The sequence below is a fragment of the Salvelinus alpinus genome, chromosome 25, assembly GCF_045679555.1.
Source record: "Salvelinus alpinus chromosome 25, SLU_Salpinus.1, whole genome shotgun sequence".
NCBI classification, from domain to species: Eukaryota; Metazoa; Chordata; class Actinopteri; order Salmoniformes; family Salmonidae; genus Salvelinus; species Salvelinus alpinus.
Window position 1 is genome coordinate 49,444,540 of NC_092110.1, and position 72,089 is coordinate 49,516,628.

Sequence of the window (72,089 nt, forward strand, 5' to 3'; positions counted from 1 at the left end):
GCATCTCCATTATGGAGACAAGGTATCTCCCACCCCACTACCTCTATCAGATTAGAGCCATAATGGAGACAAGGTATCTTCCACCCCACTACCACTATCAGATTAGAGCCATAATGGAGACAAGGTATCTTCCACCCCACTACCACTATCAGATTAGAGCCATAATGGAGACAAGGTATCTACCACCCCACTACCACTACCAGATTAGAGCCAAAACGGAGACTATACATCTACCACCCCACTTCCACTATCAGATTAGAGCCATAATGGAGACTAGATATCTACCACCCCACTACCTATATCAGATTAGAGCCATAAGGGCACTAGGCATCTACCACCCCACTACCACTATCAGATTAGAGCCATAAGGGCTCTAGGTATCTTCCACCCCACTACCACTATCAGATTAGAGCCAAAAGGGCACTAGGTATCTACCACCCCACTACCTCTATCAGATTAGAGCCATAAGGGAGACTAGTCATTTACCACCCCACTATCTCTATCAGATTAGAGACATAATTGAGACTAGGTATCTACCACCCAACTACCACTAACAGATTAGAGCCACAATGGAGACTAGGTATCTTCCACCCCACTACCACTATCAGATTAGAGCCATAATGGAGACAAGGTATCCATCACCCCACTACCACTATCAGATTAGAGCCATAATGGAGACAAGGTATCTACCACCCCACTACCACTATCAGATTAGAGCAATAAGGGCACTAGACATCTACCACCCCACTACCACTATCAGATTAGAGCCATAAGGGAGACTGGTCATTTACAACCCCACTACCTCTATCAGATTAGAGCCATAATGGAGACTAGGTATCTAAGAGCCCACTACCACTACCAGATTAGAGCCAAAAGGGCACTAGGTATCTACCACCCCACTACCACTATCAGATTAGAGCCATAAGGGCACTAGCCATCTACCACCCCACTACTACTACCAGATTAGAGCCATAAGGGAGACTAGGTATCTACCACCCCACTACCACTATCAGATTAGAGCCATAAGGGCACTAGGCATCTCCATTATGGAGACAAGGTATCTCCCACCCCACTACCTCTATCAGATTAGAGCCATAATGGAGACTAGGTATCTACCACCCCACTACCTCTATCAGATTAGAGCCATAATGGAGACAAGGTATCTTCCACCCTATTACCACTATCAGATTAGAGCCATAATGGAGACAAGGTATCTACCACCCCACTACCACTACCAGATTAGAGCCAAAACGGAGACTAGACATATACCACCCCAATACCACTATCAGATTAGAGCCATAAGGGAGACTAGGTATCTAACGGCCCACTACCACTACCAGATTAGAGCCATAAGGGCACTAGGTATCTACCACCCCACTACCACTATCAGATTAGAGCCATAAGGGCACTAGGCATCTACCACCCCACTACAACTATCAGATTAGAGCCATAATGGAAACTAGGTATCTCCCACCCCACTACCTCTATCAGATTAGAGCCATAAGGGCACTAGGCATCTCCATTATGGAGACAAGGTATCTCCCACCCCACTACCTCTATCAGATTAGAGCCATAATGGAGACTAGGTATCTACCACCCCACTACCACTATCAGATTAGAGCCATAATGGAGACAAGGTATCTTCCACCCCACTACCACTATCAGATTAGAGCCATAATGGAGACAAGGTATCTACCACCCCACTACCACTACCAGATTAGAGCCAAAACGGAGACTAGACATATACCACCCCACTACCACTATCAGATTAGAGCCATAAGGGAGACTAGGTATCTAACAGCCCACTACCACTACCAGATTAGAGCCATAAGGGCACTAGGTATCTACCACCCCACTACCACTATCAGATTAGAGCCATAAGGGCACTAGGCATCTACCACCCCACTACAACTATCAGATTAGAGCCATAATGGAAACTAGGTATCTCCCACCCCACTACCTCTATCAGATTAGAGCCATAATGGAGACTAGGTATCTACCACCCCACTACCTCTATCAGATTAGAGCCATAATGGAGACGAGGTATCTACCACCCCACTACCACTATCAGATTAGAGCCATATGGGCTCTAGGCATCTACCACCCCACTACCACTATCAGATTAGAGCCATAATGGAGACTAGGTATCTATCACCCCACTACCATTATCAGATTAGAACCATAAGGGCACAAGGCATCTACCACCCCACTACCACTATCAGATTAGAGCCATAATGGAGACTAGATATCTACCACCCCACTACCTATATCAGATTAGAGCCATAAGGGCACTAGGCATCTACCACCCCACTACCACTATCAGATTAGAGCCATAAGGGCTCTAGGTATCTTCCACCCCACTACCACTATCAGATTAGAGCCAAAAGGGCACTAGACATCTACCACCCCACTACCACTATCATATTAGAGCCATAAGGGAGACTAGTCATCTACCACCCCACTACCTCTATCAGATTAGAGCCATAATGGAGACTAGGTATCTAACAGCCCACTACCACTACCAGATTAGAGCCATAAGGGCACTAGCTATCTACCACCCCAGTACCACTATCAGATTAGAGCCATAAGGGCACTAGGCATCTACCACCCCACTACTACTACCAGATTAGAGCCATAAGGGAGACTAGGTATCTACCACCCCACTACCACTATCAGATTAGAGCCATAAGGGCACTAGGCATCTACCACCCCACTACAATTATCAGATTAGAGCCATAATGGAGACTAGGTATCTCCCACCCCACTACCTCTATCAGATTAGAGCCATAATGGAGACTAGGTATCTACCACCCCACTACCTCTATCAGATTAGAGCCATAATGGAGACTAGGTATCTACCACCCCACTACCACTATCAGATTAGAGCCATACGGGCTCTAGGCATCTACCACCCCACTACCACTATCAGATTAGAGCCATAATGGACACAAGGCATCTACCACCCCACTACCACTATGAGATTAGAGCCATAATGGAGACTAGACATCTACCACTATCAGATTAGAGCCATAAGGGCACTAGACTTCTTCCACCCCACTACTACTACCAGATTAGAGCCATAAGGGAGACTAGGTATCTCCCACCACACTACCACTATCAGATTAGAGCCATAATGGAGACTAGGTATCTACCACTCCACTACCTCTATCAGATTAGAGCCATAATGGAGACTAGGTATCTCCCAACCGACTACAACTATGAGATTAGAGCCATAATGGAGACTAGGTATCTACCACCCCACTACCAATATCAGATTAGAACCATAATGGAGACTAGGTATCTACCACCCCTCTACCTCTTTCAGATTAGAGCCATAATGGAGACTAGGTATCTACCACCCCACTACCGCTATCATATTAGAGCCATAATGGAGACTAGGTATCTACTACCACTATCAGATTAGAGCCATAATGGAGACTAGGTATCTACCACCCCACTTCCACTACCAGATTAGAGCAATAATGGAGACAAGATATCTACCACCCCACTACTACTACCAGATTAGAGCCATAAGGGAGACTAGATATCTACCACCCCACTTCCACTACCAGATTAGAGCAATAATGGAGACTAGATATCTACCACCCCACTACTACTATCAGATTAGAGCCACAAGGGAGACTAGACATCTACCACCCCACTTCCACTATCAGATTAGAGTCATAATGGAGACTAGATACCTACCACCCCACTACCTATATCAGATTAGAGCCATAAGGGCACTAGGCATCTACCACCCCACTACCACTATCAGATTAGAGCCATAAGGGCTCTAGGTATCTTCCACCCCACTACCACTATCAGATTAGAGCCAAAAGGGCACTAGGTATCTACCACCCCACTACCTCTATCAGATTACAGCCATAAGGGAGACTAGTCATTTACCACCCCACTATCTCTATCAGATTAGAGACATAATTGAGACTAGGTATCTACCACCCAACTACCACTACCAGATTAGAGCCACAATGGAGACTAGGTATCTTCCACCCCACTACCACTATCAGATTAGAGCCATAATGGAGACAAGGTATCTACCACCCCACTACCACTACCAGATTAGAGCCACAATGGAGACTAGGTATCTTCCACCCCACTACCACTATCAGATTAGAGCCATAATGGAGACAAGGTATCTACCACCCCACTACCACTCTCAGATTAGAGAAATAAGGGCACTAGACATCTACCACCCCACTACCACTATCAGATTAGAGCCATAAGGGAGACTGGTAATTTACAACCCCACTACCTCTATCAGATTAGAGCCATGATGGAGACTAGGTATCTAAGAGCCCACTACCACTAAAAGATTAGAGCCAAAAGGGCACTAGGTATCTACCACCCCACTACCACTATCAGATTAGAGCCATAAGGGCACTAGCCATCTACCACCCCACTACTACTACCAGATTAGAGCCATAAGGGAGACTAGGTATCTACCACCCCACTACCACTATCAGATTAGAGCCATAAGGGCACTAGGCATCTCCATTATGGAGACTAGGTATCTCCCACCCCACTACCTCTATCAGATTAGAGCCATAATGGAGACTAGGTATCTACCACCCCACTACCTCTATCAGATTACAGCCATAAGGGAGACTAGTCATTTACCACCCCACTATCTCTATCAGATTAGAGACATAATTGAGACTAGGTATCTACCACCCAACTACCACTACCAGATTAGAGCCACAATGGAGACTAGGTATCTTCCACCCCACTACCACTATCAGATTAGAGCCATAATGGAGACAAGGTATCTACCACCCCACTACCACTACCAGATTAGAGCCACAATGGAGACTAGGTATCTTCCACCCCACTACCACTATCAGATTAGAGCCATAATGGAGACAAGGTATCTACCACCCCACTACCACTCTCAGATTAGAGAAATAAGGGCACTAGACATCTACCACCCCACTACCACTATCAGATTAGAGCCATAAGGGAGAGTGGTAATTTACAACCCCACTACCTCTATCAGATTAGAGCCATGATGGAGACTAGGTATCTAAGAGCCCACTACCACTAAAAGATTAGAGCCAAAAGGGCACTAGGTATCTACCACCCCACTACCACTATCAGATTAGAGCCATAAGGGCACTAGCCATCTACCACCCCACTACTACTACCAGATTAGAGCCATAAGGGAGACTAGGTATCTACCACCCCACTACCACTATCAGATTAGAGCCATAAGGGCACTAGGCATCTCCATTATGGAGACTAGGTATCTCCCACCCCACTACCTCTATCAGATTAGAGCCATAATGGAGACTAGGTATCTACCACCCCACTACCTCTATCAGATTAGAGCCATAATGGAGACTAGGTATCTTCCACCCCACTACCACTATCAGATTAGAGCCATAATGGAGACAAGGTATCTACCACCCCACTACCACTACCAGATTAGAGCCAAAACTGAGACTAGACACATACCACCCCACTACCACTATTAGATTAGAGCCATAAGGGAGACTAGGTATCTACCACCCCACTACCACTATCAGATTAGAGCAATAAGGGCACTAGACATCTACCACCCCACTACCACTATCATATTAGAGCCATAAGGGAGACTAGTCATCTACCACCCCACTACCTCTATCAGATTAGAGCCATAATGGAGACTAGGTATCTAACAGCCCACTACCACTACCAGATTAGAGCCATAAGGGCACTAGCTATCTACCACCCCACTACCACTATCAGATTAGAGCCATAAGGGCACTGGGCATCTACCACCCCACTACCTCTATCAGATTAGAGCCATAAGGGAGACTAGTCATTTACCACCCCACTATCTCTATCAGATTAGAGACATAATTGAGACTAGGTATCTACCACCCAACTACCACTACCAGATTAGAGCCACAATGGAGACTAGTTATCTTCCACCCCACTACCACTATCAGATTAGAGCCATAATGGAGACAAGGTATCTACCACCCCACTACCACTACCAGATTAGAGCCACAATGGAGACTAGGTATCTTCCACCCCACTACCACTATATCAGACATCTACCACCCCACTACCACTATCAGAGTAGAGCCATAAGGGAGACTGGTAATTTACAACCCCACTACCTCTATCAGATTAGAGCCATAATGGAGACTAGGTATCTAAGAGCCCACTACCACTACCAGATTAGAGCCAAAAGGGCACTAGGTATCTACCACCCCACTACCACTATCAGATTAGAGCCATAAGGGCACTAGCCATCTACCACCCCACTACTACTACCAGATTAGAGCCATAAGGGAGACTAGGTATCTACCACCCCACTACCACTACCAGATTAGAGCCAAAACGGAGACTAGACATATACCACCCCACTACCACTATCAGATTAGAGCCATAAGGGAGACTAGGTATCTACCACCCCACTACCACTATCAGATTAGAGCAATAAGGGCACTAGACATCTACCACCCCACTACCACTATCATATTAGAGCCATAAGGGAGACTAGGTATCTACCACCCCACTACCACTATCAGATTAGAGCCATAATGGAGACTAGGTATCTAACAGCCCACTACCACTACCAGATTAGAGCCATAAGGGCACTAGCTATCTACCACCCCACTACCACTATCAGATTAGAGCCATAAGGGCACTAGGCATCTACCACCCCACTACAACTATCAGATTAGAGCCATAATGGAGACTAGGTATCTCCCACCCCACTACCTCTATCAGATTAGAGCCATAATGGAGACTAGGTATCTACCACCCCACTACCTCTATCAGATTAGAGCCATAATGGAGACTAGGTATCTACCACCCCACTACCACTATCAGATTAGAGCCATACAGGCTCTAGGCATCTACCACCCCACTACCACTATCAGATTAGAGCCATAATGGAGACTAGGTATCTATCACCCCACTACCATTATCAGATTAGAACCATAAGGACACAAGGTATCTACCACCCCACTACCACTACCAGATTAGAGCCAAAACCGAGACTAGACACATACCACCCCACTACCACTATTAGATTAGAGCCATAAGGGAGACTAGGTATCTACCACCCCACTACCACTATCAGATTAGAGCAATAAGGGCACTAGACATCTACCACCCCACTACCACTATCATATTAGAGCCATAAGGGAGACTAGTCATCTACCACCCCACTACCTCTATCAGATTAGAGCCATAATGGAGACTAGGTATCTAACAGCCCACTACCACTACCAGATTAGAGCCATAAGGGCACTAGCTATCTACCACCCCACTACCACTATCAGATTAGAGCCATAAGGGCACTGGGCATCTACCACCCCACTACCTCTATCAGATTAGAGCCATAAGGGAGACTAGTCATTTACCACCCCACTATCTCTATCAGATTAGAGACATAATTGAGACTAGGTATCTACCACCCAACTACCACTACCAGATTAGAGCCACAATGGAGACTAGGTATCTTCCACCCCACTACCACTATCAGATTAGAGCCATAATGGAGACAAGGTATCTACCACCCCACTACCACTACCAGATTAGAGCCACAATGGAGACTAGGTATCTTCCACCCCACCACCCCACTACCACTATCAGATTAGAGCCATAATGGAGACTAGGTATCTAAGAGCCCACTACCACTACCAGATTAGAGCCAAAAGGGCACTAGGTATCTACCACCCCACTACCACTATCAGATTAGAGCCATAAGGGCACTAGCCATCTACCACCCCACTACTACTACCAGATTAGAGCCATAAGGGAGACTAGGTATCTACCACCCCACTACCACATTAGAGCCAAAACGGAGACTAGACATATACCACCCCACTACCACTATCAGATTAGAGCCATAAGGGAGACTAGGTATCTACCACCCCACTACCACTATCAGATTAGAGCAATAAGGGCACTAGACATCTACCACCCCACTACCACTATCATATTAGAGCCATAAGGGAGATAAGTCATCTACCACCCCACTACCTCTATCAGATTAGAGCCATAATGGAGACTAGGTATCTAACAGCCCACTACCACTACCAGATTAGAGCCATAAGGGCACTAGCTATCTACCACCCCACTACCACTATCAGATTAGAGCCATAAGGGCACTAGGCATCTACCACCCCACTACAACTATCAGATTAGAGCCATAATGGAGACTAGGTATCTCCCACCCCACTACCTCTATCAGATTAGAGCCATAATGGAGACTAGGTATCTACCACCCCACTACCTCTATCAGATTAGAGCCATAATGGAGACTAGGTATCTACCACCCCACTACCACTATCAGATTAGAGCCATACAGGCTCTAGGCATCTACCACCCCACTACCACTATCAGATTAGAGCCATAATGGAGACTAGGTATCTATCACCCCACTACCATTATCAGATTAGAACCATAAGGGCACAAGGCATCTACCACCCCACTACCACTATCAGATTAGAGCCATAATGGAGACTAGACATCTACCACTATCAGATTAGAGCCATAAGGGCACTAGACTTCTTCCACCCCACTACTACTACCAGATTAGAGCCATAAGGGAGACTAGGTATCTCCCACCACACTACCACTATCAGATTAGAGCCATAATGGAGACTAGGTATCTCCCACCCGACTACAACTATGAGATTAGAGCCATAATGGAGACTAGGTATCTACCACCCCACTACCAATATCAGATTAGAACCATAATGGAGACTAGGTATCTACCACCCCTCTACCTCTATCAGATTAGAGCCATAATGGAGACTAGGTATCTACCACCCCACTACCACTATCAGATTAGAGCCATAAGGGCACTAGGCATCTACCACCCCACTACCACTATCCGATTAGAGCCATAAGGGCACTAGGCATCTACCACCCCACTACTACTACCAGATTAGAGCCATAAGGGAGACTAGGTATCTACCACCCACACTACCAATATCAGATTAGAGCCATAATGGAGACTAGACATCTACCACCCCACTACCACTATCAGATTAGAGCCATAAGGGAGACTAGGTATCTACCACCCCACTACCACTATCAGATTAGAGCCATAAGGGCACTAGACATCTACCACCCCACTACCACTATCGGATTAGAGCCATAAGGGAGACTAGTCATTTACCACCCCACTACCTCAATCAGATTAGAGCCATAATGGAGGCTAGGTATCTACCAGCCCACTACCACTACCAGATTAGAGACATAATGGAGACTAGGTATCTACCACCCCACTACCACTATCAGATTAGAGCCATAATGGTGACTAGGTATCTACCACCCCACTACCACTATCAGATTAGAGCCATAATGGAGACTAGGTATCTACCACCCCACTACCACTATCAGATTAGAGCCATAATGGAGACTAGGTATCTACCACCCCACTACCTCTATCAGATTAGAGCCATAATGGAGACTAGGTATCTACCACCCCACTACCACTATCAGATTAGAGCCACAAGGGAGACTAGACATTTACCACCCCACTACCACGATCAGATTAGAGCCATAATGGAGACTAGACATCTACCACCCCACTACCACTACCAGATTAGAGCCATAAGGGAGACTAGGTATCTACCACCCCACTACCACTATCAGATTAGAGAGCCATAATGGAGACTAGGTATCTACCACCCCACTACCACTATCAGATTAGAGCCTTAATGGAGACTAGGTATCTACCACCCCACTACCTCTATCAGATTAGAGCCATAATGGAGACTGGGTATCTACAACCCCACTACCACTATCAGATTAGAGCCATAATGGAGACTATGTATCTACCACCCCACTACCACTACCAGATTAGAGCCATAATGGAGACTAGGTATCTACCACCCCACTACCACTATCAGATTAGAGCCATAATGGAGACAAGGTATCTACCACCCCACCACCACTACCAGATTAGAGCCAAAACGGAGACTAGACATCTACCACCCCACTACCACTATCATATTAGAGCCATAAGGGAGACTAGGTATCTACCACCCCACTACCTCTATCAGATTAGAGCCATAAGGGCACTAAACATCTACCACCCCACTACCACTATCAGATTAGAGCAATAATGGAGGCTAGGTATCTACCAGCCCACTACCACTACCAGATTAGAGCCATAATGGAGACTAGACATCTACCACCCCACTACTACTACCAGATTAGAGCCATAAGGGAGACTAGGTATCTACCACCCCACTACCACTATCAGATTAGAGCCATAAGGGCACTAGGCATCTCCATTATGGAGACTAGGTATCTCCCACCCCACTACCTCTATCAGATTAAAGCCTTAATGGAGACTAGGTATCTACCACCCCACTACCTCTATCAGATTAGAGCCATAATGGAGACTGGGTATCTACAACCCCACTACCACTATCAGATTAGAGCCATAATGGAGACTATGTATCTACCACCCCACTACCACTACCAGATTAGAGCCATAATGGAGACTAGGTATCTACCACCCCACTACCACTATCAGATTAGAGCCATAATGGAGACAAGGTATCTACCACCCCACCACCACTACCAGATTAGAGCCAAAACGGAGACTAGACATCTACCACCCCACTACCTCAATCAGATTAGAGCAATAATGGAGGCTAGGTATCTACCAGCCCACTACCACTACCAGATTAGAGCCATAATGGAGACTAGACATCTACCACCCCACTACTACTACCAGATTAGAGCCATAAGGGAGACTAGGTATCTACCACCCCACTACCACTATCAGATTAGAGCCATAAGGGCACTAGGCATCTCCATTATGGAGACTAGGTATCTCCCACCCCACTACCTCTATCAGATTAGAGCCTTAATGGAGACTAGGTATCTACCACCCCACTACCTCTATCAGATTAGAGCCATAATGGAGACTGGGTATCTACCACCCCACTACCACTATCAGATTAGAGCCATAATGGAGACTATGTATCTACCACCCCACTACCACTACCAGATTAGAGCCATAATGGAGACTAGGTATCTACCACCCCACTACCACTATCAGATTAGAGCCATAATGGAGACAAGGTATCTACCACCCCACCACCACTACCAGATTAGAGCCAAAACGGAGACTAGACATCTACCACCCCACTACCACTATCATATTAGAGCCATAAGGGAGACTAGGTATCTACCACCCCACTACCTCTATCAGATTAGAGCCATAAGGGCACTAAACATCTACCACCCCACTACCACTATCAGATTAGAGCCATAAGGGAGACTAGTCATTTACCACCCCACTACCTCAATCAGATTAGAGCAATAATGGAGGCTAGGTATCTACCAGCCCACTACCACTACCAGATTAGAGCCATAATGGAGACTAGGTATCTACCACCCCACTACCACTATCAGATTAGAGCCATAATGGAGACTAGGTATCTACCACCCCACTACTTCTATCAGATTAGAGTCATAATGGAGACTAGGTATCTACCACCCCACTACCACTATCATATTAGAGCCATAAGGGCACTAGGCATCTACCACCCAACTACCACTATCAGATTAGAGCCATAAGGGCACTAGGCATCTACCACCCCACTACCACTATCAGATTAGAGCCATAATGGAGACTAGGTATCTCCCACCCCACTACCACTATCAGATTAGAGCCATAAGGGAGACTGGTAATTTACAACCCCACTACCTCTATCAAATTAGAGCCATAATGGAGACTAGGTATCTAAGAGCCCACTACCACTACCAGATTAGAGCCAAAAGGGCACTAGGTATCTACCACCCCACTACCACTATCAGATTAGAGCCATAAGGGCACTAGGCATCTACCACCCCACTACTACTCCCAGATTAGAGCCATAAAGGAGACTAGGTATCTAACACCCCACTACTACTATCAGATTATAGCCATAATGGAGAGTAGGTATCTACCACCCCACTACCTCTATCAGATTAGAGCCATAATGGAAACTAGGTATCTACCACCCCACTACCACTATCAGATTAGAGCCATACGGACTCAAGGCATCTACCACCCCACTACCACTATCAGATTAGAGCCATAATGGAGACAAGGTATCTACCACCCCACTACCACTACCAGATTAGATCCAAAACGGAGACTAGAATTATACCACCCCACTACCACTATCAGATTAGAGCCATAAGGGAGACTAGGTATCTACCACCCCACTACCACTATCAGATTAGAGCAATAAGGGCACTAGACATCTACCACCCCACTACCACTATCATATTAGAGCCATAAGGGAGACTAGTCATCTACCACCCCACTACCTCTATCAGATTAGAGCCATAATGGAGACTAGGTATCTACCACCCCACTACCAATATCAGATTAGAACCATAATGGAGACTAGGTATCTACCACCCCTCTACCTCTATCAGATTAGAGCCATAATGGAGACTAGGTATCTACCACCCCACTACCACTATCATATTAGAGCCATAAGGGCACTAGGCATCTACCACCCCACTACCACTATCCGATTAGAGCCATAAGGGCACTAGGCATCTACCACCCCACTACTACTACCAGATTAGAGCCATAAGGGAGACTAGGTATCTACCACCCACACTACCAATATCAGATTAGAGCCATAATGGAGACTAGACATCTACCACCCCACTACCACTATCAGATTAGAGCCATAAGGGAGACTAGGTATCTACCACCCCACTACCTCTATCAGATTAGAGCCATAAGGGCACTAGACATCTACCACCCCACTACCACTATCGGATTAGAGCCATAAGGGAGACTAGTCATTTACCACCCCACTACCTCAATCAGATTAGAGCCATAATGGAGGCTAGGTATCTACCAGCCCACTACCACTACCAGATTAGAGCCATAATGGAGACTAGGTATCTACCACCCCACTACCACTATCAGATTAGAGCCATAATGGAGAGTAGGTATCTACCACCCCACTACCACTATCAGATTAGAGCCATAATGGAGACTAGGTATCTACCACCCCACTACCACTATCAGATTAGAGCCATAATGGAGACTAGGTATCTACCACCCCACTACCACTATCAGATTAGAGCCATAATGGAGACTAGGTATCTACCACCCCACTACCACTATCAGATTAGAGCCACAAGGGAGACTAGACATTTACCACCCCACTTCCACGATCAGATTAGAGCCATAATGGAGACTAGACATCTACCACCCCACTACCACTATCAGATTAGAGCCATAATGGAGACTAGGTATCTACCACCCCACTACCACTATCAGATTAGAGCCATAAGGGCACTAGGCATCTCCATTATGGAGACTAGGTATCTCCCACCCCACTACCTCTATCAGATTAGAGCCTTAATGGAGACTAGGTATCTACCACCCCACTACCTCTATCAGATTAGAGCCATAATGGAGACTGGGTATCTACAACCCCACTACCACTATCAGATTAGAGCCATAATGGAGACTATGTATCTACCACCCCACTACCACTACCAGATTAGAGCCATAATGGAGACTAGGTATCTACCACCCCACTACCACTATCAGATTAGAGCCATAATGGAGACAAGGTATCTACCACCCCACCACCACTACCAGATTAGAGCCAAAACGGAGACTAGACATCTACCACCCCACTACCACTATCATATTAGAGCCATAAGGGAGACTAGGTATCTACCACCCCACTACCTCTATCAGATTAGAGCCATAAGGGCACTAAACATCTACCACCCCACTACCACTATCAGATTAGAGCCATAAGGGAGACTAGTCATTTACCACCCCACTACCTCAATCAGATTAGAGCAATAATGGAGGCTAGGTATCTACCAGCCCACTACCACTACCAGATTAGAGCCATAATGGAGACTAGGTATCTACCACCCCACTACCACTATCAGATTAGAGCCATAATGGAGACTAGGTATCTACCACCCCACTACTTCTATCAGATTAGAGTCATAATGGAGACTAGGTATCTACCACCCCACTACCACTATCATATTAGAGCCATAAGGGCACTAGGCATCTACCACCCAACTACCACTATCAGATTAGAGCCATAAGGGCACTAGGCATCTACCACCCCACTACCACTATCAGATTAGAGCCATAATGGAGACTAGGTATCTCCCACCCCACTACCACTATCAGATTAGAGCCATAAAGGAGACTGGTAATTTACAACCCCACTACCTCTATCAGATTAGAGCCATAATGGAGACTAGGTATCTAAGAGCCCACTACCACTACCAGATTAGAGCCAAAAGGGCACTAGGTATCTACCACCCCACTACCACTATCAGATTAGAGCCATAAGGGCACTAGGCATCTACCACCCCACTACTACTCCCAGATTAGAGCCATAAAGGAGACTAGGTATCTAACACCCCACTACTACTATCAGATTATAGCCATAATGGAGAGTAGGTATCTACCACCCCACTACCTCTATCAGATTAGAGCCATAATGGAAACTAGGTATCTACCACCCCACTACCACTATCAGATTAGAGACATACGGACTCTAGGCATCTACCACCCCACTACCACTATCAGATTAGAGCCATAATGGAGACAAGGTGTCTACCACCCCACTACCACTACCAGATTAGATCCAAAACGGAGACTAGAATTATACCACCCCACTACCACTATCAGATTAGAGCCATAAGGGAGACTAGGTATCTACCACCCCACTACCACTATCAGATTAGAGCAATAAGGGCACTAGACATCTACCACCCCACTACCACTATCATATTAGAGCCATAAGGGAGACTAGTCATCTACCACCCCACTACCTCTATCAGATTAGAGCCATAATGGAGACTAGGTATCTACCACCCCACTACCAATATCAGATTAGAACCATAATGGAGACTAGGTATCTACCACCCCTCTACCTCTATCAGATTAGAGCCATAATGGAGACTAGGTATCTACCACCCCACTACCGCTATCCTATTAGAGCCATAAGGGCACTAGGCATCTACCACCCCACTACCACTATCCGATTAGAGCCATAAGGGCACTAGGCATCTACCACCCCACTACTACTACCAGATTAGAGCCATAAGGGAGACTAGGTATCTACCACCCACACTACCAATATCAGATTAGAGCCATAATGGAGACTAGACATCTACCACCCCACTACCACTATCAGATTAGAGCCATAAGGGAGACTAGGTATCTACCACCCCACTACCTCTATCAGATTAGAGCCATAAGGGCACTAGACATCTACCACCCCACTACCACTATCGGATTAGAGCCATAAGGGAGACTAGTCATTTACCACCCCACTACCTCAATCAGATTAGAGCCATAATGGAGGCTAGGTATCTACCAGCCCACTACCACTACCAGATTAGAGCCATAATGGAGACTAGGTATCTACCACCCCACTACCACTATCAGATTAGAGCCATAATGGAGAGTAGGTATCTACCACCCCACTACCACTATCAGATTAGAGCCATAATGGAGACTAGGTATCTACCACCCCACTACCACTATCAGATTAGAGCCATAATGGAGAGTAGGTATCTACCACCCCACTACCACTATCAGATTAGAGCCATAATGGAGACTAGGTATCTACCACCCCACTACCACTATCAGATTAGAGCCATAATGGAGACTAGACATCTACCACCCCACTACTACTACCAGATTAGAGCCATAAGGGAGACTAGGTATCTACCACCCCACTACCACTATCAGATTAGAGCCATAAGGGCACTAGGCATCTCCATTATGGAGACTAGGTATCTCCCACCCCACTACCTCTATCAGATTAGAGCCTTAATGGAGACTAGGTATCTACCACCCCACTACCTCTATCAGATTAGAGCCATAATGGAGACTGGGTATCTACCACCCCACTACCACTATCAGATTAGAGCCATAATGGAGACTATGTATCTACCACCCCACTACCTCTATCAGATTAGAGCCATAATGGAGACTAGGTATCTACCACCCCACTACCACTATCAGATTAGAGCCATAATGGAGACAAGGTATCTACCACCCCACCACCACTACCAGATTAGAGCCAAAACGGAGACTAGACATCTACCACCCCACTACCACTATCATATTAGAGCCATAAGGGAGACTAGGTATCTACCACCCCACGACCTCTATCAGATTAGAGCCATAAGGGCACTAAACATCTACCACCCCACTACCACTATCAGATTAGAGCCATAAGGGAGACTAGTCATTTACCACCCCACTACCTCAATCAGATTAGAGCAATAATGGAGGCTAGGTATCTACCAGCCCACTACCACTACCAGATTAGAGCCATAATGGAGACTAGGTATCTACCACCCCACTACCACTATCAGATTAGAGCCATAATGGAGACTAGGTATCTACCACCCCACTACCTCTATCAGATTAGAGTCATAATGGAGACTAGGTATCTACCACCCCACTACCACTATCATATTAGAGCCATAAGGGCACTAGGCATCTACCACCCAACTACCACTATCAGATTAGAGCCATAAGGGCACTAGGCATCTACCACCCCACTACCACTATCAGATTAGAGCCATAATGGAGACTAGGTATCTCCCACCCCACTACCACTATCAGATTAGAGCCATAAGGGAGACTGGTAATTTACAACCCCACTACCTCTATCAGATTAGAGCCATAATGGAGACTAGGTATCTAAGAGCCCACTACCACTACCAGATTAGAGCCAAAAGGGCACTAGGTATCTACCACCCCACTACCACTATCAGATTAGAGCCATAAGGGCACTAGGCATCTACCACCCCACTACTACTCCCAGATTAGAGCCATAAAGGAGACTAGGTATCTAACACCCCACTACTACTATCAGATTATAGCCATAATGGAGAGTAGGTATCTACCACCCCACTACCTCTATCAGATTAGAGCCATAATGGAAACTAGGTATCTACCACCCCACTACCACTATCAGATTAGAGCCATACGGACTCTAGGCATCTACCACCCCACTACCACTATCAGATTAGAGCCATAATGGAGACAAGGTATCTACCACCCCACTACCACTACCAGATTAGAGCCAAAACGGAGACTAGACATATACCACCCCACTACCACTATCAGATTAGAGCCATAAGGGAGACTAGGTATCTACCACCCCACTACCACTATCAGATTAGAGCAATAAGGGCACTAGACATCTACCACCCCACTACCACTATCATATTAGAGCCATAAGGGAGACTAGTCATCTACCACCCCACTACCTCTATCAGATTAGAGCCATAATGGAGACTAGGTATCTAACAGCCCACTACCACTACCAGATTAGAGCCATAAGGGCACTAGCTATCTACCACCCCACTACCACTATCAGATTAGAGCCATAAGGGCACTAGGCATATACCACCCCACTACCTCTATCAGATTAGAGCCATAAGGGAGACTAGTCATTTACCACCCCACTATCTCTATCAGATTAGAGACATAATTGAGACTAGGTATCTACCACCCAACTACCACTACCAGATTAGAGCCACAATGGAGACTAGGTATCTTCCACCCCACTACCACTATCAGATTAGAGCCATAATGGAGACAAGGTATCCACCACCCCACTACCACTACCAGATTAGAGCCACAATGGAGACTAGGTATCTTCCACCCCACTACCACTATCAGATTAGAGCCATAATGGAGACAAGGTATCTACCACCCCACTACCACTAATCTACCACCCCACTACCACTATCAGATTAGAGCCATAATGGAGACTAGGTATCTAAGAGCCCACTACCACTACCAGATTAGAGCCAAAAGGGCACTAGGTATCTACCACCCCACTACCACTATCAGATTAGAGCCATAAGGGCACTAGCCATCTACCACCCCACTACTACTACCAGATTAGAGCCATAAGGGAGACTAGGTATCTACCACCCCACTACCACTATCAGATTAGAGCCATAAGGGCACTAGGCATCTCCATTATGGAGACTAGGTATCTCCCACCCCACTACCTCTATCAGATTAGAGCCATAATGGAGACTAGGTATCTAACACCCCACTACCACTATCAGATTAGAGCCATACGGGCTCTAGGCATCTACCACCCCACTACCACTATCAGATTAGAGCCATAATGGAGACTAGGTATCTATCACCCCACTACCATTATCAGATTAGAACCATAAGGACACAAGGCATCTACCACCCCACTACCACTATCAGATTAGAGCCATAATGGAGACTAGACATCTACCACTATCAGATTAGAGCCATAAAGGCACTAGACTTCTTCCACCCCACTACTACTACCAGATTAGAGCCATAAGGGAGACTAGGTATCTCCCACCACACTACCACTATCAGATTAGAGCCATAATGGAGACTAGGTATCTACCACTCCACTACCTCTATCAGATTAGAGCCATAATGGAGACTAGGTATCTCCCACCCGACTACAACTATGAGATTAGAGCCATAATGGAGACTAGGTATCTACCACCCCACTACCAATATCAGATTAGAACCATAATGGAGACTAGGTATCTACCACCCCTCTACCTCTATCAGATTAGAGCCATAATGGAGACTAGGTATCTACCACCCCACTACCGCTATCATATTAGAGCCATAAGGGCACTAGGCATCTACCACCCCACTACCACTATCCGATTAGAGCCATAAGGGCACTAGGCATCTACCACCCCACTACTACTACCAGATTAGAGCCATAAGGGAGACTAGGTATCTACCACCCACACTACCAATATCAGATTAGAGCCATAATGGAGACTAGACATCTACCACCCTACTACCACTATCAGATTAGAGCCAAAAGGGCACTAGGCATCTACCACCCCACTACCACTATCAGATTAGAGCCATAAGGGAGACTAGGTATCTACCACCCCACTACCACTATCAGATTAGAGCCATAAGGGAGACTAGTCATTTACCACCCCACTACCTCAATCAGATTAGAGCCATAATGGAGGCTAGGTATCTACCAGCCCACTACCACTACCAGATTAGAGCCATAATGGAGACTAGGTATCTACCACCCCACTACCACTATCAGATTAGAGCCATAATGGAGACTAGGTATCTACCAACCCACTACCTCTATCAGATTAGAGCCATAATGGAGACTAGGTATCTACCACCCCACTACCACTATCAGATTAGAGCCACAAGGGAGACTAGACATCTACCACCCCACTTCCACGATCAGATTAGAGCCATAATGGAGACTAGACATCTAACACCCCACTACCACTATCAGATTAGAGCCAAAAGGGCACTAGGCATCTACCACCCCACTACCACTATCAGATTAGAGCCATAATGGAGACTAGGTATCGACCACTACCTCTATCAGATTAGAGCCATAAGGGAGACTAGGTATCTACCACTCCACTACTACTACCAGATTAGAGCCAAAACGGAGACTAGGTATCTACCACCCCACTACCTCTATCAGATTAGAGCCATAAGGGCACTAGACATCTACCACCCCACTACCACTATCAGATTAGAGCCATAATGGAGGCTAGGTATCTACCAGCCCACTACCACTACCAGATTAGAGCCATAATGGAGACTAGGTATCTACCACCCCACTACCACTATCAGATTAGAGCCATAATGGAGACTAGATATCTACCACCCTACTACTACTATCAGATTAGAGCCACAAGGGAGACTAGACATCTACCACCCCACTTCCACTATCAGATTAGAGCCATAATGGAGACTAGATATCTACCACCCCACTACCTATATCAGATTAGAGCCATAAGGGCACTAGGCATCTACCACCCCACTACCACTATCAGATTAGAGCCATAAGGGCTCTAGGTATCTCCCACCCCACTACCACTATCAGATTAGAGCCATAAGGGCACTAGGTATCTACCACCCCACTACCACTATCAGATTAGAGCCATAAGGGAGACTAGACATCTACCACCCCACTATCTAGATTAGAGCCATAAAGGAGACTAGACATCTACCACCCCACTACCACTATCCGATTAGAGCCATAAGGGAGACTAGGAATCTACCACGCCACTACTACTATCAGATTAGAGCCATAAGGGAGACTAGGTATCTCCCACCACACTACCTCTATCAGATTAGAGCCATAAGGGAGACTAGGTATCTACCACCCAACTACCACTACCAGATTAGAGCCATAATGGAGACTAGGTATCTTCCACCCCACTACCACTACCAGATTAGAGCCACAATGGAGACTAGGTATCTACCACCCCACTACCACGATCAGATTAGAGCCATAATGGAGACTAGGTATCTACCACCCCACTACCACTATCAGATTAGAGCCATAAGGGCACTAGGCAGCTACCACCCCACTACCACTATCAGATTAGAGCCATAATGGAGACTAGGTATCTACCACCCCACTACCACTATCAGATTAGAGCCATAATGGAGACTAGGTATCTAACAGCCCACTACCACTACCAGATTAGAGCCAAAGGGCACTAGGTATCTACCACCCCACTACCACTATCAGATTAGAGCCATAAGGGCACTAGGCATCTACCACCCCACTACCACTATCAGATTAGAGCCATAAGGGAGACTAGGTATCGACCACTACCTCTATCAGATTAGAGCCATAATGGAGACTAGGTATCTACCACACCACTACCGCTATCAGATTAGAGCCATAAGGACACTAGGCATCTACCACCCCACTACCACTATCAGATTAGAGCCATAAGGGCACTAGGCATCTACCACCCCACTACTACTACCAGATTAGAGCCATAAGGGAGACTAGGTATCTACCACCCCACTACCACTATCAGATTAGAGCCATAAGGGCACTAGGCATCTACCACCCCACTACCACTATCAGATTAGAGCCATAATGGAGACTAGGTATCTCCCACCCGACTACAACTATGAGATTAGAGCCATAATGGAGACTAGGTATCTACCACCCCACTACCAATATCAGATTAGAACCATAATGGAGACTAGGTATCTACCACCCCTCTACCTCTATCAGATTAGAGCCATAATGGAGACTAGGTATCTACCACACCACTACCGCTATCATATTAGAGCCATAAGGACACTAGGCATCTACCACCCCACTACCACTATCAGATTAGAGCCATAAGGGCACTAGGCATCTACCACCCCACTACTACTATCAGATTAGAGCCATAAGGGAGACTAGGTATCTACCACCCAACTACCAATATCAGATTAGAGCCATAATGGAGACTAGACACCTACCACCCCACTACCACTATCAAATTAGAGCCATACGGGAGACTAGGTATCTACCACCCCATTACCTCTATCAGATTAGAGTCATAAGGGCACTAGACATCTACCACCCCACTACCACTATCAGATTGCAGCCATAAGGGAGACTAGTCATTTACCACCCCACTACCTCAATCAGATTAGAGCCATAATGGAGGCTAGGTATCTACCAGCCCACTACCACTACCAGATTAGAGCCAAAAGGGCACTAGGCATCTACCACCCCACTACCACTATCAGATTAGAGCCATAAGGGAGACTAGGTATCTACCACCCCACTACCACTATCAGATTAGATACATAAGGGAGACTAATCATTTACCACCCCACTACCTCTATCAGATTAGAGCCATAATGGAGACTAGGTATCTACCAGCCCACTACCACTACCAGATTAGAGCCATAATGGAGACTAGGTATCTACCACCCCACTACCACTATCAGATTAGAGCCATAATGGAGACTAGGTTTCTACCACCTCACTAACACTATCAGATTAGAGCCATAATGGAGACTAGGTATCTACCACACCACTACCGCTATCATATTAGAGCCATAAGGACACTAGGCATCTACCACCCCACTACCACTATCAGATTAGAGCCATAAGGGCACTAGGCATCTACCACCCCACTACTACTATCAGATTAGAGCCATAAGGGAGAGCTAGGTATCTACCACCCAACTACCAATATCAGATTAGAGCCATAATGGAGACTAGACATCTACCACCCCACTACCACTATCAAATTAGAGCCATACGGGAGACTAGGTATCTACCACCCCATTACCTCTATCAGATTAGAGTCATAAGGGCACTAGACATCTACCACCCCACTACCACTATCAGATTGCAGCCATAAGGGAGACTAGTCATTTACCACCCCACTACCTCAATCAGATTAGAGCCATAATGGAGACTAGACATCTACCACCCTACTACCACTATCAGATTAGAGCCAAAAGGGCACTAGGCATCTACCACCCCACTACCACTATCAGATTAGAGCCATAAGGGAGACTAGGTATCTACCACCCCACTACCACTATCAGACTAGATACATAAGGGCACTAGACATCTACCACCCCACTACCTCTATCAGATTAGAGCCATAATGGAGACTAGGTATCTACCAGCCCACTACCACTACCAGATTAGAGCCATAATGGAGACTAGGTATCTACCACCCCACTACCACTATCAGATTAGAGCCATAATGGAGACTAGGTTTCTACCACCTCACTAACACTATCAGATTAGAGCCATAATGGAGACTAGGTATCGACCACTACCTCTATCAGATTAGAGCCATAAGGGAGACTAGGTATCTACCACCCCACGACCACTATCAGATTAGAGCCATAAGGGCACTAGACATCTACCACCCCACTACTACTACCAGATTAGAGCCAAAACGGAAACTAGACATCTACCACCCCACTACTACTACCAGATTAGAGCCATAATGGAGACTAAATATCTACCACCCCACTACTACTATCAGATTAGAGCCACAAGGGAGACTAGACATCTACCACCCCACTTCCACTATCAGATTAGAGCCATAATGGAGACTAGGTATCTACCACCCCACTACCTCTATCAGATTAGAGCCATAAGGGCACAAGGCATCTCCCACCCCACCACCACTATCAGATTAGAGCCATAAGGGCACTAGGTATCTACCACCCCACTACCACTATCAGATTAGAGCCATAATGGAGACTAGGTATCTTCCACCCCACTACCTCTATCAGATTAGAGCCATAAGGGAGACTAGTAATTTACCACCCCACTACCTCTATCAGATTAGAGCCATAATGGAGACTAGGTATCTACCACCCCACTACCTCTATCAGATTAGAGCCATAATGGAGACTAGGTATCTACCACCCCACTACCTCTATCAGATTAGAGCCATAATGGAGATTTGGTATCTACCACCCCACTACCACTATCAGATTAGTGCCATAAGGGCACTAGGCATCTACCACCCCACTACTACTACCAGATTAGAGCCATAAGGGAGACTAGGTATCTACCACCCCACTACCACTATCAGATTAGAGCCATAATGGAGACTAGGTATCTACCAACCCACTACCTCTATCAGATTAGAGCCATAATGGAGACTAGGTATCTACCACCCCACTACCACTATCAGATTAGAGCCACAAGGGAGACTAGACATCTACCACCCCACTTCCACGATCAGATTAGAGCCATAATGGAGACTAGACATCTAACACCCCACTACCACTATCAGATTAGAGCCAAAAGGGCACTAGGCATCTACCACCCCACTACCACTATCAGATTAGAGCCATAATGGAGACTAGGTATCTGACCCCACTACCACTATCAGATTAGAGCCATAAGGGAGACTAGGTATCTACCACTCCACTACTACTACCAGATTAGAGCCAAAACGGAGACTAGGTATCTACCACCCCACTACCTCTATCAGATTAGAGCCATAAGGGCACTAGGCATCTACCACCCCACTACCACTATCAGATTAGAGCCATAATGGAGACTAGGTATCTACCAGCCCACTACCACTACCAGATTAGAGCCATAATGGAGACTAGGTATCTACCACCCCACTACCACTATCAGATTAGAGCCATAATGGAGACTAGGTATCTACCACCCCACTACCACTATCAGATTAGAGCCACAAAATAGACTAGACATCTACCACCCCACTTCCACTATCAGATTAGAGCCATAATGGAGACTAGACATCTACCACCCCACTACCTATATCAGATTAGAGCCATAAGGGCACTAGGCATCTACCACCCCACTACCACTATCAGATTAGAGCCATAAGGGCTCTAGGTATCTTCCACCCCACTACCACTATCAGATTAGAGCCAAAAGGGCACTAGGTATCTACCACCCCACTACCTCTATCAGATTAGAGCCATAAGGGAGACTAGTCATTTACCACCCCACTATCTCTATCAGATTAGAGCCAAAAGGGCACTAGGCATCTACCACCCCACTACCACTATCCGATTAGAGCCATAAGGGAGACTAGGAATCTACCACGCCACTACTACTATCAGATTAGAGCCATAAGGGAGACTAGGTATCTCCCACCACACTACCTCTATCAGATTAGAGCCATAAGGGAGACTAGGTATCTACCACCCAACTACCACTACCAGATTATAGCCACAATGGGGACTAGGTAACTTCCACCCCACTACCACTACCAGATTAGAGCCACAATGGAGACTAGGTATCTTCCACCCCACTACCACGATCAGATTAGAGCCATAATGGAGACTAGGCATCTACCACCCCACTACCACTATCAGATTAGAGCCATAAGGGCACTAGGCAGCTACCACCCCACTACCACTATCAGATTAGAGCCATAATGGAGACTAGGTATCTACCACCCCACTACCACTATCAGATTAGAGCCATAATGGAGACTAGGTATCTAACAGCCCACTACCACTACCAGATTAGAGCCAAAGGGCACTAGGTATCTACCACCCCACTACCACTATCAGATTAGAGCCATAAGGGCACTAGGCATCTACCACCCCACTACCACTATCAGATTAGAGCCATAAGGGAGACTAGGTATCGACCACTACCTCTATCAGATTAGAGCCATAATGGAGACTAGGTATCTACCACACCACTACCGCTATCATATTAGAGCCATAAGGACACTAGGCATCTACCACCCCACTACCACTATCAGATTATAGCCATAAGGGCACTAGGCATCTACCACCCCACTACTACTACCAGATTAGAGCCATAAGGGAGACTAGGTATCTACCACCCCACTACCACTATCAGATTAGAGCCATAAGGGCACTAGGCATCTACCACCCCACTACCACTATCAGATTAGAGCCATAATGGAGACTAGGTATCTCCCACCCGACTACAACTATGAGATTAGAGCCATAATGGAGACTAGGTATCTACCACCCCACTACCAATATCAGATTAGAACCATAATGGAGACTAGGTATCTACCACCCCTCTACCTCTATCAGATTAGAGCCATAATGGAGACTAGGTATCTACCACACCACTACCGCTATCATATTAGAGCCATAAGGACACTAGGCATCTACCACCCCACTACCACTATCAGATTAGAGCCATAAGGGCACTAGGCATCTACCACCCCACTACCACTATCAGATTAGAGCCATAAGGGAGACTAGACATCTACCACCCCACTACCACTATCAGATTAGAGCCATAATGGAGACTAGACACCTACCACCCCACTACCACTATCAGATTAGAGCCATACGGGAGACTAGGTATCTACCACCCCACTACCTCTATCAGATTAGAGTCATAAGGGCACTAGACATCTACCACCCCACTACCACTATCAGATTGCAGCCATAAGGGAGACTAGTCATTTACCACCCCACTACCTCAATCAGATTAGAGCCATAATGGAGGCTAGGTATCTACCAGCCCACTACCACTACCAGATTAGAGCCAAAAGGGCACTAGGCATCTACCACCCCACTACCACTATCAGATTAGAGCCATAAGGGAGACTAGGTATCTACCACCCCACTACCACTATCAGATTAGATACATAAGGGAGACTAATCATTTACCACCCCACTACCTCTATCAGATTAGAGCCATAATGGAGACTAGGTATCTACCAGCCCACTACCACTACCAGATTAGAGCCATAATGGAGACTAGGTATCTACCACCCCACTACCACTATCAGATTAGAGCCATAATGGAGACTAGGTTTCTACCACCTCACTAACACTATCAGATTAGAGCCATAATGGAGACTAGGTATCTACCACACCACTACCGCTATCATATTAGAGCCATAAGGACACTAGGCATCTACCACCCCACTACCACTATCAGATTAGAGCCATAAGGGCACTAGGCATCTACCACCCCACTACTACTATCAGATTAGAGCCATAAGGGAGACTAGGTATCTACCACCCAACTACCAATATCAGATTAGAGCCATAATGGAGACTAGACATCTACCACCCCACTACCACTATCAAATTAGAGCCATACGGGAGACTAGGTATCTACCACCCCATTACCTCTATCAGATTAGAGTCATAAGGGCACTAGACATCTACCACCCCACTACCACTATCAGATTGCAGCCATAAGGGAGACTAGTCATTTACCACCCCACTACCTCAATCAGATTAGAGCCATAATGGAGACTAGACATCTACCACCCTACTACCACTATCAGATTAGAGCCAAAAGGGCACTAGGCATCTACCACCCCACTACCACTATCAGATTAGAGCCATAAGGGAGACTAGGTATCTACCACCCCACTACCACTATCAGGTTAGATACATAAGGGAGACTAATCATTTACCACCCCACTACCTCTATCAGATTAGAGCCATAATGGAGACTAGGTATCTACCAGCCCACTACCACTACCAGATTAGAGCCATAATGGAGACTAGGTATCTACCACCCCACTACCACTATCAGATTAGAGCCATAATGGAGACTAGGTTTCTACCACCTCACTAACACTATCAGATTAGAGCCATAATGGAGACTAGGTATCGACCACTACCTCTATCAGATTAGAGCCATAAGGGAGACTAGGTATCTACCACCCCACGACCACTATCAGATTAGAGCCATAAGGGCACTAGACATCTACCACCCCACTACTACTACCAGATTAGAGCCAAAACGGAAACTAGACATCTACCACCCCACTACTACTACCAGATTAGAGCCATAATGGAGACTAAATATCTACCACCCCACTACTACTATCAGATTAGAGCCACAAGGGAGACTAGACATCTACCACCCCACTTCCACTATCAGATTAGAGCCATTATGGAGACTAGGTATCTCCCACCACACTACCTCTATCAGATTAGAGCCATAAGGGCACAAGGCATCTCCCACCCCACCACCACTATCAGATTAGAGCCATAAGGGCTCTAGGCATCTACCACCCCACTACCACTATCAGATTAGAGCAATAATGGAGACTAGGTATCTACCACCCCACTACCTCTATCAGATTAGAGCCATAAGGGAGACTAGTAATTTACCACCCCACTACCTCTATCAGATTAGAGCCATAATTGAGACTAGGTATCTACCACCCCACTACCTCTATCAGATTAGAGCCATAATGGAGACTAGGTATCTACCACCCCACTACCTCTATCAGATTAGAGCCATAATGGAGATTTGGTATCTACCACCCCACTACCACTATCAGATTAGTGCCATAAGGGCACTAGGCATCTACCACCCCACTACTACTACCAGATTAGAGCCATAAGGGAGACTAGGTATCTACCACCCCACTACCACTATCAGATTAGAGCCATAAGGGCACTAGGCATCTACCACCCCACTACCACTATCAGATTAGAGCCATAAGGGAGACTAGGTATCTACCACCCCACTACCTATATCAGATTAGAGCCATAAGGGCACTAGACATCTACCACCCCACTACCACTATCAGATTAGAGCCATAATGGAGGCTAGGTATCTACCAGCCCACTACCTCAATCAGATTAGAGCCATAATGGAGGCTAGGTATCTACCAGCCCACTACCACTATCAGATTAGAGCCATAATGGAGATTAGGTATCTACCACCCCACTACCTCTATCAGATTAGAGCCATAATGGAGACTAGACATCTACCACCCTACTACCACTATCAGATTAGAGCCAAAAGGGCACTAGGCATCTACCACCCCACTACCACTATCAGATTAGAGCCATAAGGGAGACTAGGTATCTACCACCCCACTACTACTACCAGATTAGAGCCAAAACGGAGACTAGACATCTACCACCCCACTTCCACTACCAGATTAGAGCCATAATGGAGACTAGACATCTACCACCCCACTTCCACTATCAGATTAGAGCCATTTTGGAGACTAGGTATCTCCCACCACACTACCTCTATCAGATTAGAGCCATAAGGGCACTAGGCATCTACCACCCCACCACCACTATCAGATTAGAGCCATAAGGGCTCTAGGTATCTCCCACCCCACTACAACTATGAGATTAGAGCCATACGGGCACTAGGCATCTACCACCCCACTACCACTATCAGATTAGAGCAATAATGGAGACTAGTTATCTACCACCCCACTACCTCTATCAGATTAGAGCCATAAGGGAGACTAGTCATTTACCACCCCACTACCTCTATCAGATTAGAGCCATAATGGAGACTAGGTATCTACCACCCCACTACCTCTATCAGATTAGAGCTATAATGGAGACTAGGTATCTACCACCCCACTACCTCTATCAGATTAGAGCCATAATGGAGCCTAGGTATCTACCACCCCACTACTACTACCAGATTAGAGCCAAAACGGAGACTAGACATCTACCACCCCACTTCCACTACCAGATTAGAGCCATAATGGAGACTAGACATCTACCACCCCACTTCCACTATCAGATTAGAGCCATTTTGGAGACTAGGTATCTCCCACCACACTACCTCTATCAGATTAGAGCCATAAGGGCACTAGGCATCTACCACCCCACCACCACTATCAGATTAGAGCCATAAGGGCTCTAGGTATCTCCCACCTCACTACAACTATGAGATTAGAGCCATACGGGCACTAGGCATCTACCACCCCACTACCACTATCAGATTAGAGCAATAATGGAGACTAGGTATCTACCACCCCACTACCTCTATCAGATTAGAGCCATAATGGAGACTAGGTATCTACCACCCCACTACCTCTATCAGATTAGAGCCATAATGGAGCCTAGGTATCTACCACCCCACTACTACTACCAGATTAGAGCCAAAACGGAGACTAGACATCTACCACCCCACTTCCACTACCAGATTAGAGCCATAATGGAGACTAGACATCTACCACCCCACTTCCACTATCAGATTAGAGCCATAATGGAGACTAGACATCTACCACCCCACTTCCACGATCAGATTAGAGCCATAATGGAGACTAGACATCTACCACCCTACTACCACTATCAGATTAGAGCCAAAAGGGCACTAGGCATCTACCACCCCACTACAACTATCAGATTAGAGCCATAAGGGAGACTAGGTATCTACCACCCCACTACCACTATCAGATTAGATACATAAGGGCACTAGGTATCTACCACCCCACTACCACTATCAGATTAGAGCCATAAGGGAGACTAGTCATTTACCACTCCACTACCTCTATCAGATTAGAGCCATAATGGAGACTAGGTATCTACCAGCTCACTACCACTACCAGATTAGTTCCATAATGGAGATTAGGTATCTACCACCCCACTTCCACTATCAGATTAGAGCCATTTTGGAGACTAGGTATCTCCCACCACACTACCTCTATCAGATTAGAGCCATAAGGGCACTAGGCATCTACCACCCCACCACCACTATCAGATTAGAGCCATAAGGGCTCTAGGTATCTCCCACCCCACCACCACTATCAGATTAGAGCCATAAGGGCTCTAGGTATCTCCCACCCCACTACAACTATGAGATTAGAGCCATACGGGCACTAGGCATCTACCACCCCACTACCACTATCAGATTAGAGCAATAATGGAGACTAGGTATCTACCACCCCACTACCTCTATCAGATTAGAGCCATAAGGGAGACTAGTCATTTACCACCCCACTACCTCTATCAGATTAGAGCCATAATGGAGACTAGGTATCTACCACCCCACTACCTCTATCAGATTAGAGCCATAATGGAGACTAGGTATCTACCACCCCACTACCTCTATCAGATTAGAGCCATAATGGAGCCTAGGTATCTACCACCCCACTACTACTACCAGATTAGAGCCAAAACGGAGACTAGACATCTACCACCCCACTTCCACTACCAGATTAGAGCCATAATGGAGACTAGACATCTACCACCCCACTTCCACTATCAGATTAGAGCCATAATGGAGACTAGACATCTACCACCCCACTTCCACGATCAGATTAGAGCCATAATGGAGACTAGACATCTACCACCCTACTACCACTATCAGATTAGAGCCAAAAGGGCACTAGGCATCTACCACCCCACTACAACTATCAGATTAGAGCCATAAGGGAGACTAGGTATCTACCACCCCACTACCACTATCAGATTAGATACATAAGGGCACTAGGTATCTACCACCCCACTACCACTATCAGATTAGAGCCATAAGGGAGACTAGTCATTTACCACCCCACTACCTCTATCAGATTAGAGCCATAATGGAGACTAGGTATCTACCAGCTCACTACCACTACCAGATTAGTTCCATAATGGAGATTAGGTATCTACCACCCCTCTTCCACTATCAGATTAGAGCCATTTTGGAGACTAGGTATCTCCCACCACACTACCTCTATCAGATTAGAGCCATAAGGGCACTAGGCATCTACCACCCCACCACCACTATCAGATTAGAGCCATAAGGGCACTAGGCATCTCCCACCCCACTACAACTATGAGATTAGAGCCATACGGGCACTAGGCATCTACCACCCCACTACCTCTATCAGATTAGAGCCATAATGGAGACTAGGTATCTACCACCCCACTACCACTATCAGATTAGAGCCATAATGGAGACTAGGTATCTACCACCCCACTACCTCTATCAGATTAGAGCCATAATGGAGCCTAGGTATCTACCACCCCACTACCACTATCATAATAGAGCCATAAGGGCACTAGGCATCTACCACACAACTACCACTATCAGATTAGAGCCATAAGGGCACTAGGCATCTACCACCCCACTACTACTATCAGATTAGAGCCATAAGGGAGACGAGGTATCTACCACCCCACTACCACTATCAGGTTAGAGCCATAAGGGCACTAGGCATCTACCACCCCACTACCACTATCAGATTAGAGCCATAAGGGAGACTAGGTATCTACCACCCCACTACCTCTATCAGATTAGAGCCATAAGGGCACTAGACATCTACCACCCCACTACCACTATCAGATTAGAGCCATAATGGAGGCTAGGTATCTACCACCCCACTACCACTATCAGATTAGAGCCATAATGGAGACTAGGTATCTACCACCCCACTACCTCTATCAGATTAGAGCCATAATGGAGACTTGGTATCTACCACCCCACTACCACTATCATATTAGAGCCATAAGGGCACTAGGCATCTACCACACCACTACCACTATCAGATTAGTGCCATAAGGGCACTAGGCATCTACCACCCCACTACTACTACCAGATTAGAGCCATAAGGGAGACTAGATATCTACCACCCCACTACCACTATCAGATTAGAGCCATAAGGGCACTAGACATCTACCACCCCACTACCACTATCAGATTAGAGCCATAAGGGAGACTAGGTATCTACCACCCCACTACCTATATCAGATTAGAGCCATAAGGGCACTAGACATCTACCACCCCACTACCACTATCAGATTAGAGCCATAATGGAGGCTAGGTATCTACCAGCCCACTACCTCAATCAGATTAGAGCCATAATGGAGGCTAGGTATCTACATTTACATTTAAGTCATTTAGCAGACGCTCTTATCCAGAGCGACTTACAAATTGGTGCATTCACCTTATGACATCCAGTGGAACGGCCACTTTACAATAGTGCATCTAAATCTTTTAAGGGGGAGGGGAGTGAGAAGGATTACTTTATCCTATCCTAGGTATTCCTTAAAGAGGTGGGGTTTCAGGTGTCTCCGGAAGGTGGTGATTGACTCCGCTGTCCTGGCGTCGTGAGGGAGTTTGTTCCACCATTGGGGGGCCAGAGCAGCGAACAGTTTTGACTGGGCTGAGCGGGAACTGTACTTCCTCAGTGGTAGGGAGGCGAGCAGGCCAGAGGTGGATGAACGCAGTGCCCTTGTTTGGGTGTAGGGCCTGATCAGAGCCTGGAGGTACTGAGGTGCCGTTCCCCTCACAGCTCCGTAGGCAAGCACCATGGTCTTGTAGCGGATGCGAGCTTCAACTGGAAGCCAGTGGAGAGAGCGGAGGAGCGGGGTGACGTGAGAGAACTTGGGAAGGTTGAACACCAGACGGGCTGCGGCGTTCTGGATGAGTTGTAGGGGTTTAATGGCACAGGCAGGGAGCCCAGCCAACAGCGAGTTGCAGTAATCCAGACGGGAGATGACAAGTGCCTGGATTAGGACCTGCGCCGCTTCCTGTGTGAGGCAGGGTCGTACTCTGCGGATGTTGTAGAGCATGAACCTACAGGAACGGGCCACCGCCTTGATGTTGGTTGAGAACGACAGGGTGTTGTCCAGGATCACGCCAAGGTTCTTAGCGCTCTGGGAGGAGGACACAATGGAGTTGTCAACCGTGATGGCGAGATCATGGAACGGGCAGTCCTTCCCCGGGAGGAAGAGCAGCTCCGTCTTGCCGAGGTTCAGCTTGAGGTGGTGATCCGTCATCCACACTGATATGTCTGCCAGACATGCAGAGATGCGATTCGCCACCTGGTCATCAGAAGGGGGAAAGGAGAAGATTAGTTGTGTGTCGTCTGCATAGCAATGATAGGAGAGACCATGTGAGGTTATGACAGAGCCAAGTGACTTGGTGTATAGCGAGAATAGGAGAGGGCCTAGAACAGAGCCCTGGGGGACACCAGTGGTGAGAGCACGTGGTGAGGAGACAGATTCTCGCCACGCCACCTGGTAGGAGCGACCTGTCAGGTAGGACGCAATCCAAGCGTGGGCCGCGCCGGAGATGCCCAACTCGGAGAGGGTGGAGAGGAGGATCTGATGGTTCACAGTATCGAAGGCAGCCGATAGGTCTAGAAGGATGAGAGCAGAGGAGAGAGAGTTAGCTTTAGCAGTGCGGAGCGCCTCCGTGATACAGAGAAGAGCAGTCTCAGTTGAATGACTAGTCTTGAAACCTGACTGATTTGGATCAAGAAGGTCATTCTGAGAGAGATAGCGGGAGAGCTGGCCAAGGACGGCACGTTCAAGAGTTTTGGAGAGAAAAGAAAGAAGGGATACTGGTCTGTAGTTGTTGACATCGGAGGGATCGAGTGTAGGTTTTTTCAGAAGGGGTGCAACTCTCGCTCTCTTGAAGACGGAAGGGACGTAGCCAGCGGTCAGGGATGAGTTGATGAGCGAGGTGAGGTAAGGGAGAAGGTCTCCGGAAATGGTCTGGAGAAGAGAGGAGGGGATAGGGTCAAGCGGGCAGGTTGTTGGGCGGCCGGCCGTCACAAGACGCGAGATTTCATCTGGAGAGAGAGGGGAGAAAGAGGTCAGAGCACAGGGTGGGGCAGTGTGAGCAGAACCAGCGGTGTCGTTTGACTTAGCAAACGAGGATCGGATGTCGTCGACCTTCTTTTCAAAATGGTTGACGAAGTCATCTGCAGAGAGGGAGGAGGGGGGGGGAGGGGGAGGAGGATTCAGGAGGGAGGAGAAGGTGGCAAAGAGCTTCCTGGGGTTAGAGGCAGATGCTTGGAATTTAGAGTGGTAGAAAGTGGCTTTAGCAGCAGAGACAGAAGAGGAAAATGTAGAGAGGAGGGAGTGAAAGGATGCCAGGTCCGCAGGGAGGCGAGTTTTCCTCCATTTCCGCTCGGCTGCCCGGAGCCCTGTTCCTGTATCTACCACCCCACTACCTCTATCAGATTAGAGCCATAATGGAGACTAGGTTGTCTACCACCCCACTACCACTATCAGATTAGAGCCACAAGGGAGACTAGACATCTACCACCCCACTTCCACGATCAGATTGGAGCCATAATGGAGACTAGACATCTACCACCCTACTACCACTATCAGATTAGAGCCAAAAGGGCACTATTCATCTACCACCCCACTACCACTATCAGATTAGAGCCATAAGGGAGACTAGGTATCTACCACCCCACTACTACTACCAGATTAGAGCCAAAACGGAGACTAGACATCTACCACCCCACTTCCACTACCAGATTAGAGCCATAATGGAGACTAGACATCTACCACCCCACTTCCACTATCAGATTAGAGCCATAATGGAGACTAGACATCTACCACCCCACTTCCACGATCAGATTAGAGCCATAATGGAGACTAGACATCTACCACCCTACTACCACTATCAGATTAGAGCCAAAAGGGCACTAGGCATCTACCACCCCACTACAACTATCAGATTAGAGCCATAAGGGAGACTAGGTATCTACCACCCCACTACCACTATCAGATTAGATACATAAGGGCACTAGGTATCTACCACCCCACTACCACTATCAGATTAGAGCCATAAGGGAGACTAGTCATTTACCACCCCACTACCTCTATCAGATTAGAGCCATAATGGAGACTAGGTATCTACCAGCTCACTACCACTACCAGATTAGAGCCATAATGGAGACTAGGTTTCTACCACCTCACTAACACTATCAGATTAGAGCCATAAGGGCACTAGACATCTACCACCCCACTACTACTATCAGATTAGAGCCAAAACGGAGACTAGACATCTACCACCCCACTACTACAACCAGATTAGAGCAATAAGGGAGACTAGATATCTACCACCCCACTTCCACTACCAGATTAGAGCCACAAGGGAGACTAGACATCTACCACCCCACTTCCACTATCAGATTAGAGCCATAATGGAGACTAGATATCTACCACCCCACTACCTGTATCAGATTAGAGCCATAAGGGCACTAGGCATCTACCACCCCACCACTATCAGAGTAGAGCCATAAGGGCTCTAGGTATCTACCACCCCACTACCACTATCAGATTAGAGCCATAAGGGCACTAGGCATCTACCGCCCCACTACCACTATCAGATTAGAGCAATAATGGAGACTAGGTATCTACCACCCCACTACCACTATCAGATTAGAGCCATAATGGAGACAAGGTTTCTACCACCTCACTAACACTATCAGATTAGAGCCATAATGGAGACTAGGTATCGACCACTACCTCTATCAGATTAGAGCCATAAGGGAGACTAGGTATCTACCACCCCACTACCACTATCAGATTAGAGCCATAAGGGCACTAGACATCTACCACTCCACTACTACTATCAGATTAGAGCCAAAACGGAGACTAGACATCTACCACCCCACTACTACTACCAGATTAGAGCCATAAGGGAGACTAGATATCTACCACCCCACTTCCACTTCCAGATTAGAGCCATAATGTAGACTAGATATCTACCACTCACTACTACTATCAGATTAGAGCCACAAGGGAGACTAGACATCTACCACCCCACTTCCACTATCAGATTAGAGCCATAATGGAGACTAGATATCTACCACCCCACTACCTATATCAGATTATAGCCATAAGGGCACTAGGCATCTACCACCCCACCACCACTATCAGATTAGAGCCATAAGGGCTCTAGGTATCTACCACCCCACTACCACCATCAGATTAGAGCCATAAGGGCACTAGACATCTACCACCCCACTACCACTATCAGATTAGAGCCATAATGGAGACTAGGTATCTTCCACCCCACTACCACTATCAGATTAGAGCCATAAGGGCACTAGACATTTCTAAGCAAACAGCTGGAGGCAGGGCTTTCTCCTATAGATCTCCATTTTTATGGAATGGTCTGCCTACCCATGTGAGAGACGCAGACTCGGTCTCAACCTTTAAGTCTTTACTGAAGACTTATCTCTTCAGTAGGTCATATGAATGAGTGTAGTCTGGCCCAGGAGTGTGAAGGTGAACGGAAAGGCTCTGGAGCAACGAACCGCACTTGCTGTCTCTGCCTGGCCGGTTCCCCTCCACTGGGATTCTCTACCTCTAACCCTATTACAGGGGCTGAGTCACTGGCTTACTGGTGCTCTTTCATGCCGTCCCTAGGAGGGGTGCGTCACTTGAGTGGGTTGAGTTACTGACGTGATCTTCCTGTCTGGGTTGGCGCCCCCCCTTGGTTTGTGCTGTGGTGGAGATCTTTGGGGGCTATACTCGGCCTTGTCTCAGGATTGTAAGTTGGTGGTTGAAGATATCCCTCTAGTGGTGCGGGGGCTGTGCTTTGGCAAAGTGGGTGGGGTTATATCCTTCCTGTTTGGCCCTGTCCGGGGGTATCATCGGATGGGGCCACAGTGTCTCCTGACCCCTCCTGTCTCAGCCTCCAGTATTTATGCTGCAGTAGTTTGTGTCGGGGGGCTAGGTCCAGTTGGTTATATCTGGAGTACTTCTCCTGTCTTATCCAGTGTCCTGTGTGAATTTAAGTATGCTCTCTCTAATTCTCTCCTTCTGTCTTTCTTTCTCTCTCTCGGAGGACCTGAGCCCTAGGACCATACGTCAGGACTACTGGGCATGATGACTCCTTGCTGTCCCCAGTCCACCTGGCCTTGCTGCTGTCCCAGTTTCAACTGTTCTGCCTGCGGTTATGGAACCCCTACCTGTCCCAGACCTGCTGTTTTCAACTCTTAATGATCGGCTATGAAAAGCCAACTGACATTTATTCCTGATTATTATTTGACCATGCTTGTCATTTATGAACATTTTGAACATCTTGGCCATGTTCTGTTATAATCTCCACCCGGCACAGCCAGAAGAGGACTGGCCACCCCTCATAGCCTGGTTCCTCTCTAGGTTTCTTCCTAGGTTTTGGCCTTTCTAGGGAGTTTTTCCTAGCCACCGTGCTTCTACACCTGCATTGCTTGCTGTTTGGGGTTTTAGGCTGGGTTTCTGTACAGCACTTCGAGATATTAGCTGATGTACGAAGGGCTATATAAAATAAACTTGATTGATTGATAGACATCTACCACCCCACTACCACTATCAGATTAGAGCCATAATGGAGACTAGGTATCTATCACCCCACTATCATTATCAGATTAGAGTCATAAGGGCACTAGGCATCTACCACCCCACTACCACTATAAGATTAGAGCCAATTTGGAGACTAGGTATCTCCCACCACACTACCTCTATCAGATTAGAGCCATAATGGAGACTAGGTATCTTCCACCCCACTACCACTATCAGATTAGAGCCATAATGGAGACAAGGTATCTACCACCCCACTACCACTACCAGATTAGAGCCAAAACGGAGACTAGACATATACCACCCCACTACCACTATCAGATGAGAGCCATAAGGGAGACTAGGTATCTACCACCCCACTACCACTATCAGATTAGAGCAATAAGGGCACTAGACATCTACCACCCCACTACCACTATCAGATTAGAGCCATAAGGGAGAATAGTCATTTACCACCCCACTACCTCTATCAGATTAGAGCCATAATGGAGACTAGGTATCTAACAGCCCACTACCACTACCAGATTAGAGCCATAAGGGCACTAGGTATCTACCACCCCACTACCACTATCAGATTAGAGCCATAAGGGCACTAGGCATCTACCACCCCACTACTACTCCCAGATTAGAGCCATAAAGGAGACTAGGTATCTAACACCCCACTACTACTATCAGATTATAGCCATAATGGAGAGTAGGTATCTACCACCCCACTACCTCTATCAGATTAGAGCCATAATGGAGACTAGGTATCTACCACCCCACTACCACTATCAGATTAGAGCCATACGGACTCTAGGCATCTACCACCCCACTACCACTATCAGATTAGAGCCATAATGGAGACTAGGTATCTACCACTATCAGATTAGAGCCATAAGGGCACTAGGCATCTACCACCCCACTACTACTCCCAGATTAGAGCCATAAGGGAGACTAGGTATCTACCACCCCACTACCACTATCAGATTAGAGCCATAAGGGCACTAGGCATCTACCACCCCACTACAACTATCAGATTAGAGCCATAATTGAGACTAGGTATCTCCCACCCCACTACCTCTATCAGATTAGAACCATAATGGAGAGTAGGTATCTACCACCCCAATACCTCTATCAGATTAGAGCCATAATGGAGACTAGGTATCTACCACCCCACTACCACTATCAGATTAGAGCCATACGGGCTCTAGGCATCTACCACCCCACTACCACTATCAGATTAGAGCCATAATGGAGACTAGGTATCTATCACCCCACTATCATTATCAGATTAGAGCCATAAGGGCACTAGGCATCTACCACCCCACTACCACTATAAGATTAGAGCCATTATGGAGACTAGGTATCTCCCACCACACTACCTCTATCAGATTAGAGCCATAATGGAGACTAGGTATCTACCACCCCACTACCTCTATCAGATTAGAGCCATAATGGAGACTAGGTATCTTCCACCCCACTACCACTATCAGATTAGAGCCATAATGGAGACAAGGTATCTACCACCCCACTACCACTACCAGATTAGAGCCAAAACGGAGACTAGACATATACCACCCCACTACCACTATCAGATGAGAGCCATAAGGGAGACTAGGTATCTACCACCCTACTACCACTATCAGATTAGAGCAATAAGGGCACTAGACATCTACCACCCCACTACCACTATCAGATTAGAGCCATAAGGGAGAATAGTCATTTACCACCCCACTACCTCTATCAGATTAGAGCCATAATGGAGACTAGGTATCTAACAGCCCACTACCACTACCAGATTAGAGCCATAAGGGCACTAGGTATCTACCACCCCACTACCACTATCAGATTAGAGCCATAAGGGCACTAGGCATCTACCACCCCACTACTACTCCCAGATTAGAGCCATAAAGGAGACTAGGTATCTAACACCCCACTACCACTATCAGATTATAGCCATAATGGAGAGTAGGTATCTACCACCCCACTACCTCTATCAGATTAGAGCCATAATGGAGACTAGGTATCTACCACCCCACTACCACTATCAGATTAGAGCCATACGGGCTCTAGGCATCTACCACCCCACTACCACTATCAGATTAGAGCCATACGGGCTCTAGGTATCTACCACCCCACTACCTCTATCAGATTAGAGCCATAATGGAGGCTAGGTATCTACCACTATCAGATTAGAGCCATTAGGGCACTAGACTTCTACCACCCCACTAACACTATCAGATTAGAGCCATAATGGAGACTAGGTATCTACCACCCCACTACCTCAATCAGATTAGAGCCATAATGGAGGCTAGGTATCTACCAGCCCACTACCACTACCAGATTAGAGCCATAATGGAGACTAGGTATCTACCACCCCACTACCAGTATCAGATTAGAGCCATAATGGAGACTAGGTATCTACCACCCCACTACCACTATCAGATTAGAGCCACAAGGGAGACTAGACATCTACCACCCCACTTCCACGATCAGATGAGAGCCATAAGGGCACAGGGCATCTACCACCCCACTACCACTATCAGATTAGAGCCACAAGGGCACTAGGCATCTACCACCCCACTACCACTATCAGATTAGAGCCATAATGGAGACTAGGTATCTACCACCCCACTACCACTACCAGATTAGAGCCATAATGGAGACTAGGTATCTACCACCCCACTACCACTATCAGATTAGAGCCATAATGTAGACAAGGTATCTACCACCCCACTACCACTACCAGATTAGAGCCATAAGGGAACAAGGCATCTACCACCCCACTACCACTATCAGATTAGAGCCATAAGGGAGACTAGGTATCTACCACCCCACTACCACTATCAGATTAGATACATAAGGGCACTAGACATCTACCACCCCACTACCACTATCAGATTAGAGCCATAAGGGCTCTAGGCATCTACCACCCCACTACCACTATCAGATTAGAGCCATAATGGCACTAGGCATCTACCACCCCACTACCACTATCAGATTAGAGCCATAAGGGAGACTAGATATCTACCACCCCACTTCCACTATCAGATTAGAGCCATAATGGAGACTAGATATCTACCACCCCACTACCACTATCAGATTAGAGCCATAAGGGCACTAGGCATCTACCACCCCACTACCACTATCAGATTAGAGCAATAATGGAGACTAGGTATCTACCACCCCACTACCTCTATCAGATTAGAGCCATAAGGGAGACTAGTCATTTACCACCCCACTACCTCTATCAGATTAGAGCCATAATTGAGACTAGGTATCTACCACCCCACTACCACTACCAGATTAGAGCCATAATGGAGACTAGGTATCTTCCACCCCACTACCACTATCAGATTAGAGCCATAATAGAGACTAGATATCTACCACCCCACTACTACTATCAGATTAGAGCCATAAGGGCTCTAAGAATCTACCACCCCACTTCCACGATCAGATTAGAGCCATAATGGAGACTAGACATCTACCACCCTACTACCACTATCAGATTAGAGCCAAAAGGGCACTAGGCATCTACCACCCCACTACCACTATCAGATTAGAGCCATAAGGGAGACTAGGTATCTACCACCCCACTACTACTACCAGATTAGAGCCAAAACGGAGACTAGACATCTACCACCCCACTTCCACTACCAGATTAGAGCCATAATGGAGACTAGACATCTACCACCCCACTTCCACTATCAGATTAGAGCCATTTTGGAGACTAGGTATCTCCCACCACACTACCTCTATCAGATTAGAGCCATAAGGGCACTAGGCATCTACCACCCCACCACCACTATCAGATTAGAGCCATAAGGGCTCTAGGTATCTCCCACCCCACTACAACTATGAGATTAGAGCCATACGGGCACTAGGCATCTACCACCCCACTACCACTATCAGATTAGAGCAATAATGGAGACTAGGTATCTACCACCCCACTACCTCTATCAGATTAGAGCCATAAGGGAGACTAGTCATTTACCACCCCACTACCTCTATCAGATTAGAGCCATAATGGAGACTAGGTATCTACCACCCCACTACCTCTATCAGATTAGAGCCATAATGGAGACTAGGTATCTACCACCCCACTACCTCTATCAGATTAGAGCCATAATGGAGCCTAGGTATCTACCACCCCACTACTACTACCAGATTAGAGCCAAAACGGAGACTAGACATCTACCACCCCACTTCCACTACCAGATTAGAGCCATAATGGAGACTAGACATCTACCACCCCACTTCCACTATCAGATTAGAGCCATAATGGAGACTAGACATCTACCACCCCACTTCCACGATCAGATTAGAGCCATAATGGAGACTAGACATCTACCACCCTACTACCACTATCAGATTAGAGCCAAAAGGGCACTAGGCATCTACCACCCCACTACAACTATCAGATTAGAGCCATAAGGGAGACTAGGTATCTACCACCCCACTACCACTATCAGATTAGATACATAAGGGCACTAGGTATCTACCACCCCACTACCACTATCAGATTAGAGCCATAAGGGAGACTAGTCATTTACCACCCCACTACCTCTATCAGATTAGAGCCATAATGGAGACTAGGTATCTACCAGCTCACTACCACTACCAGATTAGTTCCATAATGGAGATTAGGTATCTACCACCCCACTTCCACTATCAGATTAGAGCCATTTTGGAGACTAGGTATCTCCCACCACACTACCTCTATCAGATTAGAGCCATAAGGGCACTAGGCATCTACCACCCCACCACCACTATCAGATTAGAGCCATAAGGGCTCTAGGTATCTCCCACCCCACTACAACTATGAGATTAGAGCCATACGGGCACTAGGCATCTACCACCCCACTACCACTATCAGATTAGAGCAATAATGGAGACTAGGTATCTACCACCCCACTACCTCTATCAGATTAGAGCCATAAGGGAGACTAGTCATTTACCACCCCACTACCTCTATCAGATTAGAGCCATTATGGAGACTAGGTATCTCCCACCACACTACCTCTATCAGATTAGAGCCATAAGGGCACTAGGCATCTACCACCCCACCACCACTATCAGATTAGAGCCATAAGGGCTCTAGGTATCTCCCACCCCACTACAACTATGAGATTAGAGCCATACGGGCACTAGGCATCTACCACCCCACTACCACTATCAGATTAGAGCAATAATGGAGACTAGGTATCTACCACCCCACTACCTCTATCAGATTAGAGCCATAAGGGAGACTAGTCATTTACCACCCCACTACCTCTATCAGATTAGAGCCATAATGGAGACTAGGTATCTACCACCCCACTACCTCTATCAGATTAGAGCCATAATGGAGACTAGGTATCTACCACCCCACTACCACTATCAGATTAGAGCCATAATGGAGCCTAGGTATCTACCACCCCACTACCACTATCAGATTAGAGCCATAAGGGCACTAGGCATCTACCACCCCACTACCACTATCAGATTAGAGCCATAAAGGAGACTAGACATCTACCACCCCACTACCACTATCAGATTAGAGCCATAAGGGAGACTAGGTATCTACCACCCCACTACCACTATCAGGTTAGAGCCATAAGGGCACTAGGCATCTACCACCCCACTACCACTATCAGATTAGAGCCATAATGGAGACTAGGTATCTACCACCCCACTACCACTATCAGATTAGAGCCATAAGGGCACTAGACATCTACCACCCCACTACCACGATCAGATTAGAGCCATAAGGGAGACTAGACATCTACCACCCCACTACCACTATCAGATTAGAGCCATAAATGGAGACTAGGTATCTACCACCCCACTACCACTATCAGATTAGAGCCATAATGGAGACTAGGTATCTACCACCCCACTACCTCTATCAGATTAGAGCCATAATGGAGACTTGGTATCTACCACCCCACTACCACTATCATATTAGAGCCATAAGGGCACTAGGCATCTACCACACCACTACCACTATCAGATTAGTGCCATAAGGGCACTAGGCATCTACCACCCCACTACTACTACCAGATTAGAGCCATAAGGGAGACTAGATATCTACCACCCCACTACCACTATCAGATTAGAGCCATAAGGGCACTAGACATCTACCACCCCACTACCACTATCAGATTAGAGCCATAAGGGAGACTAGGTATCTACCACCCCACTACCTATATCAGATTAGAGCCATAAGGGCACTAGACATCTACCACCCCACTACCACTATCAGATTAGAGCCATAATGGAGGCTAGGTATCTACCAGCCCACTACCTCAATCAGATTAGAGCCATAATGGAGGCTAGGTATCTACCAGCCCACTACCACTATCAGATTAGAGCCATAATGGAGACTAGGTATCTACCACCCCACTACCTCTATCAGATTAGAGCCATAATGGAGACTAGGTTGTCTACCACCCCACTACCACTATCAGATTAGAGCCACAAGGGAGACTAGACATCTACCACCCCACTTCCACGATCAGATTAGAGCCATAATGGAGACTAGACATCTACCACCCTACTACCACTATCAGATTAGAGCCAAAAGGGCACTATTCATCTACCACCCCACTACCACTATCAGATTAGAGCCATAAGGGAGACTAGGTATCTACCACCCCACTACTACTACCAGATTAGAGCCAAAACGGAGACTAGACATCTACCACCCCACTTCCACTACCAGATTAGAGCCATAATGGAGACTAGACATCTACCACCCCACTTCCATTATCAGATTAGAGCCATAATGGAGACTAGACATCTACCACCCCACTTCCACGATCAGATTAGAGCCATAATGGAGACTAGACATCTACCACCCTACTACCACTATCAGATTAGAGCCAAAAGGGCACTAGGCATCTACCACCCCACTACAACTATCAGATTAGAGCCATAAGGGAGACTAGGTATCTACCACCCCACTACCACTATCAGATTAGATACATAAGGGCACTAGGTATCTACCACCCCACTACCACTATCAGATTAGAGCCATAAGGGAGACTAGTCATTTACCACCCCACTACCTCTATCAGATTAGAGCCATAATGGAGACTAGGTATCTACCAGCTCACTACCACTACCAGATTAGAGCCATAATGGAGACTAGGTTTCTACCACCTCACTAACACTATCAGATTAGAGCCATAAGGGCACTAGACATCTACCACCCCACTACTACTATCAGATTAGAGCCAAAACGGAGACTAGACATCTACCACCCCACTACTACAACCAGATTAGAGCAATAAGGGAGACTAGATATCTACCACCCCACTTCCACTACCAGATTAGAGCCACAAGGGAGACTAGACATCTACCACCCCACTTCCACTATCAGATTAGAGCCATAATGGAGACTAGATATCTACCACCCCACTACCTGTATCAGATTAGAGCCATAAGGGCACTAGGCATCTACCACCCCACCACTATCAGAGTAGAGCCATAAGGGCTCTAGGTATCTACCACCCCACTACCACTATCAGATTAGAGCCATAAGGGCACTAGGCATCTACCGCCCCACTACCACTATCAGATTAGAGCCATAATGGAGACAAGGTTTCTACCACCTCACTAACACTATCAGATTAGAGCCATAATGGAGACTAGGTATCGACCACTACCTCTATCAGATTAGAGCCATAAGGGAGACTAGGTATCTACCACCCCACTACCACTATCAGATTAGAGCCATAAGGGCACTAGACATCTACCACTCCACTACTACTATCAGATTAGAGCCAAAACGGAGACTAGACATCTACCACCCCACTACTACTACCAGATTAGAGCCATAAGGGAGACTAGATATCTACCACACCACTACCTCTATCAGATTAGAGCCATAATGGAGACTAGGTATCTCCCACCCCACTACCAATATCAGATTAGAGCCATAAAGGAGACTAGGTATCTACCACCCCACTACCACTATCAGATTAGAGCAATAAGGGCACTAGACATCTACCACCCCACTACCACTATCAGATTAGAGCCATAATGGAGACTATGTATCTAACAGCCCACTACCACTACCAGATTAGAGCCATAATGGAGACTAGGTATCTACCACCCCACTTCCACTATCAGATTAGAGCCATAATGGAGACTAGGTATCTACCACCCCACTACCACTATCAGATTAGAGCCATAATGGAGACTAGGTATCTACCACCTCAATACCACTATCAGATTAGAGCCATAATGGAGACTATACATCTACCACTATCAGATTAGAGCCAAAAGGGCACTAGACATCTACTACCCCACGACCATAATCAGATTAGAGCCATAATGGAGACTAGGTATCTACCACCCCTCTACCTCTATCAGATTAGAGCCATAATGGAGACTAGGTATCTACCACCCCACTACCTCTATCAGATTAGAGCCATAATGGAGACTAGGTATCTCCCACCCAACTACCACTATCAGATTAGAGCCATAATGGAGACAAGGTAACTACCACCCCACTACCACTATCAGATTAGAGCCATAAGGGCTCTAAGAATCTACCACCCCACTTCCACGATCAGATTAGAGCCATAATGGAGACTAGACATCTACCACCCTACTACCACTATCAGATTAGAGCCAAAAGGGCACTAGGCATCTACCACCCCACTACCACTATCAGATTAGAGCCATAAGGGAGACTAGGTATCTACCACCCCACTACTACTACCAGATTAGAGCCAAAACGGAGACTAGACATCTACCACCCCACTTCCACTACCAGATTAGAGCCATAATGGAGACTAGACATCTACCACCCCACTTCCACTATCAGATTAGAGCCATTTTGGAGACTAGGTATCTCCCACCACACTACCTCTATCAGATTAGAGCCAGAAGGGCACTAGGCATCTACCACCCCACCACCACTATCAGATTAGAGCCATAAGGGCTCTAGGTATCTCCCACCCCACTACAACTATGAGATTAGAGCCATACGGGCACTAGGCATCTACCACCCCACTACCACTATCAGATTAGAGCAATAATGGAGACTAGGTATCTACCACCCCACTACCTCTATCAGATTAGAGCCATAAGGGAGACTAGTCATTTACCACCCCACTACCTCTATCAGATTAGAGCCATAATGGAGACTAGGTATCTACCACCCCACTACCTCTATCAGATTAGAGCCATAATGGAGACTAGGTATCTACCACCCCACTACCTCTATCAGATTAGAGCCATAATGGAGCCTAGGTATCTACCACCCCACTACTACTACCAGATTAGAGCCAAAACGGAGACTAGACATCTACCACCCCACTTCCACTACCAGATTAGAGCCATAATGGAGACTAGACATCTACCACCCCACTTCCACTATCAGATTAGAGCCATAATGGAGACTAGACATCTACCACCCCACTTCCACGATCAGATTAGAGCCATAATGGAGACTAGACATCTACCACCCTACTACCACTATCAGATTAGAGCCAAAAGGGCACTAGGCATCTACCACCCCACTACAACTATCAGATTAGAGCCATAAGGGAGACTAGGTATCTACCACCCCACTACCACTATCAGATTAGATACATAAGGGCACTAGGTATCTACCACCCCACTACCACTATCAGATTAGAGCCATAAGGGAGACTAGTCATTTACCACCCCACTACCTCTATCAGATTAGAGCCATAATGGAGACTAGGTATCTACCAGCTCACTACCACTACCAGATTAGTTCCATAATGGAGATTAGGTATCTACCACCCCACTTCCACTATCAGATTAGAGCCATTTTGGAGACTAGGTATCTCCCACCACACTACCTCTATCAGATTAGAGCCATAAGGGCACTAGGCATCTACCACCCCACCACCACTATCAGATTAGAGCCATAAGGGCTCTAGGTATCTCCCACCCCACTACAACTATGAGATTAGAGCCATACGGGCACTAGGCATCTACCACCCCACTACCACTATCAGATTAGAGCAATAATGGAGACTAGGTATCTACCACCCCACTACCTCTATCAGATTAGAGCCATAAGGGAGACTAGTCATTTACCACCCCACTACCTCTATCAGATTAGAGCCATTATGGAGACTAGGTATCTCCCACCACACTACCTCTATCAGATTAGAGCCATAAGGGCACTAGGCATCTACCACCCCACCACCACTATCAGATTAGAGCCATAAGGGCTCTAGGTATCTCCCACCCCACTACAACTATGAGATTAGAGCCATACGGGCACTAGGCATCTACCACCCCACTACCACTATCAGATTAGAGCAATAATGGAGACTAGGTATCTACCACCCCACTACCTCTATCAGATTAGAGCCATAAGGGAGACTAGTCATTTACCACCCCACTACCTCTATCAGATTAGAGCCATAATGGAGACTAGGTATCTACCACCCCACTACCTCTATCAGATTAGAGCCATAATGGAGACTAGGTATCTACCACCCCACTACCTCTATCAGATTAGAGCCATAATGGAGCCTAGGTATCTACCACCCCACTACCACTATCATAATAGAGCCATAAGGGCACTAGGCATCTACCACACAACTACCACTATCAGATTAGAGCCATAAGGGCACTAGGCATCTACCACCCCACTACTACTACCAGATTAGAGCCATAAGGGAGACGAGGTATCTACCACCCCACTACCACTATCAGATTAGAGCCATAAGGGCACTAGGCATCTACCACCCCACTACCACTATCAGATTAGAGCCATAAGGGAGACTAGGTATCTACCACCCCACTACCTCTATCAGATTAGAGCCATAAGGGCACTAGACATCTACCACCCCACTACCACGATCAGATTAGAGCCATAATGGAGGCTAGGTATCTACCACCCCACTACCTCTATCAGATTAGAGCCATAATGGAGACTAGGTATCTACCACCCCACTACCTCTATCAGATTAGAGCCATAATGGAGACTAGGTATCTACCACCCCACTACCTCTATCAGATTAGAGCCATAATGGAGACTTGGTATCTACCACCCCACTACCACTATATTAGAGCCATAAGGGCACTAGGCATCTACCACACCACTACCACTATCAGATTAGTGCCATAAGGGCACTAGGCATCTACCACCCCACTACTACTACCAGATTAGAGCCATAAGGGAGACTAGATATCTACCACCCCACTACCACTATCAGATTAGAGCCATAAGGGCACTAGACATCTACCACCCCACTACCACTATCAGATTAGAGCCATAAGGGAGACTAGGTATCTACCACCCCACTACCTATATCAGATTAGAGCCATAAGGGCACTAGACATCTACCACCCCACTACCACTATCAGATTAGAGCCATAATGGAGGCTAGGTATCTACCAGCCCACTACCTCAATCAGATTAGAGCCATAATGGAGGCTAGGTATCTACCAGCCCACTACCACTATCAGATTAGAGCCATAATGGAGACTAGGTATCTACCACCCCACTACCTCTATCAGATTATAGCCATAATGGAGACTAGGTTGTCTACCACCCCACTACCACTATCAGATTAGAGCCACAAGGGAGACTAGACATCTACCACCCCACTTCCACGATCAGATTAGAGCCATAATGGAGACTAGACATCTACCACCCTACTACCACTATCAGATTAGAGCCAAAAGGGCACTATTCATCTACCACCCCACTACCACTATCAGATTAGAGCCATAAGGGAGACTAGGTATCTACCACCCCACTACTACTACCAGATTAGAGCCAAAACGGAGACTAGACATCTACCACCCCACTTCCACTACCAGATTAGAGCCATAATGGAGAATAGACATCTACCACCCCACTTCCATTATCAGATTAGAGCCATAATGGAGACTAGACATCTACCACCCCACTTCCACGATCAGATTAGAGCCATAATGGAGACTAGACATCTACCACCCTACTACCACTATCAGATTAGAGCCAAAAGGGCACTAGGCATCTACCACCCCACTACAACTATCAGATTAGAGCCATAAGGGAGACTAGGTATCTACCACCCCACTACCACTATCAGATTAGATACATAAGGGCACTAGGTATCTACCACCCCACTACCACTATCAGATTAGAGCCATAAGGGAGACTAGTCATTTACCACCCCACTACCTCTATCAGATTAGAGCCATAATGGAGACTAGGTATCTACCAGCTCACTACCACTACCAGATTAGAGCCATAATGGAGACTAGGTTTCTACCACCTCACTAACACTATCAGATTAGAGCCATAAGGGCACTAGACATCTACCACCCCACTACCACTATCAGATTAGAGCCAAAACGGAGACTAGACATCTACCACCCCACTACTACAACCAGATTAGAGCAATAAGGGAGACTAGATATCTACCACCCCACTTCCACTACCAGATTAGAGCCACAAGGGAGACTAGACATCTACCACCCCACCACTATCAGAGTAGAGCCATAAGGGCTCTAGGTATCTACCACCCCACTACCACTATCAGATTAGAGCCATAAGGGCACTAGGCATCTACCGCCCCACTACCACTATCAGATTAGAGCAATAATGGAGACTAGGTATCTACCACCCCACTACCACTATCAGATTAGAGCCATAATGGAGACAAGGTTTCTACCACCTCACTAACACTATCAGATTAGAGCCATAATGGAGACTAGGTATCGACCACTACCTCTATCAGATTAGAGCCATAAGGGAGACTAGGTATCTACCACCCCACTACCACTATCAGATTAGAGCCATAAGGGCACTAGACATCTACCACTCCACTACTACTATCAGATTAGAGCCAAAACGGAGACTAGACATCTACCACCCCACTACTACTACCAGATTAGAGCCATAAGGGAGACTAGATATCTACCACCCCACTTCCACTTCCAGATTAGAGCCATAATGTAGACTAGATATCTACCACTCACTACTACTATCAGATTAGAGCCACAAGGGAGACTAGACATCTACCACCCCACTTCCACTATCAGATTAGAGCCATAATGGAGACTAGATATCTACCACCCCACTACCTATATCAGATTATAGCCATAAGGGCACTAGGCATCTACCACCCCACCACCACTATCAGATTAGAGCCATAAGGGCTCTAGGTATCTACCACCCCACTACCACCATCAGATTAGAGCCATAAGGGCACTAGACATCTACCACCCCACTACCACTATCAGATTAGAGCCATAATGGAGACTAGGTATCTTCCACCCCACTACCACTATCAGATTAGAGCCATAAGGGCACTAGACATTTCTAAGCAAACAGCTGGAGGCAGGGCTTTCTCCTATAGATCTCCATTTTTATGGAATGGTCTGCCTACCCATGTGAGAGACGCAGACTCGGTCTCAACCTTTAAGTCTTTACTGAAGACTTATCTCTTCAGTAGGTCATATGAATGAGTGTAGTCTGGCCCAGGAGTGTGAAGGTGAACGGAAAGGCTCTGGAGCAACGAACCGCACTTGCTGTCTCTGCCTGGCCGGTTCCCCTCCACTGGGATTCTCTACCTCTAACCCTATTACAGGGGCTGAGTCACTGGCTTACTGGTGCTCTTTCATGCCGTCCCTAGGAGGGGTGCGTCACTTGAGTGGGTTGAGTTACTGACGTGATCTTCCTGTCTGGGTTGGCGCCCCCCCTTGGTTTGTGCTGTGGTGGAGATCTTTGGGGGCTATACTCGGCCTTGTCTCAGGATTGTAAGTTGGTGGTTGAAGATATCCCTCTAGTGGTGCGGGGGCTGTGCTTTGGCAAAGTGGGTGGGGTTATATCCTTCCTGTTTGGCCCTGTCCGGGGGTATCATCGGATGGGGCCACAGTGTCTCCTGACCCCTCCTGTCTCAGCCTCCAGTATTTATGCTGCAGTAGTTTGTGTCGGGGGGCTAGGTCCAGTTGGTTATATCTGGAGTACTTCTCCTGTCTTATCCAGTGTCCTGTGTGAATTTAAGTATGCTCTCTCTAATTCTCTCCTTCTGTCTTTCTTTCTCTCTCTCGGAGGACCTGAGCCCTAGGACCATACGTCAGGACTACTGGGCATGATGACTCCTTGCTGTCCCCAGTCCACCTGGCCTTGCTGCTGTCCCAGTTTCAACTGTTCTGCCTGCGGTTATGGAACCCCTACCTGTCCCAGACCTGCTGTTTTCAACTCTTAATGATCGGCTATGAAAAGCCAACTGACATTTATTCCTGATTATTATTTGACCATGCTTGTCATTTATGAACATTTTGAACATCTTGGCCATGTTCTGTTATAATCTCCACCCGGCACAGCCAGAAGAGGACTGGCCACCCCTCATAGCCTGGTTCCTCTCTAGGTTTCTTCCTAGGTTTTGGCCTTTCTAGGGAGTTTTTCCTAGCCACCGTGCTTCTACACCTGCATTGCTTGCTGTTTGGGGTTTTAGGCTGGGTTTCTGTACAGCACTTCGAGATATTAGCTGATGTACGAAGGGCTATATAAAATAAACTTGATTGATTGATAGACATCTACCACCCCACTACCACTATCAGATTAGAGCCATAATGGAGACTAGGTATCTATCACCCCACTATCATTATCAGATTAGAGCCATAAGGGCACTAGGCATCTACCACCCCACTACCACTATAAGATTAGAGCCAATTTGGAGACTAGGTATCTCCCACCACACTACCTCTATCAGATTAGAGCCATAATGGAGACTAGGTATCTACCACCCCACTACCTCTATCAGATTAGAGCCATAATGGAGACTAGGTATCTTCCACCCCACTACCACTATCAGATTAGAGCCATAATGGAGACAAGGTATCTACCACCCCACTACCACTACCAGATTAGAGCCAAAACGGAGACTAGACATATACCACCCCACTACCACTATCAGATGAGAGCCATAAGGGAGACTAGGTATCTACCACCCCACTACCACTATCAGATTAGAGCAATAAGGGCACTAGACATCTACCACCCCACTACCACTATCAGATTAGAGCCATAAGGGAGAATAGTCATTTACCACCCCACTACCTCTATCAGATTAGAGCCATAATGGAGACTAGGTATCTAACAGCCCACTACCACTACCAGATTAGAGCCATAAGGGCACTAGGTATCTACCACCCCACTACCACTATCAGATTAGAGCCATAAGGGCACTAGGCATCTACCACCCCACTACTACTCCCAGATTAGAGCCATAAAGGAGACTAGGTATCTAACACCCCACTACTACTATCAGATTATAGCCATAATGGAGAGTAGGTATCTACCACCCCACTACCTCTATCAGATTAGAGCCATAATGGAAACTAGGTATCTACCACCCCACTACCACTATCAGATTAGAGCCATACGGACTCTAGGCATCTACCACCCCACTACCACTATCAGATTAGAGCCATAATGGAGACTAGGTATCTACCACTATCAGATTAGAGCCATAAGGGCACTAGGCATCTACCACCCCACTACTACTCCCAGATTAGAGCCATAAGGGAGACTAGGTATCTACCACCCAACTACCACTATCAGATTAGAGCCATAAGGGCACTAGGCATCTACCACCCCACTACAACTATCAGATTAGAGCCATAATTGAGACTAGGTATCTCCCACCCCACTACCTCTATCAGATTAGAACCATAATGGAGAGTAGGTATCTACCACCCCAATACCTCTATCAGATTAGAGCCATAATGGAGACTAGGTATCTACCACCCCACTACCACTATCAGATTAGAGCCATACGGGCTCTAGGCATCTACCACCCCACTACCACTATCAGATTAGAGCCATAATGGAGACTAGGTATCTATCACCCCACTATCATTATCAGATTAGAGCCATAAGGGCACTAGGCATCTACCACCCCACTACCACTATAAGATTAGAGCCATTATGGAGACTAGGTATCTCCCACCACACTACCTCTATCAGATTAGAGCCATAATGGAGACTAGGTATCTACCACCCCACTACCTCTATCAGATTAGAGCCATAATGGAGACTAGGTATCTTCCACCCCACTACCACTATCAGATTAGAGCCATAATGGAGACAAGGTATCTACCACCCCACTACCACTACCAGATTAGAGCCAAAACGGAGACTAGACATATACCACCCCACTACCACTATCAGATGAGAGCCATAAGGGAGACTAGGTATCTACCACCCCACTACCACTATCAGATTAGAGCAATAAGGGCACTAGACATCTACCACCCCACTACCACTATCAGATTAGAGCCATAAGGGAGAATAGTCATTTACCACCCCACTACCTCTATCAGATTAGAGCCATAATGGAGACTAGGTATCTAACAGCCCACTACCACTACCAGATTAGAGCCATAAGGGCACTAGGTATCTACCACCCCACTACCACTATCAGATTAGAGCCATAAGGGCACTAGGCATCTACCACCCCACTACTACTCCCAGATTAGAGCCATAAAGGAGACTAGGTATCTAACACCCCACTACCACTATCAGATTATAGCCATAATGGAGAGTAGGTATCTACCACCCCACTACCTCTATCAGATTAGAGCCATAATGGAGACTAGGTATCTACCACCCCACTACCACTATCAGATTAGAGCCATACGGGCTCTAGGCATCTACCACCCCACTACCACTATCAGATTAGAGCCATACGGGCTCTAGGTATCTACCACCCCACTACCTCTATCAGATTAGAGCCATAATGGAGGCTAGGTATCTACCACTATCAGATTAGAGCCATTAGGGCACTAGACTTCTACCACCCCACTAACACTATCAGATTAGAGCCATAATGGAGACTAGGTATCTACCACCCCACTACCTCAATCAGATTAGAGCCATAATGGAGGCTAGGTATCTACCAGCCCACTACCACTACCAGATTAGAGCCATAATGGAGACTAGGTATCTACCACCCCACTACCAGTATCAGATTAGAGCCATAATGGAGACTAGGTATCTACCACCCCACTACCACTATCAGATTAGAGCCACAAGGGAGACTAGACATCTACCACCCCACTTCCACGATCAGATGAGAGCCATAAGGGCACTAGGCATCTACCACCCCACTACCACTATCAGATTAGAGCCACAAGGGCACTAGGCATCTACCACCCCACTACCACTATCAGATTAGAGCCATAATGGAGACTAGGTATCTTCCACCCCACTACCACTACCAGATTAGAGCCATAATGGAGACTAGGTATCTACCACCCCACTACCACTATCAGATTAGAGCCATAATGTAGACAAGGTATCTACCACCCCACTACCACTACCAGATTAGAGCCATAAGGGAACAAGGCATCTACCACCCCACTACCACTATCAGATTAGAGCCATAAGGGAGACTAGGTATCTACCACCCCACTACCACTATCAGATTAGATACATAAGGGCACTAGACATCTACCACCCCACTACCACTATCAGATTAGAGCCATAAGGGCTCTAGGCATCTACCACCCCACTACCACTATCAGATTAGAGCCATAAGGGCACTAGGCATCTACCACCCCACTACCACTATCAGATTAGAGCCATAAGGGAGACTAGATATCTACCACCCCACTTCCACTATCAGATTAGAGCCATAATGGAGACTAGATATCTACCACCCCACTACCACTATCAGATTAGAGCCATAAGGGCACTAGGCATCTACCACCCCACTACCACTATCAGATTAGAGCAATAATGGAGACTAGGTATCTACCACCCCACTACCTCTATCAGATTAGAGCCATAAGGGAGACTAGTCATTTACCACCCCACTACCTCTATCAGATTAGAGCCATAATTGAGACTAGGTATCTACCACCCCACTACCACTACCAGATTAGAGCCATAATGGAGACTAGGTATCTTCCACCCCACTACCACTATCAGATTAGAGCCATAATGGAGACTAGATATCTACCACCCCACTACTACTATCAGATTAGAGCCATAAGGGCACTAGGCATCTACCACCCCCTACCACTATCAGATTAGAGCCATAAGGGCACTAGGCATCTACCACCCCACTACCACTATCAGATTAGAGCCATAAGGGAGACTAGATATCTACCACCCCACTTCCACTATCAGATTAGAGCCATAATGGAGACTAGATATCTACCACCCCACTACTACTATCAGATTAGAGCCACTAGGGAGACTAGACATCTACCACCCCACTTCCACTATCAGATTAGAGCCATAATGGAGACTAGATATCTACCACCCCACTACTACTATCAGATTAGAGCCATAAGGGCACTAGGCATCTACCACCCCACTACCACTATCAGATTAGAGCCATAAGGGCTCTAGGCATCTACCACCCCACTACCACTATCAGATTAGAGCCATAAGGGCACTAGGCATCTACCACCCCACTACCACTATCAGATTAGAGCAATAATGGAGACTAGGTATCTACCACCCCACTAACTCTATCAGATTAGAGCCATAAGGGAGACTAGTCATTTACCACCCCACTACCTCTATCAGATTAGAGCCATAATTGAGACTAGGTATCTACCACCCCACTACCACTACCAGATTAGAGCCATAATGGAGACTAGGTATCTTCCACCCCACTACCACTATCAGATTAGAGCCATAATGGAGACTAGATATCTACCACCCCACTACTACTATCAGATTAGAGCCATAAGGGCACTAGGCATCTACCACCCCACTACCACTATCAGATTAGAGCCATAAGGGCACTAGGCATCTACCACCCCACTACCACTATCAGATTAGAGCCATAAGGGAGACTAGATATCTACCACCCCACTTCCACTATCAGATTAGAGCCATAATGGAGACTAGATATCTACCACCCCACTACTACTATCAGATTAGAGCCACTAGGGAGACTAGACATCTACCACCCCACTTCCACTATCAGATTAGAGCCATAATGGAGACTAGATATCTACCACCCCACTACTACTATCAGATTAGAGCCATAAGGGCACTAGGCATATACCACCCCACTACCACTATCAGATTAGAGCCATAATGGAGACTAGATATCTACCACCCCACTACTACTATCAGATTAGAGCCACAAGGGAGACTAGACATCCACCACCCCACTTCCACTATCAGATTAGAGCCATAATGGAGACTAGATATCTACCACCCTCCTACCACTATCAGATTAGAGCTAAAAGGGCACTAGGCATCTACCACCCCACTACCACTATCAGATTAGAGCCATAATGGAGACTAGACATCTACCACTATCAGATTAGAGCCAAAATGGCACTAGACATCTACCACCCCACGACCATAATCAGATTAGAGCCATAGTGGAGACTAGGTATCTACCACCCCTCTACCTCTATCAGATTAGAGCCATAATGGAGACTAGGTATCTACCACCCCACTACCTCTATCAGATTAGAGCCATAATGGAGACTAGGTATCTCCCACCCCACTACCAATATCAGATTAGAGCCATAAAGGAGACTAGGTATCTACCACCCCACTACCACTATCAGATTAGAGCAATAAGGGCACTAGACATCTACCACCCCACTACCACTATCAGATTAGAGCCATAATGGAGACTATGTATCTAACAGCCCACTACCACTACCAGATTAGAGCCATAATGGAGACTAGGTATCTACCACCCCACTACCAATATCAGATTAGAGCCATAATGGAGACTAGGTACCTACCACCCCACTACCACTATCAGATTAGAGCCATAATGGAGAATAGGTATCTACAACCCCACTACCACTATCAGATTAGATCCATAATGGAGACTAGACATCTACCACCCCACTTCCACTATCAGATTAGAGCCATAATGGAGACTAGGTATCTACCACCCCACTACCACTATCAGATTAGAGCCATAATGGAGACTAGGTATCTACCACCCCACTACCACTATCAGATTAGAGCCATAATGGAGACTAGACATCTACCACTATCAGATTAGAGCCAAAAGGGCACTAGACATCTACTACCCCACGACCATAATCAGATTAGAGCCATAATGGAGACTAGGTATCTACCACCCCTCTACCTCTATCAGATTAGAGCCATAATGGAGACTAGGTATCTACCACCCCACTACCTCTATCAGATTAGAGCCATAATGGAGACTAGGTATCTCCCACCCAACTACCACTATCAGATTAGAGCCATAATGGAGACAAGGTAACTACCACCCCACTACCACTATCAGATTAGAGCCATAAGGGCTCTAAGAATCTACCACCCCACTACCACTATCAGATTAGAGCCATAAGGGCACTAGGCATCTACCACCTCACTACCACTATCATATTAGAGCAATAATGGAGACTAGGTATCTACCACCCCACTACCACTATCAGATTAGAGCCATAAGGGAGACTAGACATCTACCACCCCACTACCACTATCAGATTAGAGCCATAATGGATACTAGATATCTACCACCCCACTACTACTATCAGATTAGAGCCATAAGGGCACTAGGCATCTACCACCCCACTACCACTATCAGATTAGAGCCATAAGGGCTCTAGGCATCTACCACCCCACTACCACTATCAGATTAGAGCCATAAGGGCACTAGGCATCTACCACCCCACTACCACTATCAGATTAGAGCCATAAGGGAGACTAGATATCTTCCACCCCACTTCCACTATCAGATTAGAGCCATAATGGAGACTAGATATCTACCACCCCACTACAACTATCAGATTAGAGCCACAAGGGAGACTAGACATCTACCACCCCACTTCCACTATCAGATTAGAGCCATAATGGAGACTAGATATCTACCACCCCACTACTACTATCAGATTAGAGCCATAAGGGCACTAGGCATCTACCACCCCACTACCACTATCAGATTAGAGCCATAAGGGCTCTAGGCATCTACCACCCCACTACCACTATCAGATTAGAGCCATAAGGGCACTAGGCATCTACCACCCCACTACCACTATCAGATTAGAGCAATAATGGAGACTAGGTATCTACCACCCCACTACCTCTATCAGATTAGAGCCATAAGGGAGACTAGTCATTTACCACCCCACTACCTCTATCAGATTAGAGCCATAATTGAGACTAGGTATCTACCACCCCACTACCACTACCAGATTAGAGCCATAATGGAGACTAGGTATCTTCCACCCCACTACCACTGTCAGATTAAAGCCATAATGGAGACTAGATATCTACCACCCCACTACTACTATCAGATTAGAGCCATAAGGGCACTAGGCATCTACCACCCCACTACCACTATCAGATTAGAGCCATAAGGGCTCTAGGCATCTACCACCCCACTACCACTATCAGATTAGAGCCATAAGGGCACTAGGCATCTACCACCCCACTACCACTATCAGATTAGAGCCATAAGGGAGACTATATATCTACCACCCCACTTCCACTATCAGATTAGAGCCATAATGGAGACTAGATATCTACCACCCCACTACTACTATCAGATTAGAGCCATAAGGGCACTAGGCATATACCACCCCACTACCACTATCAGATTAGAGCCATAATGGAGACTAGATATCTACCACCCCACTACTACTATCAGATTAGAGCCACAAAGGAGACTAGACATCCACCACCCCACTTCCACTATCAGATTAGAGCCATAATGGAGACTAGATATCTACCACCCTCCTACCACTATCAGATTAGAGCTAAAAGGGCACTAGGCATCTACCACCCCACTACCACTATCAGATTAGAGCCATAATGGAGACTAGACATCTACCACTATCAGATTAGAGCCAAAATGGCACTAGACATCTACCACCCCACGACCATAATCAGATTAGAGCCATAGTGGAGACTAGGTATCTACCACCCCTCTACCTCTATCAGATTAGAGCCATAATGGAGACTAGGTATCTACCACCCCACTACCTCTATCAGATTAGAGCCATAATGGAGACTAGGTATCTCCCACCCAACTACCACTATCAGATTAGAGCAATAATGGAGACTAGGTGTCTACCACCCCACTACCACTATCAGATTAGAGCCATAATGGAGACTAGACATCTACCACCCCACTACCTATATCAGATTAGAGCCATAAGGGCACTAGGCATCTACCACCCCACTACCACTATCAGATTTGAGCCATAAGGGCTCTAAGCATCTACCACCCCACTACCACTATCAGATTAGAGCGATAAGGGCACTAGTCATTTACCACCCCACTACCTCTATCAGATTAGAGCCATAATTGAGACTAGGTATCTACCACCCCACTACCACTACCAGATTAGAGCCATAATGGAGACAAGGTATCTACCACCCCACTACCTCTACCAGATTAGAGCCAAAACGGAGACTAGACATATACCACCCCACTACCACTATCAGATTAGAGCCATAAGGGAGACTAGGTATCTACCACCCCACTACCACTATCAGATTAGAGCAATAAGGGCACTAGATATCTACCACCCCACTACCACTATCAGATTAGAGCCATAATGGAGACAAGTTATCTACCACCCCACTACCACTATCAGATTAGAGCCATAATGGAGACTAGGTATCTACCACCCCTCTACCACTACCAGATTAGAGCCATAATGGAGACTAGGTATGTACCACCCCACTACCACTATCAGATTAGAGCAATAAGGGCACTAGGCATCTACCACCACACTACCACTATCAGATTAGAGCCATAAGGGCACTAGGCATCTACCACCCCGCTACCACTATCAGATTAGAGCCATAAAGGCACTAGACATCTACGACCCCACTACCACTATCAGATTAGAGCCATAATGGAGACTAGGTATCTACCACCCCTCTACCACTACCAGATTAGAGCCATAATGGAGACTAGGTATCTACCACCCCACTACTTCTATCATATTAGAGCCATAAGGGCACTTGGCATCTACCACCACACTACCACTATCAGATTAGAGCCATAAGGGCACTAGGCATCTACCACCCCACTACCACTATCAGATTAGAGCCATAATGGAGACTAGGTATCTACCACCCCACTACCACTATCAGATTAGAGCCATAATGGAGACTAGGTATCTACCACCCCACTACCACTATCGGATTAGAGCCATAATGGAGACTAGGTATCTACCACCCCACTACCACTATCAGATTAGAGCCATAATGGAGAATAGGTATCTACCACCCCACTACCACTATCAGATTAGAGCCATAATGGAGACTAGTTATCTACCACCCCACTACTACTATCAGATTAGAGCCATAATGGAGACAAGGTATCTAACACCCCACTACCACTATCAGATTAAAGCCTAATGGAGACTAGGTATCTACCACCCCACTACCACAATCAGATTAGAGCCATAATGGAGACTAGGTATCTACCACCCCACTACCACTATCAGATTAGAGCCATAATGGAGACTAGGTATCTACCACCCCACTACCACTATCAGATTAGAGCCATAATGGAGACTAGGTATCTTCCACCCCACTACCACTACCAGATTAGAGCCATAATGGAGACTAGGTATCTACCACCCCACTACCACTACCAGATTAGAGCCATAAAGGAGACTAGGTATCTACCACCCCACTACCACTATCAGAGTAGAGCCATAATGGAGACTAGGTATCTACCACCCCACTACCACTATCAGATTAGAGCAATAAGGGCACTAGGCATCTACCATCCCGCTACCACTATCAGATTAGAGCCATAAAGGCACTAGACATCTACGACCCCACTACCACTATCAGATTAGAGCCATAATGGAGACTAGGTATCTACCACCCCTCTACCACTACCAGATTAGAGCCATAATGGAGACTAGGTATCTACCACCCCACTACCACTATCAGATTAGAGCCATAATGGAGACTAGGTATCTACCACCCCACTACCACTATCAGATTAGAGCCATAATGGAGACTAGGTATCTTCCACCCCACTACCAGATTAGAGCCATAATGGAGACTAGGTATCTACCACCCCACTACCAATACCAAATTAGAGCCATAATGGAGACTAGGTATCTACCACCCCACTACCACTATCAGATTAGAGCCATAATGGAGACTAGGTAACTACCACCCCACTAACTCTATCAGATTAGAGCCATAATGGAGAGTAGGTATCTTCCACCCCACTAACACTATCAGATTAGAGCCATAATGGAGACTAGGTATCTACCACCCCACTACCACTATCAGATTAGAGCCATAATGGAGACTAGGTATCTACCACCCCACTACCACTATCAGATTAGAGCCATAATGGAGACTAGGTATGTACCACCCCACTACCACTACCAGATTAGAGCCATAATGGAGACTAGGTATCTACCACCCCACTACCACTATCAGATTAGAGCCATAAGGGCACAAGGCATCTACCACCCCGCTAACACTATCAGATTAGAGCCATAAGGGCAGTACACATCTTCCACCCCACTACCACTATCAGATTAGAGCCATAATGGATACTAGGTATCTACCAGCCCACTACCTCTATCAGATTAGAACCATAATGGAGAGTAGGTATCTTACACCCCACTACCTCTATCAGATTAGAGCCATAATGGAGACTAGGTATCTCCCACCCCACTACCTCTATCAGATTAAAGCCATAATGGAGACTAGGTATCTACCACCCCACTCCCACTATCAGATTAGAGCCATAATGGAGACTAGGTATATACCACCCCACTACCACTATCAGATTAGAGGCATAAGGGCACTAGGCATCTACCACCCCGCTACCACTATCAGATTAGAGCCATAAGGGCACTAGGCATCTACCACCCCACTACCACTATCAGATTAGAGCCATAATGGAGACTAGGTATCTACCACCCCACTACCAATACCAAATTAGAGCAATAATGGAGACTAGGTATCTACCACCCCACTACCACTATCAGATTAGAGCCATAATGGAGACTAGGTATCTACCACCCCACTAACTCTATCAGATTAGAGCCATAATGGAGAGTAGGTGTCTTCCACCCCTTTAACACTATCAGATTAGAGCCATAATGGAGACTAGGTATCTACCACCCCACTACCACTATCAGATTAGAGCCATAATGGAGACTAGGTATCTACCACCCCTCTACCACTACCAGATTAGAGCCATAATGGAGACTAGGTATGTACCACCCCACTACCACTATCAGATTAGAGCAATAAGGGCACTAGGCATCTTCCACCCCACCACCACTATCAGATTAGAGCCATAATGGAGACTAGGTATCTACCACCCCACTACCACTATCAGATTAGAGCCATAATGGAGACTAGGTATCTACCACCCCACTACCACAATCAGATTAGAGCCATAATGGAGAATAGGTATCTACCACCCCACTACCACTATCAGATTAGAGCCATAATGGAGAATAGGTATCTACAACCCCAATACCACTATCAGATTAGAGCCATAATGGAGACTAGTTATCTACCACCCCACTACTACTATCAGATTAGAGCCATAATGGAGACAAGGTATCTACCACCCCACTACCACTATCAGATTAGAGCCATAATGGAGACTAGGTATCTACCACCCCACTACCTCTATCATATTAGAGCCATAAGGGCACTTGGCATCTACCACCACACTACCACTATCAGATTAGAGCCATAAGGGCACTAGGCATCTACCACCCCACTACCACTATCAGATTAGAGCCAACATGGAGACTAGGTACCTACCAACCCACCACCACTATCAGATTAGAGCCATAATGGAGACTAGGTATCTACCACCCCACTACCACTATCAGATTAGAGCCATAATGGAGACTAGGTATCTACCACCCCACTACCACAATCAGATTAGAGCCATAATGGAGACTAGGTATCTACCACCCCACTACCACTATCAGATTAGAGCCATAATGGAGACTAGGTATCTACCACCCCACTACCACTATCAGATTAGAGCCATAATGGAGACTAGGTATCTTCCACCCCACTACCACTACCAGATTAGAGCCATAATGGAGACTAGGTATCTACCACCCCACTACCAATACCAAATTAGAGCCATAATGGAGACTAGGTATCTACCACCCCACTACCACTATCAGATTAGAGCCATAATGGAGACTAGGTATCTACCACCCCACTAACTCTATCAGATTAGAGCCATAATGGAGAGTAGGTATCTTCCACCCCACTAACACTATCAGATTAGAGCCATAATGGAGACTAGGTATCTACCACCCCACTACCACTATCAGATTAGAGCCATAATGGAGACTAGGTATCTATCACCCCTCTACCACTACCAGATTAGAGCCATAATGGAGACTATCAGATTAGAGCCATAAGGGCACTAGGCATCTACCACCCCACTACCACTATCAGATTAGAGCCAAAATGGAGACTAGGTATCTACCACCCCACTACCTCTATCAGATTAGAGCCATAATGGAGACTAGATATCTTCCACCCCACTACCACTATTAGATTAGAGCAATAATGGAGACTAGGTATCTTCCACCCCTCTACCACTACCAGATTAGAGCCATAATGGAGACTAGGTATATACCACCCCACTACCACTATTAGATTAGAGGCATAAGGGCACTAGGCATCTACCACCCCGCTACCACTATCAGATTAGAGCCATAAGGGCACTAGACATCTAACCCACCACTACCACTATCAGATTAGAGCCATAATGGAGACTAGGTATCTACCACCCCACTACCACTACCAGATTAGAGCCATAATGGAGACTAGGTATCTACCACCCCACTACCACAATCAGATTAGAGCCATAATGGAGACTAGGTATCTACCACCCCACTACCACTATCAGATTAGAGCCATAATGGAGACTAGGTATCTACCACCCCTCTACCACTACCAGATTAGAGCCATAATGGAGACTAGGTATCTACCACCCCACTACCACTATCAGATTAGAGCCATAATGGAGACTAGGTATCTACCACCCCACTACCACAATCAGATTAGAGCCATAATGGAGAATAGGTATCTACCACCCCACTACCACTATCAGATTAGAGCCATAATGGAGAATAGGTATCTACAACCCCACTACCACTATCAGATTAGAGCCATAATGGAGACTAGTTATCTACCACCCCACTACTACTATCAGATTAGAGCCATAATGGAGACAAGGTATCTACCACCCCACTACCACTATCATATTAAAGCCATAATGGAGACTAGGTATCTACCACCCCACTACCACTATCAGATTAGAGCCATAATGGAGACTAGGTATCTACCACCCCACTACCTCTATCATATTAGAGCCTAAGGGCACTTGGCATCTACCACCACACTACCACTATCAGATTAGAGCCATAAGGGCACTAGGCATCTACCACCCCACTGCCACTATCAGATTAGAGCCAACATGGAGACTAGGTACCTACCAACCCACTACCACTATCAGATTAGAGCCATAATGGAGACTAGGTATCTACCACCCCACTACCACTATCAGATTAGAGCCATAATGGAGACTAGGTATCTACCACCCCACTACCACAATCAGATTAGAGCCATAATGGAGACTAGGTATCTACCACCCCACTACCACTATCAGATTAGAGCCATAATGGAGACTAGGTATCTACCACCCCACTACCACTATCAGATTAGAGCCATAATGGAGACTAGGTATCTTCCACCCCACTACCACTACCAGATTAGAGCCATAATGGAGAATAGGTATCTACCACCCCACTACCAATACCAAATTAGAGCCATAATGGAGACTAGGTAACTACCACCCCACTACCACTATCAGATTAGAGCCATAATGGAGACTAGGTATCTACCACCCCACTAACTCTATCAGATTAGAGCCATAATGGAGAGTAGGTATCTTCCACCCCACTAACACTATCAGATTAGAGCCATAATGGAGACTAGGTATCTACCACCCCACTACCACTATCAGATTAGAGCCATAATGGAGACTAGGTATCTACCACCCCTCTACCACTACCAGATTAGAGCCATAATGGAGCCATAAGGGCACTAGGCATCTACCACCCCACTACCACTATCAGATTAGAGCCAAAATGGAGACTAGGTATTTACCACCCCACTACCACTATCAGATTAGAGCCATAATGGAGACTAGATATCTTCCACCCCACTACCACTATTAGATTAGAGCCATAATGGAGACTAGGTATCTTCCACCCCTCTACCACTACCAGATTAGAGCCATAATGGAGACTAGGTATATACCACCCCACTACCACTATTAGATTAGAGGCATAAGGGCACTAGGCATCTACCACCCCGCTACCACTATCAGATTAGAGCCATAAGGGCACTAGACATCTAACCCACCACTACCACTATCAGATTAGAGCCATAATGGAGACTAGGTATCTACCACCCCACTCCCATTATCAGATTAGAGCCATAATGGAGACTAAGTATCTACCACCCCACTACCACTACCAGATTAGAGCCATAATGGAGACTAGGTATCTACCACCCCACTACCACTATCATATTAGAGCCATAATGGAGACTAGGTATCTTCCACCCCACTACCAGATTAGAGCCATAATGGAGACTAGGTATCTACCACCCCACTACCAATACCAAATTAGAGCCATAATGGAGACTAGGTATCTACCACCCCACTACCACTATCAGATTAGAGCCATAATGGAGACTAGGTAACTACCACCCCACTAACTCTATCAGATTAGAGCCATAATGGAGAGTAGGTATCTTCCACCCCACTAACACTATCAGATTAGAGCCATAATGGAGACTAGGTATCTACCACCCCACTACCACTATCAGATTAGAGCCATAATGGAGACTAGGTATCTACCACCCCTCTACCACTACCAGATTAGAGCCATAATGGAGACTAGGTATGTACCACCCCACTACCACTACCAGATTAGAGCCATAATGGAGACTAGGTATCTACCACCCCACTACCACTATCAGATTAGAGCCATAAGGGCACAAGGCATCTACCACCCCGCTAACACTATCAGATTAGAGCCATAAGGGCAGTACACATCTTCCACCCCACTACCACTATCAGATTAGAGCCATAAGGGCACTAGACATCTAACCCCCCACTACCACTATCAGATTAGAGCCATAATGGAGACTAGGTATCTACCACCCCACTACTTCTATCAGATTAGAGCCATAATGGAGACTAGGTATCTACCACCCCACTCCCATTATCAGATTAGAGCCATAATGGAGACTAAGTATCTACCACCCCACTACCACTACCAGATTAGAGCCATAAGGGCACTAGGCATCTACCACCCCACTACCACTATCAGATTAGAGCCATAAGGGCACTAGGCATCTACCACCCCTCTACCACTATCAGATTAGAGCCATAATGGAGACTAGGTATCTACCACCCCACTACCAATACCAAATTAGAGCCATAATGGAGACTAGGTATCTACCACCCCACTACCACTATCAGATTAGAGCCATAATGGAGACTAGGTATCTACCACCCCACTAACTCTATCAGATTAGAGCCATAATGGAGAGTAGGTATCTTCCACCCCTCTAACACTATCAGATTAGAGCCATAATGGAGACTAGGTATCTACCACCCCACTACCACTATCAGATTAGAGCCATAATGGAGACTAGGTATCTACCACCCCTCTACCACTACCAGATTAGAGCCATAATGGAGACTAGGTATGTACCACCCCACTACCACTATCAGATTAGAGCAATAAGGGCACTAGGCATCTACCACCCCACCACCACTATCAGATTAGAGCCATAATGGAGACTAGGTATCTACCACCCCACTACCACTATCAGATTAGAGCCATAATGGAGACTAGGTATCTACCACCCCACTACCACTATCAGATTAGAGCCATAATGGAGAATAGGTATCTACCACCCCACTACCACTATCAGATTAGAGCCATAATGGAGAATAGGTATCTACAACCCCACTACCACTATCAGATTAGAGCCATAATGGAGACTAGTTATCTACCACCCCACTACTACTATCAGATTAGAGCCATAATGGAGACAAGGTATCTACCACCCCACTACCACTATCAGATTAAAGCCATAATGGAGACTAGGTATCTACCACCCCACTACCACTATCAGATTAGAGCCATAATGGAGACTAGGTATCTACCACCCCACTACTTCTATCATATTAGAGCCATAAGGGCACTTGGCATCTACCACCACACTACCACTATCAGATTAGAGCCATAAGGGCACTAGGCATCTACCACCCCACTACCACTATCAGATTAGAGCCAACATGGAGACTAGGTACCTACCAACCCACCACCACTATCAGATTAGAGCCATAATGGAGACTAGGTATCTACCACCCCACTACCACTATCAGATTAGAGCCATAATGGAGACTAGGTATCTACCACCCCACTACCACAATCAGATTAGAGCCATAATGGAGACTAGGTATCTACCACCCCACTACCACTATCAGCTTAGAGCCATAATGGAGACTAGGTATCTTCCACCCCACTACCACTACCAGATTAGAGCCATAATGGAGACTAGGTATCTACCACCCCACTACCAATACCAAATTAGAGCCATAATGGAGACTAGGTATCTACCACCCCACTACCACTATCAGATTAGAGCCATAATGGAGACTAGGTATCTACCACCCCACTCCCTCTATCATATTAGAGCCATAAGGGCACTTGGCATCTACCACCACACTACCACTATCAGATTAGAGCCATAAGGGCACTAGGCATCTACCACCCCACTACCACTATCAGATTAGAGCCAACATGGAGACTAGGTACCTACCAACCCACCACCACTATCAGATTAGAGCCATAATGGAGACTAGGTATCTACCACCCCACTACCACTATCAGATTAGAGCCATAATGGAGACTAGGTATCTACCACCCCACTACCACAATCAGATTAGAGCCATAATGGAGACTAGGTATCTACCACCCCACTACCACTATCAGATTAGAGCCATAATGGAGACTAGGTATCTACCACCCCACTACCACTATCAGATTAGAGCCATAATGGAGACTAGGTATCTTCCACCCCACTACCACTACCAGATTAGAGCCATAATGGAGACTAGGTATCTACCACCCCACTACCAATACCAAATTAGAGCCATAATGGAGACTAGGTATCTACCACCCCACTACCACTATCAGATTAGAGCCATAATGGAGACTAGGTATCTACCACCCCACTAACTCTATCAGATTAGAGCCATAATGGAGAGTAGGTATCTTCCACCCCACTAACACTATCAGATTAGAGCCATAATGGAGACTAGGTATCTACCACCCCACTACCACTATCAGATTAGAGCCATAATGGAGACTAGGTATCTATCACCCCTCTACCACTACCAGATTAGAGCCATAATGGAGACTATCAGATTAGAGCCATAAGGGCACTAGGCATCTACCACCCCACTATCACTATCAGATTAGAGCCAAAATGGAGACTAGGTATTTACCACCCCACTACCTCTATCAGATTAGAGCCATAATGGAGACTAGATATCTTCCACCCCACTACCACTATTAGATTAGAGCAATAATGGAGACTAGGTATCTTCCACCCCTCTACCACTACCAGATTAGAGCCATAATGGAGACTAGGTATATAGCACCCCACTACCACTATTAGATTAGAGGCATAAGGGCACTAGGCATCTACCACCCCGCTACCACTATCAGATTAGAGCCATAAGGGCACTAGACATCTAACCCACCACTACCACTATCAGATTAGAGCCATAATGGAGACTAGGTATCTACCACCCCACTCCCATTATCAGATTAGAGCCATAATGGAGACTAAGTATCTACCACCCCACTACCACTATCAGATTAGAGCCATAATGGAGACTAGGTATCTACCACCCCACTACCACTATCAGATTAGAGCCATAATGGAGACTAGGTATCTTCCACCCCACTACCAGATTAGAGCCATAATGGAGACTAGGTATCTACCACCCCACTACCAATACCAAATTAGAGCCATAATGGAGACTAGGTATCTTCCACCCCACTACCACTACCAGATTAGAGCCATAATGGAGACTAGGTATCTACCACCCCACTACCAATACCAAATTAGAGCCATAATGGAGACTAGGTATCTACCACCCCACTACCACTATCAGATTAGAGCCATAATGGAGACTAGGTATCTACCACCCCACTAACTCTATCAGATTAGAGCCATAATGGAGAGTAGGTATCTACCACCCCACTACCACTATCAGATTAGAGGCATAAGGGCACTAGGCATCTACCACCACACTACCACTATCAGATTAGAGCCATAAGGGCACTAGGCATCTACCACCCCACTACTACTACCAGATTAGAGCCTAAAACAGAGACTAGACATCTACCACCCCACTACTTCTATCAGATTAGAGCCATAATGGAGACTAGGTATCTCCCACCCCACTACCACTATCATATTAAAGCCATAATGGAGACTAGGTATCTACCACCCCACTACCACTATCAGATTAGAGCCATAATGGAGACTAGGTATCTACCACCCCACTACCACTATCAGATTAGAGGCATAAGGGCACTAGGCATCTACCACCACACTACCACTATCAGATTAGAGCCATAAGGGCACTAGGCATCTACCACCCCACTACCACTATCAGATTAGAGCCATAATGGAGACTAGGTACCTACCAACCCACTACCACTATCAGATTAGAGCCATAATGGAGACTAGGTATCTACCACCCCACTACCACTATCAGATTAGAGCCATAATGGAGACTAGGTATCTACCACCCCACTACCACAATCAGATTAGAGCCATAATGGAGACTAGGTATCTACCACCCCACTACCACTATCAGATTAGAGCCATAATGGAGACTAGGTATCTACCACCCCACTACCACTATCAGATTAGAGCCATAATGGAGACTAGGTATCTTCCACCCCACTACCACTACCAGATTAGAGCCATAATGGAGACTAGGTATCTACCACCCCACTACCAATACCAAATTAGAGCCATAATGGAGACTAGGTATCTACCACCCCACTACCACTATCAGATTAGAGCCATAATGGAGACTAGGTATCTACCACCCCACTAACTCTATCAGATTAGAGCCATAATGGAGACTAGGTATCTACCACCCCACTACCTCTATCAGATTAGAGCCATAATGGAGACTAGGTATCTATCACCCCTCTACCACTACCAGGTTAGAGCCATAATGGAGACTAGGTATGTACCACCCCACTACCACTATCAGATTAGAGCAATAAGGGCACTAGGCATCTACCACCACACTACCACTATCAGATTAGAGCCATAAGGGCACTAGGCATCTACCACCCCGCTACCACTATCAGATTAGAGCCATAAAGGCACTAGACATCTACGACCCCTCTACCACTACCAGATTAGAGCCATAATGGAGACTAGGTATCTACCACCCCACTATCACTATCAGATTAGAGCCATGAGGGCACTAGGCATCTACCACCACACTACCACTATCAGATTAGAGCCATAAGGGCAATTGGCATCTACCACCCCGCTAACACTATCAGATTAGAGCCATAAGGGCAGTACACATCTACCACCCCACTACCACTATCAGATTAGAGCCATAATGGAGACTAGGTATCTACCAGCCCACTACCTCTATCAGATTAGAACCATAATGGAGATCAGGTATCTAACACCCCACTACCTCTATCAGATTAGAGCCATAATGGAGACTAGAAATCTCCCACCCCACTACCTCTATCAGATTAAAGCCATAATGGAGAATAGGTATCTACCACCCCACTCCCACTATCAGATTAGAGCCATAATGGAGACTAGGTATCTACCACCCCACTACCACTATCAGATTAGAGCCATAAGGGCACTAGGCATCTACCACCCCACTATCACTATCAGATTAGAGCCAAAATGGAGACTAGGTATCTACCACCCCACTACCTCTATCAGATTAGAGCCATAATGGAGACTAGATATCTTCCACCCCACTACCACTATTAGATTAGAGCAATAATGGAGACTAGGTATCTTCCACCCCTCTACCACTACCAGATTAGAGCCATAATGGAGACTAGGTATATACCACCCCACTACCACTATTAGATTAGAGGCATAAGGGCACTAGGCATCTACCACCCCGCTACCACTATCAGATTAGAGCCATAAGGGCACTAGACATCTAACCCACCACTACCACTATCAGATTAGAGCCATAATGGAGACTAGGTATCTACCACCCCACTACTTCTATCAGATTAGAGCCATAATGGAGACTAGGTATCTACCACCCCACTCCCATTATCAGATTAGAGCCATAATGGAGACTAGGTATCTACCACCCCACTCCCATTATCAGATTAGAGCCATAATGGAGACTAAGTATCTACCACCCCACTACCACTACCAGATTAGAGCCATAAGGGCACTAGACATCTAACACCCCACTACTACTACCAGATTAGAGCCTAAAACGGAGACTAGACATCTACCACCCCACTACTTCTATCAGATTAGAGCCATAATGGAGACTAGGTATCTCCCACCCCACTACCTCTCTCAGATTAAAGCCATAATGGAGAATAGGTATCTACCACCCCACTCCCACTATCAGATTAGAGCCATAATGGAGACTAGGTATCTACCACCCCACTACCACTATCAGATTAGAGGCATAAGGGCACTAGGCATCTACCACCCCACTACCACTATCAGATTAGAGCCATAATGGAGATTAGGTATCTACCACCCAGCTACCACTATCTGATTAGAGCCATAAGGGCACTAGACATCTAACCCCCCACTACCACTATCAGATTAGAGCCATAATGGAGACTAGGTATCTACCACCCCACCACCACTATCAGATTAGAGCCATAATGGAGACTAGGTATCTACCACCCCACTACCACTATCAGATTAGAGCCATAATGGAGACTAGGTATCTACCACCCCACTACCACAATCAGATTAGAG